The 72,089-nt window shown below is 35.8% G+C and overlaps 7 protein-coding genes across 7 annotated transcripts in view; 1 reads left to right on the forward strand and 6 right to left on the reverse strand.

Moving 5' to 3' along the window:
- The window catches only part of BDCG_06671 (uncharacterized protein), a gene marked incomplete at both ends in the record, with an annotated part of 3,187 nt that extends 1,943 nt beyond the window's left edge, over positions 1-1,244 (reverse strand). Inside the window, 2 exons of the mRNA XM_045422425.1 lie at positions 7-117; positions 204-1,244. Of these exons, the coding sequence (XP_045278065.1) occupies positions 7-117; positions 204-1,244 (1,152 nt within the window). The remainder of the gene's footprint in view (positions 1-6; positions 118-203) is intronic.
- Positions 1,245-2,015: 771 nt separating this feature from the next.
- On the reverse strand, positions 2,016-2,574 carry BDCG_06672 (uncharacterized protein; the record flags this gene model as incomplete). The annotated part of the gene is made up of 2 exons (XM_045422426.1): positions 2,016-2,312; positions 2,365-2,574. 2 exons carry the CDS (start codon positions 2,572-2,574, stop codon positions 2,016-2,018), a joined length of 507 nt encoding a protein of 168 aa, XP_045278066.1.
- Positions 2,575-2,689: 115 nt separating this feature from the next.
- Positions 2,690-7,825, forward strand: BDCG_06673 (adenosinetriphosphatase). Its single transcript, XM_045422427.1, has 3 exons — positions 2,690-3,057; positions 3,123-7,109; positions 7,696-7,825. Exons 1-2 carry the CDS (start codon positions 2,851-2,853, stop codon positions 6,483-6,485), a joined length of 3,570 nt encoding a protein of 1,189 aa, XP_045278067.1. The 5' UTR covers positions 2,690-2,850; the 3' UTR covers positions 6,486-7,109; positions 7,696-7,825.
- Positions 6,419-8,080, reverse strand: BDCG_06674 (pre-mRNA-splicing factor CWC21). Its single transcript, XM_045422428.1, has one exon. The coding sequence runs from the start codon at positions 7,572-7,574 to the stop codon at positions 6,825-6,827; it is 750 nt and encodes a 249-aa protein (XP_045278068.1). The 5' UTR covers positions 7,575-8,080; the 3' UTR covers positions 6,419-6,824.
- A 103-nt stretch (positions 8,081-8,183) lies between these two features.
- BDCG_06675 (phosphatidylinositol glycan, class O) lies at positions 8,184-13,094 on the reverse strand. Its single transcript, XM_045422429.1, has 3 exons — positions 12,607-13,094; positions 11,666-12,483; positions 8,184-11,571 (listed from the first exon to the last, which is right to left on the reverse strand). The coding sequence occupies exons 2-3, from the start codon at positions 12,016-12,018 to the stop codon at positions 8,487-8,489; spliced, it is 3,438 nt and encodes a 1,145-aa protein (XP_045278069.1). The 5' UTR covers positions 12,019-12,483; positions 12,607-13,094; the 3' UTR covers positions 8,184-8,486.
- A 23,854-nt stretch (positions 13,095-36,948) lies between these two features.
- Positions 36,949-39,363, reverse strand: BDCG_06677 (uncharacterized protein). Its single transcript, XM_045422430.1, has 2 exons — positions 37,199-39,363; positions 36,949-37,123 (listed from the first exon to the last, which is right to left on the reverse strand). The coding sequence occupies exon 1, from the start codon at positions 38,534-38,536 to the stop codon at positions 37,877-37,879; it is 660 nt and encodes a 219-aa protein (XP_045278070.1). The 5' UTR covers positions 38,537-39,363; the 3' UTR covers positions 36,949-37,123; positions 37,199-37,876.
- A 1,450-nt stretch (positions 39,364-40,813) lies between these two features.
- On the reverse strand, positions 40,814-42,948 carry BDCG_06678 (uncharacterized protein; the record flags this gene model as incomplete). The annotated part of the gene is made up of 7 exons (XM_045422431.1): positions 42,839-42,948; positions 42,300-42,442; positions 42,168-42,235; positions 41,832-42,124; positions 41,634-41,719; positions 40,966-41,007; positions 40,814-40,840 (listed from the first exon to the last, which is right to left on the reverse strand). The coding sequence occupies exons 1-7, from the start codon at positions 42,918-42,920 to the stop codon at positions 40,814-40,816; spliced, it is 741 nt and encodes a 246-aa protein (XP_045278071.1). The 5' UTR covers positions 42,921-42,948.
- Between the last annotated feature and the right edge of the window lie 29,141 nt (positions 42,949-72,089).

The following is a 72,089-nucleotide window of genomic DNA, read 5'->3' on the forward strand; positions in this document are numbered from 1 at the left end:
GCATACCCCTTTACTAAGTGCAGTCTCCGCTTCGGAGTCATTCTCTGTTTCTTCGTACAGTATTCGGGCATACCGTAGTCGCACCAGGGCTTCCGTTCGCGGTGGTAATTTCGAGTTCTTGAGAGAGACAAAGTCAGTTATGCTCCATATTATGCTATACGCACTGCATCACGCGTGTACGAGTAAAGTGAAGGGAGCCCAACCTTCAGCACCGCTTCCAGACATGCCAATCCCGTCGCGATCAGCTTATAATATTCATCTGTCTCAGCCTCTTCCCGCGCAACTGCCAGTGCCGTTCCCTGACTGTGCGCTGCATCAATATACTCATCTGCTAGTGACAAGAGTAGCACATGAGAATCAATTGCCGGCTTCCCAGGGGCCGCGGGGAGCAGTTGAGGCTGTGTCATCTTAACCGGGGATTTAGAACGCATGTGTTTTAGGGATTGTGATTTTTTGGGTTGAGATTTCGGTACTGACGTGCTGCGTTGTTGGGCAGCGCTAACTGCCCTATGTTGATGTAAAACGGGCTGATGAGGTATAACCACCTGAGGATACGTATGGGGAGGTGGAGAATAGGACGGGGGTTGAGGTTGTAGTTGTGACTGTGATAGTGGAGGTTGTTGAGCGGAAAATGGCTGCGGTGACGGATATGTTTCGGGCAGATTTTGGGCGGGATAGTATTGCGGGGGTGGAGCTCCGCCATAGTGAAGAGGCGCATTGTTGGCGGAGGGTGGAGGGCGAGCTTGGATAGGTCGAGGTGCATAATTTGGAGGTTGGTTCAGTGGTTGCTGTTGCGGATGGGGTGAATATTGCTGTGGTATGTAGGTAGACGTGGGTAAGATGACCTGGGGGTGGACGGGAGGCTTGTGATACGCTGGATAGGCAGTATTTGGGCCAAAATCATGTTGATGCTGTGGAGGTATTCGGGGTTCCTGTTTCGCTTGGAACGGTGGTGAATGGTGAGGGTAGAGGGGGTTTTGACCACCATGCGGAGGTTGGTAGGGCATGATCGCGGAGCCGGGAGAAGAGGCCTTTGATGTAAACAAGTGGCCCAGGCTTTTTCTATATAGCGATAATCCAGATACTTCTACGTCGTCGTCCTCTCGCCTGCGTTCCGCGCTCCAAATTTCCTGTTTGGGACAGATAGACGCCTGAGCGCTAGATTTCGCGTCTCGGGTCAGGTGACCTGATACAAGTGATGTCATAGCTCCAATCCAAGTTGGGACATCTCCCTTGAAATTCATTCTGATATAATTGGTGACATCTAGGGAATAAAAGACTTTGCAGGAGCATCGGCCTACTTTATGAGAAGATTAATAGCATATTACAATGAATACATGTATAGCTGAATATGTCTGATGTGTTCATTTACTTATTGGAAATAGCCCCGCAGGAACTATATATAGTGTCCTGGGTCCAAAAAGGTAAATTTCATTACAAAAATGTTTGTTGAAAAAAGAAAACAACCTGGGTATATATGAATTCAAATGAAAATCACACGAACCGATTCAGGCTGGAGAGGGCCGAGGAATAAATATGGTCTCGTCACTGAGTGAGTGAATACGGGATCTCCGGGGAACTGCTAGCTCTGGAAATTTGTGAACCAGTGTACATGCGACCAAGTATGGAGCCCGCCATTAAATAGATGGCTGTAAATCGGGGAGAAACACACGCGCGCAAGCGCCTAGCAATGGTACTCTCGAGGAGGGAATGATAACGGCATCGATAAATCTCCCGTTAACGCCCCTATGATGAGGATTACAGAGTACACTTAGGCCGCCGAGGTAGAGAGGCTAAGAAGCCTCTCAGTGGTGGGCAATATACGTGCGGAAATACGGAAAGCTGTCGTCAAATGGAACGTCTCTGACCCAATATGCTGCTGTGAAACGCTCAGAATTCTGCCGGCCGCGCTTACTCCCTGCCTCTTGAAGTCTGCCTAGTGCAGTGGCTGGACAGCCAAGCGAAAGGCGACTGCGCATCATGTCCATCTGGTGGGATAACATATTTCCTCATACTCATATGCAATTTAATACAAGATCTATGACACCAAAGAAGATATCACGATCAAGATCAGGCTGTTCAAGACCCAAGCCCACAACAAGAAGCCTTTTTTCATTTGGATTTTTAGTCACGATCGCAGTCGCAATCTGGCATGCGTAGAGCTGGCCAACAGTTTCTCGTTGAGTTCCGCGAGCACCAAGGACGGATGTGGCAGTAAAATTCGGTAGCGGAAGGAGTCCGTCTTCGCTTGGATTTGGAAGAGTATGATAACCGTCAGTCCCAGGATTCGAATTTTCTAAGGGGACGTGGAGCTGGGACGATCAGTATTGATATATCAATGGCTGGTTTTAGATTGGTTCATACCCATTGTCCCAGTTTGCCATTTTGAGATATAGTCACAAAAATTTTGTCAGAAAATGACACTGACATCACTTCTGTTGACACTCCGCCCAACACCCCGGCAGCCTGTCTTGTGGAAGCTGGAAATGGTAGATTGGTTTGGTCTGGCACCGGGCCGGCACCCCGCATCATCTCCTCAAGATGGACATTGGGAGGGATTGAAAGAGAGGACATAGCAATGAAATGAGTGAGAAGAATCTAAAGGGATAGAGTACAGACCCAATAAAAAATATGCACTTATTTCCTTGTGAATCGGTGCTCGAGACGTTAAGCCAGTCTGTTTGCGGTGGTCTGTCTGTGGTTTGGAATAAAAGGAAATGGAGCTGTGTCCTCACCGCCTTCTGCGGCAGAATTGCTGCTAAATAAATTTCTCTGCGGCATCAAACTGGAGAATCAGAAAGCGCTCAGTCGCCGGAAGCTCATATTGCTAGCTTTCCCGCTGCCGATAAAATGCCAAAATTCGTCCCTAGACAGCGGAAACATAAAAATAAACTAAAGGAAACCAATCCCCCTCCCCAGCAAGATACCAATGTCATCGAACTTGCGCCGGTCCCCAAGTCGGAGAAGGAAGAGAAGCGGCGGAAGTTGAGAGAAGAGTTGCGAGCACAGCAACCGAAGATTTCTGGCAAGAAGCAAAAGAGACTTGATAAATATATTGTATGTATAATTAATCCTCTTCCTTGTTTATTTTCATTCCGTAAAATACTAACTTCTCGCCACAGGAAACTAAATTAAAGAAGGATGAAAATCTTATACTTCTCAAAAAGCTTGCGGACGCAAAAATAGATACTAGTCAATTACAAAGCTCAAGAAATCTAGGGAAACAGAAAGGAAAAAAGGCTCGATTCTCAGTGACGAAAAGCGAATATGGTAACACCTCTGTCCAACAAGCGCACGCCTCAGACAATGAACCAAACGAGACCCAGCCGATCAAGTCGGCATTGTTCACCTCTGCCATTGCGACTACTAGTACCACCAGTAATACAGCTGGGCCTGGGAAGCTTGCTATTGGAAGTGGCTTAAAGCGACCTCTGGAACTTGGAGAAGACGGGTTTCCTGTCATGAAGAAGCGGAAACGTGCCCCAAAACCAAAGCCTATTACAGAGGAGCCTGTCTGGGATGGATTCGAAAGCGATAGAACCAATGATGCAACAGAAGACTCAGAACATTCCGGTAGTGATGCGAGTGATGATGAAGATAGTTGCCCTGGAAGCGATATAGGATCAGGACAAAGCGATAGCGAGAATGACGAAGATGACGAACAGAACGACCAGTCTTCAAGTTCCGATGACGACCCCGGCGAGCACACAATAATTCGACCACGAAGTTCAGCATTTAAAGCATGGGCGGTACAGCAAATAAACGAAGCGGTTGGCTTTAAACCCACAGAACATGCTTCTCCTCCAATTTCTGTTTCCCAGCCAGAAAAGCCAGCGACGTCGCGCCCGGCCGAGGACGAACCTTTGCCTGCTGAATTGCAAATCCCAAAAGGAGATCCGAATAGAAAGGCCTTCGCCGTCCAAGTAAATCGGCCTGAGGACATACAGGCATCGCGCCTCGGCCTACCCGTTGTTGGGGAGGAACAAAAAATTATGGAAGCTATCCATAATAATCCTTCGGTTGTCATCTGGGGCGCTACAGGAAGTGGTAAAACTACACAGTTACCGCAGTTCCTCTTCGAAGCAGGATACGGAAACCCTGAAAGCCCCAATCCGGGGATGATCGGAATAACTCAACCGAGACGAGTCGCAGCGGTCAGCATGGCGAAGCGAGTTGCCGATGAGCTAGGTCAATTTTCAGACCAGGTTTCATACCAGATCCGATTCGATAGCACAGTGTCAAGCAAAACAGCAATAAAATTCATGACAGATGGTGTTTTGATAAGAGAAATCGCCCAAGATTTCTCGCTTTCGAAGTATTCGATAATTATTATTGACGAAGCCCACGAAAGGAGTGTTAACACAGACATTCTCATTGGTATGGTGAGCAGAATAGTGGATCTGAGGAAAGCCATGCACGCGGAAAACCCATCTGTAAAGCCACTCAAGCTAGTTATTATGTCTGCTACTTTACGTATATCGGATTTCCTCCAAAATGAAAATCTCTTCCGGCAAGGGCGGCCTCCATTAGTCCAAGCTGAAGGACGTCAATACCCTGTCACTATCCATTTTTCACGCCGCACGCATAGCGATTATGTCGAAGAGGCTTTCCGAAAAGTCTCCAAGGGACATAGGAAGCTGCCGCCGGGAGCATTCCTTGTTTTTTTGACGGGGCAAGCAGAGATTAAAGACCTAGCCAAGCGTCTTAAACAGACCTTCAGGTCTACGCATGACACTGATCCTTTCCGGGGTAAGGTTAAACTTTCAGCAGTGGAAGCCCCCTTAGAAACTGAGGATATTGAACTTGGAACAACATCAGCGACCATGTATGATGGTTACGACAGCGATATCGAGATTATAGGATTAGACGATGATGAAAATGACGATGACGACTTTGACCATGAAGAAGGCGCTGTTGATTCAGGAACAAAAGTCCACGTCTTGCCTCTTTACTCCCAGCTCCCTACGAAGGAACAGATGAAAGTGTTTGAGCCCGTGCCGGAGGGTTCCCGTCTCATTGTCTTGGCCACCAATGTGGCAGAGACAAGTTTGACGATCCCCGGCATTAGATATGTATTTGACTGCGGCCGTTCCAAGGAAAAGCAATACGACGTTGCGACTGGAGTTCAGAGTTTCCGGATCGGATGGATAAGCAAAGCCAGTGCTAGCCAACGGGCTGGTCGAGCTGGAAGAACAGGCCCTGGGCATTGCTACCGACTTTACTCTTCCGCTGTTTTTGAAGGTGAATTCGAAGAGTATACACAGCCGGAAATCCTGCGGACACCAATTGAAGGAGTTGTCTTGCAGATGAAGAGCATGGGGCTTCACCACGTTATCAACTTTCCCTTTCCAACTCCACCGAATCGAACGAGCCTTGCGAAAGCGGAAAAATTACTGCGGAACCTTGGAGCCCTTACCTTGGATGGCCAGGTCACTGACACGGGCCGCCATCTTAGTCTTTACCCACTTTCCCCAAGGTTTGGCAAGATGCTTCAAATCGGCCATCAGCACGGTTGTATGCCCTACGCCGTGGCTTTGGTTTCTGCGCTCGCGGTATCGGACCTCTTTGTCCAGGAAAACCAACTCGATCTTAACCCCACGCGGAAGGGAGATGACGAGGAGAATAAAATTTACACAAACGCGGATAGGCTCGAGGATACTGCGAGGGAAATGCGACGCAAAGATTATAACCGCGCCCGCCGTATCTTCAGCAAATACGACGATAAATCTGACGCCCTGAAGTCCCTCGCAGCCGTATGTGCGTACGCATACGCAACAGATGGCGACTCCTTCTGTTCCCAAATGTTCCTCCGTCCCAACGCAATGAAAGAAGCCTCCCAGCTTCGCCGCCAGCTTTATGAGATCGTCCGCAGCAATAACCCGAGTATCACGAACCCATTCGAATCACGCCTCCCTGAACCCACCGATAAGCAACTCCGCGCTTTGAAGCAAATCACCGCCGCAGGTTTCATCGACCATGTCGCAATCCGCGCAGACATGGCTCCCGTCCCGCCTGAAATGCCCCGCAAGCCCCGTAGAGCCATAGATGTCCCCTACTTAACCCTCTTCTCATCCCGCGACGGATATGCCAGAGAACTCGATGAGAAAGCCGTATATATCCATCCCACTTCTGTCCTCTCGCAACTTTCAACCACAGAACTTCCACAATACCTTATCTACTCTCATCTCCAACAATCCGCCCCAAGTGCTATCTCTGATACCCCCACCAAGGTCCGAATGTTCCCCCTGACGGCTGTGAGCGGGCTACAACTCTCTGCTCTGGGGCATGGGACACCTTTGATCGAATACGGGAAACCGATTGGGAAAATTGAACCTGTTGCTGGCGCATCGGATAAGCGCGAGTGTTGGGTTATTCCGTCGCTGAAAGGGGATCCTGGAAGCACGGGGTGGCCGTTACCAGCAAAGAAGGTGGTGCAGAGGAAGGATAGGAAGCATGGGTGGGTAATTGAGAAGTTTATTAAGTAGCATTATTTTATCTATCGCTGTATATATATTCATGAGTTGGGCTTCGGCTATATAATTGGCGTTTCTGAGGGTACATTTAGAGAGATTATCTCGGATGATTGAGAGGACCGTTGCACATTTCATAGTACAGAGTTATATTCATGAAATAAAAATGAATCCACATAATTTGAAGCCAGTCGTTGATGCATAGCTTAATTTTCAAACGCTCTTATCGGCTTCAACAAACCATTGACGCTTCAAAACAAGCAGAGCAGACCTTCCCGCAAGAACGCCTTAATGCGCCAAATAATCCACAACAGTTCATATCCAGATAACACATAAAGTACACGGCCTTTCCTCTCACCGGTCTCGCCGAGATCTACTCTGATACCCATCCCGATCCCGATCCCGGTCCCGGCTCCGCTCCCGGTCTCGATGCCCATCTCTATGCCCAGCTCTATCACTTTCTCCTTCCCTTTCCCTCTCCCTCCCCACCTCCCTCCCCACCTCCTTCTTCTCCCGCCGCCTCCCACCATTGCCACCCCACCTCCACTCATCCCCCTGCTCCCCATCCCCTCTAATCCCCAAAGCCCTCCTCAACCTCTCGCTCTCCTCAATCTTCGCCTCCGCCAGCTCATGCACCTGGTATGTCTTAAACTGTTTCCTTCCCCCCTTAACCCTCTCACCATCCCTTGCACCAAGCTGTCCACGCCTGCTATCACCACCACCAAGACGACCCCCCTTCAACTCCTCCTCCAACTCCCCCACCAGCCTCTTCCGTATCCCATCCAACCTCTCCTCAATCTCCTCTTCCGACAACTTATCCCCCCCTCCCACCCCCTCATTCGCCTCCTCCAACCGATCCCGCTCCTCCAAAATCTTCACCTCGATCGCCCGCCGCCGATCATGCTCTAGGATCTGCTGGTCCGGCTTGCGCTGCTTGAAGGAGCCGTTGGATTGGCGGTCTGTGTTGGCACCGGTGGCTGACGGGGGCGGGTAAGGGGCGCCGCCGTAGCCGGCATCGCGCGGCTTGAGGAAGGAGAGGTTGCGCTGGACGTAACCGGATGTACCGCTGCCGCGCGGGGTGGAGAGGCCGACGTTTGAGGACATTTGTGGATCGTTGTGGGCGGGGTTTTAGTCGCTTGGGATGGTTTGGAGGTGATGGATGGTGAATTGGTGAGTGGATGCGTGTATATCCTTTATCCGCTGGTTGGCTGACTGGCCTTGTAAGGGGCGAAGGTTTGTAGATAGACGTACGTGCGTAAGCCGGTGGATGAATATGTGATGACTTATTACAGAGGTCGTTGGGCTTGCTGATATTTTCTCCTTCTCTCTCTCTTATCCTGCCTGGTAGCTTGAAATTAGTCCCCGAAGCCAGTCGGAAATTTCCTTCTATCCCCAAGTGTGCACTGCGGAGACAGTTGCGGCGGTAGCACGGAGCAGTAGAATTTGCCGCTCCTGCTCAGCAAAAAGGTCTAGATAGCCTAGGAAAACTTGACAAAGAAAGTGTTTTTCGTCTTGGAATTATTCCGCCATATGGTTCGATAAGACGAATCAGTATTCCTCCTCTTCGTCGCTAGTTGGAGTCGGGAAGAAGGGATGAGGGTGTTTGTTCATGGGACATCATCCACATATTGTGATCGCCACGTGACCGCGGTGCCCAGAACAGCGCTTGCTGCCAAAAAGGAGTAAAGGAGTTACGCACAGCAGTGAAAATAATGGTCTAGTATGTCGTGATTGATTCCTATTTATTAAATGATATATGCAAAGGAGTAAAATAGGTAGGATAATAACTATATACATGTTAAGACAATGAAGTAGAAAAAAAAGGTTCCCAAAAGTTCGCCAAAAAGGAATCAAAACATATTAAACAAGTCTCTCCAAGACCTAGTTAAATTACCTGCATAGTCAGATAGATATTCTAGGAAGGTATATGGGGTGTGCCTAGGCCACCCAATTTCCCCAAGATTCTTCTTCCTCTCCTCATCTTCTTCTCGTGAACCCACTTCTCACTCCGCCCGCTCAGCTCCACCCAAATACCTCCCCAACACTAAGCGTACTCCACCTTACCCCAGCCACCGAAACAAACAGCACAACCACATCCACAACCGCCAACACCACCGCCCCCATCATGAACCGCGGACAGAAAATCCGATAGAGCATCAGGTGTCTGCGCAACCAGCCCGCCCACATTGTCGTCGCCAGGTTGATCGTGGCATAGTATAGGATATGCGTCGCCGCCGCCTGCGCGACGTCAGAGAGGAGCCGGCTCGCGCCGTTCTTGGATGGCGATTTAGTAGGAGCTGCTGGCGTCTGCGAATGCGAATGCGCCTGCGCCTGAGTCGATGAGGAGGACGGTGTCAGCGGGCCGCCACGGGCATCAATAGGACGCTTCCACAACACGGTCAGCGGCACGGCGACGGCGGAGAGTATCTGTGCACCAAAGGTATTCAATACAACAACGAGAGGAGACCAGGGATACTTGACCGTGGTGAGAGGCACGAAGGCGATTTTCCACTGTATGCTGCTCAGCGTAGCCTGGTGGCCCGTGGTGAAGAAGTGGAAGGAGCCCAGGAGACCCAGCACGACGGGGCCGATTGCCGAGTTGCTCGTCGTCAGCCCATTTGTATCGAGGATTTCGAGCAGGGAGAGGATTTGCCAGGTTTGCAGGCCGATGGTGCCGCCGCCCATGGGCTTTTGGAGGAGGATTATGGCTAGGGCGAAGTTTATGAGGAGGATGGCGTAGCGCGTGCCATGGACGTTGGCGTAGCCGAGGATTGTTACTACGGTTTTTGGCTGAGGTTGTGGTGAGGTGGTAGGCGTTGCTGGGTTTTTGGGGTTGGGGGTCATGGCGACGCTGATGCAAGGTTTGGCCCACCCGAAGGTTGTGGTGCCAGCGGCGAAGGCGATGGCTAGGACGACCTGAGCGAGGACCACGCGGGTATTTTTAACCATGGATTTGGAGAGGGAGGGGAACCAATCGCCATCTTCAGCAGCGTCGATAGTCCAGAAAACGGCTACGATGAAGAGGCCAGTGCGGAAGGCGATGCCGATCCAGAATATAGCAGAGCCCTCGTATGACTTGGTGCCCCGGTAGTAGGAGCGGATGACGGAGGGTAGGATTATTGCTACCAGGAGAGGGATAAATAGATGCCACCATGCAGAAGTAGATGACGTTGAGGAGGCGTAGTATGTAGATATGCAGTAGGGCATCTGTTCTTCGCGACAGACGCGGGAGAGAGATGCTATTCTCCCGAGGACCACGAAGACGATGGAATGGTAAAATCCAAGCACCCTATCTTCCGTACGCTTCTGACGCAGTGAAGATAGAGCGGCCACAACGCCAAAGGTCGTTAGGAAGAAAAATAGTATCTGATCTTCCCAGATGGTGTATGAGTTGGACGCGAACCCTACAGACTGTGACACCGTAAATATAACCGCGAGCCATGCCCAGAGCGAGTTTGGCAGGGGTGAAAATATCCGTTTCGGCACCCACAAGACCGTCGACGATACTGCCAAAATTCCGCCAACGGCTATGCCAAGCACGAGTCCCTGTATACGGGATAATTGGACGATCCGCGTTCCAGTTAGTATCATCCCGCCCATTACACCAATTCCGGAACCAGCTCCTATCCGCCGGAGCGTGGGGTATGAAAGATCAGTGCGGTCGCCCCGAATCCCTCGAGCATAGAATACCAACAGGACAACGCCAGCGAAGAGAATCAATATCCCCTGAACCATGCTGGGGACATCAAATCTAGCCCACAGACCCTTACAGACATGCAGCGTATCTCGCTGATACTCGCGGTACGACTCGTATACCTTTTGAAGGACCGGTCGATGTCGATCTGACCCACCCTGCTGATGCTGATGCTGAGACATGGAATTCCAGTCCTCTTCCGCACGAGCCCAGATCCCTAATGGTCCAGAGGTATGACTCTCATCAACGCCCCTCGCAAGTGCATACTCATGCTGATAACGTTTAATCTGCGCAGACGCAAGCCTATTGACACGGACCAAGTTGCCCAAGTCGCGCCCGCCCGTGCCAGAGAAGGCCTCCTCAATTGGCGATCCGAGGCTGTTGAACGGAATGGGGATTCCCAGTAGCAGCGCCAGCGTCGGAACAAAGTCGATCTGCGGGACGGGCCGTTCCTTCGCCGTCGGCGGCGGTGCTAGGACCATATCATTCGTCCGCCCAAAGACCCCCGCCCGCTTCGAATACATCCACAACGCAGCTTCAACCTCATCGTCCGACTCGCCCCCATGATCACCCTTGCCATCCATTCCATGATCCCCCATAACAACAAGCAGAGTCGACTCATCAATAGATCTTATGACATCGCGTACGACTTGATCCATCTGGTTCAACTTCGCCGCCATGGCTGCATGATTCGGCCCGTATCGATGGCCCGCATGGTCAACTCCGAGAAAGTGGCCAACGACCACATCCCACTTCGTCGCATTGTTCGCATGCAGGAGCGGGAATAGATGCTCTATAACCCCATTGTCGACCGTGTGCAGGTCACGGACATTAAACGAATCGTACGGGTGTGATAGGTCTGCGTCGAAAAGGCCAGGGAACAGCGACTGCCACGTATCATCCCCCAAATGCACGATTCGCTTTCCCGCGCCGTGTAGCTGCGCGATGAGGTTATCCTCGTCGATAGCCGTGCCGGCAAAATTCGAGCCAGCGTCTATGAACGTGGGTAATGTGCCTGTTGTCAAGCCCTTGAGTCGCTGTAGTGTGGTTGTGGGTGCATCGGCGATGAAGGGAAGCAGAAAGGCCTTGTCGGGTGACTCTACGGCAGTTTCGTATAGGATGGGGAAATGGTTGTGGAAGTGTTGAGGCTGTTCTCCTTCTACGGTTGGCCGGAAGGGGACGGTAAAATCATATCGGAGAGCGTCTATTACTAAGACAATAGCTTTATCAAATGTTTTTGGATGCCAGCATCCTCGATCTGTCGCAACCTGTGACGAATCTGCACCCACCGCCGCTGCTGCTGTTCCTTCAAATGGCAGCACAGTACACTCCGATTTATTCTCCAACACCAACCGCGCTAATAGGAATCCCTTGGTAAAGAAGAATATACCAACGAGATGAACGAACCTGCGTTAAAAAGAAAATAGAAACAGGAACAGAAATTAGTCCCGTCGAAGAATACAAGAAGACACAAGAAAACAACACGACGGCAGCAACTCACAAAAACCACCCTAAAACCCCCAACACCCCCGCATGTTCAATCGTAAACAACCTCTCCTTCAATTTATTCCTCTGCACATCTCTTTCCTTCGCAGCTTTTACTAGCGCTTCCTCGCCCGCCGTACATCGGCCTGCACCTGCACCCGCACCCACACCCTCACCCTCACCCAATGTAGCACGCTGCCTTATTTTCTGCGCAGCAGCAACCTTCTGCGCCTCCTCCTCCTCTGCCAAAGCCTTCGCGCTCGCCCATTGCGCTTTTATTTTGCGGAATTCATTTGTGGAAGATTGCGGTTGTGGGGACGTTTTCCTGTGAGCCGCGCTTTTCGTAGGAGATGAGGCGGCGGGCTTCATTTTTTTTTTTTTTTTTTTTTTTTTGAGGATCGTAAAGGATAGCTAAGGGGGTTAAGGTAGGGATTGGTATTATATCGATATTATATCGACCGCGTCCTTCTCAATTTCTTCTCAATTTATTTCGAAAGAGGCGCATAAATTTCATCCCCCTATAGCGGCTAGGTTATGCGCTGTATGTGTGTATGCCTATGGAAAACCTTTACGCTTCTCCTGGAGATCATGCGTCTAGCTTCCCTCACGGATGAGAAGATACATCTGGCGCCAGACGGGTGTAATTGTGGACCATAGCAGTTGTAGTCGGCGTCGTAGTAGTAGTAGCAGTAGCAGCGAAATTATTAACCATACTCGTACCCATCATACCCATGCTCACAGTTTGCCGCGGAAGAAAGAGGTAGTCGTATCTCACGCAGTGGGATAGTTAGGGACGGGTCGCACTATGGTTAAGTTGTTCGCCCGCGGGCTGATCTGTAGAGATATTTAGTTGCGGAGGAAAGGGGAAAAAGGGGAAGGTGAAACAGTGCAAGCTGAAGGAAAGATCTGAAGGGCCCCCAGTAAGGGGGGGAGAGAAGACCGATTAAAAATACTAACGTGTTCTTCAAAAACCCCTTCTCCAAATACGAGCCATTGGCCCCGTTTTCTTGGTCCGGTGTAAAGTTGCAAGGTGCGATATTGCAAGCCAAAAAACCCGGATCGAGCAGGTTGGAGTTTCGGAGCGAGCCGCTGGACCTCGCGGCTACATCATGTGATGCATGTAACTATCAAGCGCCGAAGTTGATCGTTGAAAGTTAATGTTGACAACAACAACAACAACCTCCTCAGATATTTCTAGTTACTACGCATAGTAGGCGAGCTTGCATGAATAAGGCAATTTTTAGTTTTTCTGTCAAATTGTCAATTGGTTAACTTCCACCTTCAGTCAACCAATCAGTCAAATCCGCGGAGTAAAACAGGGCGCCTAAAATTGCCTGGTGACGGCTAAAACGGCTTGGCAGAAGTAGTTTAACTATTTCTAGCTTCATCTTGTCACTTGTCATCAGAATCCACTAACAGAAAAGAAGCACAACAAAACATCATCTTCAAAGACACAACTGATTCTGTCAATACAAACAAGATTTTAAATCACCTGCTCTTCTAAATTGTCTCTTGCTTATTCTTATGTATAGTTTAGACTGGTCACTGAGATTATGAATTTCACATTTAATCTCATTTAATCTGATCTCATACATTTCTTGACATGAGTCTCATCAGAATCAAGTATTAAAAAAACCTGCAAATGAATCATTTCTTTCAGAAATGATGTGAAAAATGATCAGATTTAATTCAAGAACAGTGAAATAAGAGTAATTTCTCAGAATAAATAATAAAAGATAATCATTCTTTTAAAATCAGAATAAGACTGAGACTGAAGATTAAATTCAATCTTATTCAGTTTATTCAGTGATTATTTATATAATCAGAATTTGATAATAATTATTAATAATACTTATAAAATAACTAAATACATTCTTGTATAAGTGTAAGAATAAGTGCTCGCAGGCGATTATTCAGGTGTTTGCAGCTTGGCATGATATATACTGTTAACTACTAGAAGTGTTCACAGTAGAAAGATAAAATATAGAAATCAAATGTATAATAGCATTCAAGCTGAGTTATAAATAGTATTTGTGAACTTCAGTCTATATAGTTATGTGTAGTTAAGAGTCACTAGCTCTATTAATTATATAAGAGATAGAAATAGAGATAAAGAATCTATAAGAAGTGAGATTTCTTACATATCTCTCTCTCTCTAAGACTTTGTTCACAAAGTCTTTCACTGAGTGACTTCATTGAATCAGCTCAGCACTGTAGTGATATTCACTAAAAACTCTTTATATCTATAAAAAACCTTAGTGAGGAAAAATCCCTTGTTATTATAAAGAGAAAAGAGTCTATTACTCAGTTTCTTATTCTGTGAGATTCTTTATAATCTACAGATTCTTCTCTAACTATCTCACAGATTCAGATCACTCTTATAGTTACATAGAAAGATTCAGGCCTGTGATTCACAATCACCTCTTATTTACTAGAGTAATCTAACTGTTCTGCAGAATTATTCACAGTGTAAACAAATCTCTCTAGAGTAGTATAAATATCTCAGATCTGTCTGTGAAATTTCATCTTCTTTTCTCTTTTTCTATAACAGCTTTCATTCTTATAAACTGTGAGTATTTTCATTCATCTATGAAGTTATTATTATTATTATTCTTCAATTATAGATGTATGCAGTCAGAGACTATGACATCTACCTGAGAACTTTAGTTCTCAGGGTTTTTTCTATGTCTGTAAAGTTAACTATTGTACATTCATCAATTTCAGATATGCAAAATCAGAAAATTTCAGCTCAGAATACAAAAACTGTTTACAAATTGCAGTGTTTTAACATCTTTTGATACTTTGAAACCATTTGACAATATCATGACAAAAGAAAAGAGAGAAAGAACACAGTCTCAAAGATAGACACATTAAATAGATAGATAGAAAGAAATTGAAAGGAAAAGATACAGAAAAAGATAAAGTAAAGAGAGACTATAACAAAACAAATTATTAAAAGAGAGTGTATAGCTGTTTTAACAGACTATATCTGATTAATTTCCTCCTCTTCATATTCAGATAGTTCTGAATTTAGTCATTTTCTTGTAGCTGCTTAAGTTTCTGATAGAAAGTCTATTAAGTATTTAATTCCTGTCTCAGTTGAGAATAAGAATCTCATATTTAATTGATTTAGATCATACTTCTCTTTCAATCTGACTCTGAGACTATTGTATAATGCACAGTGCATTATAATATGCTCAGAATTCTCATTTGTATTGCAGAATGAGCATTCTATTGAGTCAAATCTATCATCAAATCTTTGTATATAAGATTTAAAATAGCCATGTTCTAGTTTCAGCTGTATTATAGATGAGAATATTTTCTTTTTACATTTAATTGAACAAGATTTTCACTTGGGTTTTGTTTCAAATCTTGAATAATGTATACTCTTCTTTTGTTTCTGTCAGCTTTCATTTCACTTATCTAAACAAGATTCTTTTATTTTTCTCTTTATAAAAGATCAGAACACAATTTTTTGAATAGATCTGCTTAATTCTGCACTCTTTTTTACAGCTGAATCAGCCAATTCATTGTCATGAATATTCATATGAGCAGGAACTCAGTGCAGATGAATTCTCAGCTTTGATGTTCTTCTCTTTTGAATTTTTAAAACAGAGTTTAAGATCAGTTCAAGATTCATTTGATCATTATGAATCTGACTATTTCTAAGTCTTTTTAAAGCAGCTTGACTATCAGAGAATATTCATGTCTCTTTCAAACAATTTCCTCTTTTATAAGATTTTATTTCAATGAGTTTGAAAGCTTTCACTATTGTAAATAGTTCAGCATCAAAGACTTCACATTCAGAGCCTAGATTTCAGAAATCTGAGATAAAATTAATATTATCTTCAGTAAAAGCAATGCCTGTGCCTAATCTATTTAAGTTCTCATTTTTTGAGCCATCTGAATAAATCAGAATAGAGTCTTTTACATTGATTGTAGAAATTCTCTTCAAATGCTGTTCATATTCTTTCTCTTTTAATAGTTCACTTATTTATAAGTCTATAAGAGATTCAAGCTTTTTTCTCCAGGGAGATAACTTCTCATAATCAACTTTTTCAACATTTAAAGAAGAAAATTGATTTTTGATCAGAGAGCATAGTCTGTACAGTTGAGAAGGCATTTTCTTTGAAGAATTATTTTCATTTCAATCAAGAAATCTATTTCAATTCAGTTCATTTTCAGAGTTAGTTGATGGAAATGAAGAAGAGACTCTTTCTCTGATTATATGATTTGAGCTCATCTTTACAACTCTCAGAGTATAGTTCATACAGGCCTTTTCAAATCTAATAGCAGGAGGAGGAATTGAAGCTTTAATTTCCATCACTTTAATAGGAGATGATTTGAATGCTTTCAGAATTCTTCTCAGGGCTCTGTTTTGCAGACTTTGAAAGAGTTCAGTGAAATTCCCTTGATTATTCCATCAAACTTGAACTTCATAATCAGCTACTGATGTAATACAGGCTATATATAACTGTCTCATAGCCTGGAAGAATAGTCATCTATGAAGTGTTTTCACTTAGATAATAGAGAGAGAGTGTTTCTGACAATGTTCATATATTAATTTAAGAACTTCTTAAGAATAAAAATTTTTCAATTTCAACATCTTTATAACAATGTCTGACTATTACTGAGCTTCTTGTGAGTGTCTCTGTAACTTCTCTAATCACTTTTTATCAGCTGATAAAGCAGAAATATTACTGTCTACAACTGCATCTTTATTTCTCTCAGCCTTATCATCATATCTGATCTTCAGGCCAGTAATCAATCTTCTGCCTTTCTCAGATCAGCTTCTGACTTCAAGCAGTGCAGTTCTCTTCTTTACTATAAGTCTTCTCATAAGTAATTTCTTACAGACTCTAGCTAACAGTTCTTGCAAAGCTTCTGATGTTGTCAGTATCTTCTGCAGTCTCACAGGTCTATGATCACTCTCTCTCTACTTATACAATCTCTGATCAGATATATGTGAATATGTCTAGATTTCTCATCAATGATTCTCACACTGCAGCATATTTCTGCAATCTCATTATCAATGAGAGATGAGTTCTCAGATACCTGCAAAATCCAGATAATCAAGACAATGCAAATGTTATGAATTCATGACAAGAGTTAATCTGAGCAGATAAGCTCTCTCTTCATATCTCAATTATTTTCAGACTGAATACTTCAGTACAACTGAGAGAGCAGATACAGCTTTATAAGAAATATCTGATTATATGCACAGACAGCTAGTTCTCAAGACTCTGTTATAACTGTGTATACTCTGATATCTGACTTCTCTGAAGTCTGTACATTTCTGACAGTCTTTACATCAAATGTAATAATTATTTGTATTATAAGCATGATACTCTCTGCTTCTTTGAAGAAAGAAATTGATAGTTATAAGAAGATTAAGTATCACAGATGTTAAGAATATGAGTTTGAGTTTTCTTTATTTTTTTTTCTTTATTAATCTTCAAATTGTATTCACAGCTCTATTTATTTTCTTATTTTTTAGCTTTAATGAGAATATAATTTCTTCTTCTCTTATATATACTGCAGACTGTTCATCTCAGTAGAAACTCATTATCTTATAGATTAGAATTCATAAATAACAGTGTTAATATCTTTATTATAATCAGATTCTTAGTGAAGACTGCATCATTCTGACTTATCAGAATTCATAGTATGAAAGTTATATCTCAGCTTCTACAGATATCTTATCTGCTCAGATGATTCTTAAGTGAACTCATTTATCTTATCAGAATACTCTTATCACTGAATCTTGAATCAGAGCTTATGATCTTGCTTCTCTGAGTTAATAATCTCTTTAATCTGATATTCTCTTTCACTCTCTAATACTCTGTGAACAGAGTGATGAGTTACAGAGTTCTCTTCTGAGAATTCCTTATATTCACAGAGTAAAGAGACATGAAAAATATTATATATCTATAACTCAGATAACAGTTTCAATCTGTAGAACTGTGAGCTAACTTTCTTTATAATCTTATAAGACTCTGTCTGTAAGAGATTCAGCTTCTTACTAGATCTTTATATAATAATATTTTCTAGACTTAATCAGACTCTATTATCTTTCTTGAAACTCTTTATAATATACTTGAAGTTATAGTATCTCTTCTGATACTCTTAAGTCTTTCTCAAGAATTTATAAGCTTTCTTTCAGATCTTCTGAATTCTCTCAGCCTGTTCACAGATATCACTACACTCTATAGTATACTCTCACAGATTCATCAAGATTATCTGTAAATAAGTCTTAGTAAGTATCTCAAAGAGAGTTTTATCTATACTGATATACTTTAAGTTATTGTATATAAACTCTGTGAATAATAATCAATGCACTCAGTCATTCTGATTGTAATTAACAAAACACTGTAGATACTATTTTAATATACTTATCAGATATTCTGTCTGATCATCTGTCTATTGATGAAAAGCTGTGCTTAGATCTCATAAGATCTTCAGTATAATTATCAGATCAGACTAGAACTCTTCTATAAAGATTAATTCTCTATCTGAGATAATGTTTGCAGACAATTCATACAACTGAATTATATCACAGATGAAGATATAAGTTAAATTCTTTGACTTCAAGTTCTTATAAGTGAGTATAAAGTGTGTTATCTTGATAAAGTAATTCACTATCATCAGCACACTGTTAAAGCAGATATTATATATATTCTTACTTTCAGAGAGACTCACAAGAGTTGTAAGAATAAGTGCTCGCAGGCGATTATTCAGGTGTTTGCAGCTTGGCATGATATGTACTGTTAACTACTAGAAGTGTTCACAGTAGAAAGATAAATGTAGAGATCAAATGTATAATAGCATTCAAGCTGAGTTGTGAATAGTATTCATGAACTCCAGTCTATATAGTTGTGTGTAGCCAAGGGCCGCTAGCTCTATTGATTACACAAGAGATAGGAATAGAGATAAAGAATCTGTGAGAAGTGAGATTTCTTACATATCTCCCTCTCTCTAAGGCTTCATTCACAAAGCCTTTCACTGAGTGACTTCATAGTCAGCTCAGCACTGCAGTGATACTCACTAAAAACCCTTTATATCTATAAAAAACCTCAGTGAGGAAAAATCCCTTATTACTGTGAAGAGAAAAGAGTCTGTCACTCAGTTTCTTGTTCTGTGAGATTCTTTATAGCCTACAGATTCTTCTCTGACTATTACATAGATTCATCTCACATCTTTCATACAGAAGAGTTTCAGTTGACTCTCAATCATTTTCACAAGATTCTTGTGTGATCATCACACAGATTCATCTCATAGATGAATCACTCTCTATGAGATCACTCTTATCAAAGAGAAATATTTATGAGTTGATCTTTCATTCATTCTCATAAATCATTGCTCTTTGACACTGTAGAATTGTGAGAAATTTTCCATTCTTTCACTAACTCTGTAGAATTGTAGAATCAAGATATTCACAGTCTGTAATCATTCTTTATAGTTACATAGAAAGATTCAGGCCTGTGATTCATAATCACTCTTATTTACTAGAGTGATCTGACTGTTTCATAAGATCACTTACAGTGTAAGCAAACCTCTCTAGAGTAGTATAAATATCTCAGATCTGTCTGTGAAACTTCATCTTCTTTTTCCTTTTTCTATAACAGCTCTCATTCTTATAAACTGTGAGTATCTTCATTCATTCACAAAGTGTTTTCACTCAGATGACAGAGAGAGAGTGTTTCTGATGATATCTATGTATTGATTCAAGAACTTCTCAAGAATAAAAATTTTTTCAATTTCAATATCTTTATAAATAATGTCTGACTGCTGTTGAGCTTCTCATGAGTGTCTCTGCAACTTCTCTAATTGCTTTTTACTAGCTAATGAAGCAGGGACACTGCTGCTCACAACTGTGTCTTCACTTCTCTCAGTCTCATCACCGCACCCGATCTTCAGGCCAGCAGCTCACCTCATCTCTCTTCCAGGCCAGCCCCTAGCTTCAAGCAGTGCAGTTCCTCTCTTTGCTGTAAGTCTTCTCATAAGTAATTCCTTACAGACTCTAGCTGATAGTTCTTACAAAGCTTCTGGTGTTGCCAGTGTCTTCTGTGGCCCCACAGGCCTATGATCACTCTCTTTCTGCCTGCACAATCTCTGATCAGGCATATGTGAATATGCCTAGGTTTTCTGCCAATGATTCTCATGCCGCGGCGCATTTCCACAATCTCATTGTCAATGAGAGATGAGTCCCCAGATACCTGCAAAATCCAGGTAATCAAGGCAATGTGAATATCATGAATTTGTGATGAGAGTTGACCTGGGCAGATGAGCTCTCTTTTCATATTCTCATTATTTTCAGACTGAATACTTCAGCATAACTGAGAGAGTGAACACAGCTTCACAAGGAATATCTGGTCACACATGCAGATGACCAGCTTTCAAGGTTCTGTTACAACTGTGTACACTCTGATGTCTGGCTTCTCTGAAGTCTGTGCATTTCTGACAGTCTTCACATCAAATGTAATAATTGTCTGTATCACAGATATGATGCTCCCTGCTTCTTTGAAGAGAAAAATTGATAGTTGTGAGAGAGTTAAGTGTCACAGATGTTGATGATGTAAGTGTGAATTTTCTTTATTTTTTCTTTATTAATCTCTAAATTACATTCACAGCCCTGTTTATTTTCTTATTTTTTAGCTTTAATAAGAACATGTTTTCTTCTTCTCTTGCATACATCACAGACTGTTCATCTCAGTAGAAACTCATCATCTTATAGACTAGGGTTTGTAAATGACAGTGTTAATATCTTTGTCACAATCAGGTTCTTAGCAAAGACTGTATCATTCTGACTTATCAGAATTTACAGTATGAAAGTCATATCTCAGCTTCTGCAGATGTCTTATCTGTCTGAATGATTCTCAAGTGAACTCATTCATCTTGTCAGAATATTCTTGCTACTGAATCTTGAATCAGAGCTTACAACCTTGCTTCTCTGAGTTAATAATCTCTTTGACCTGGTATTCTCTTTCACTCTCTAGTGCTTTACAGACAGAATGATGAGTCACAGAGTTCTCTCCTGAGAATTCCTTATATTCACAGAGTAAAAAGACATGAAAAACATTGTATATCTGTAACTCAGGTGACAGTTTCAATCTGTAGAACTGTGAGCTAACTTTCTTCATAATCTTACAAGACTCTGTCTGTAAGAGATTCAGCTTCTTACTAGATCTTTATATGATGATGTTTTCTAGACTCAGTCAGACTCTATCATCTTTCTTGAAACTCTTTGTAATATGCTTGAAGTCATAGTATCTCTTCTAATACTCTTGAGCCTTTCTTAAGAATTTATGAGCTTTCTTCCAGATCTTCTGAATTCTCTCAGTCTGTTCATGAGCATCATCACACTCTATAGTGTACTCTCGCGGGTTCATCAAGATCATCTGCGGATGAGTCTCAGTAAGCATCTCAAAGAGGGTTTTATCTGTGCTGACATGCTTTGAGTTGTTGTATATAAACTCTGCAAGTGACAATCAATGCACTCAGTCATTCTGATTGTAATTGACAAAGCATCACAGATACTGTTTCAATATACTCATCAGGTGTTCTGTCTGATCATCTGTCTGTTAATGAAAAGTCATACTTAAATCTTGTGAGATCTTCAGTATAGTTATCAGATCAGATCAGAACTCTTCTACAAAGATTGATTCTCTATCTGAGATAATGTTTACAGACAACTCATGCAATCAGATCACATCACAGATGAAGATGTGAGTTAAATCCTTTGACTTCAAGTCCTTGCAGATGAGTATAAAGTGTGTCATCTTGATAAAGTAATTCACTATCATCAGCACACTGTCAAAGCAGGCATTATATATGTCCTTGCTTTCAGAGAGGCTCATAAGAGTATTCATTCCTAGCTGTTCCCAAGGTTCCCACAGGATAAGTAGAGGAGTAAGTTCTTCATATAACCTGAACTGCACTACCCGCGAACCCTGACAAATAGTACAAGAATTCACTATCTTCTTCACAAGTCCTCACATCTTCAGCCAGAAGTATTTTCTTATGAGCAGCTTATAAGTTCTAGTGTCTGCAAAATAACCTGCTAGAGAAGAGTCATGATGCCTTTTGATAAGTTCTATGTATAGAAACTCATTCACAGGTATATAAATCCAGCCCTCTCTTTGCAAGAGATTATTTAAGTCTCTTCAATTCTTTATTTCTGCAGGGTTGATTTCTGCTGTGAGCAGTTTTTAAATATACTGAGCATATTCATTCTTCAGTTGCAGTTCAGACAATCTGGATAGAAGACCTTGCAAAGACTTATACTCTGTTTCTCCTTGCACCAGGTCTTTCACAGTGCTTCTCAAAGCCTGCAAACTCTTCAGATTATAGATACTCTCTTCAAGGATTCTTGCAGAGATCTTCAGAGTGTTGACTCTCAGTGTTATAGAGAGTAGTTATACAGGCTTCTTTCCTCTCTCTTCCCTCTTCTCTCATGAGAGATTGAGAGACTCTTCAGTCAATCTCTTCACAACACTCAGTCTGAGTATTCTGTGAAGCTTTTCTGTCTTCTCTAGTCTCTCTGTGTCTGTCACCCTGGTCTTCTTAACATAGTCTGATCTGTAAGAGAGTCTGTCTGCTGGGTTCTTAGTTTCCTTGATATGTTCTATCTTGAACCAGAACTTACTCAGTCTCTGAGTTCAGCAAACCTGCTGCTGTGAGAGTTTCTTGATTGAAGTAAACTGTTGCAAGCTGTCATGATCAGTTCTAACAGTAATCACTGTTATAAGGCCCTCAAAGTAGTGATACTAGTGATAGAAGGATTTCACTATCATGAGAAGCTTCTGATCATGAATGTCATAGTTGATCTCCACAGGTTGCATCTTTCATAAGAAAAAGGCCACTGAAACTCAGTTCTCATTTGACTGTAGTTATGAGACTATTTCTGAAATTGTAAAGAAGAAGACATCTGTCTTCAATCTGATTAAGAGTAAGAGATCAAAGTGGAACAGCATCACTGCATCTGTGAATGTCTGTTTCAACCTTGTAAAGACTTCACAAGCTTCTGAGATAAGAAAGTTCTCACAGTTCTCTCTTCTCAACAATCTTTTCATTCTCTGTTTGTGAGATGACTTCTTCTTATTTTCATTCTTCAGCATGTCTGTAAGGGTCAAAGAGATCCTTGTGAATGCAAAGATAAATCATCTATAGAAATTTACAAAGCTCAGAAAGATCTGAATCTCATGAATACTAGTTAGCTTCAGTCATGATAGAATAGTCTCAATCTGTGAAGGTTTCATCTGAATACTATTCACAGTGATTACATATCCTAGGAAATTAATTCAGTGAGCACTGAAGTTGCACTTCACAAGCTTAATATACAGTTCTGCCTCATCTAAGGCCTTCAACATGCTTCACACATACTCAGTGTGTTCTTTCTTCTTCATGAAGTACATCATCACATCATTCAGATATATTATTACAAAGACATTCAGATATGCATGAAGTGTTTTGTTGATAAAAGACTGAAATACTGCAGGGACATTAGTCAGATTAAAAGACATCACTAGATATTCAAACAATTCCAGTGCAGTTCTAAAGACAGTCTTTTATTCATTCTCAGACTGTATTTGTAGCCATGTATATGCATTGATCACATTCAGTTGTGTGAATATAACAGCTTCTATGAGACAGTTGATCACATTCTCAATCAGAGACAGAGAGTAGCAGCTCTTTATTATCTTGAAGTTCAGGTTGTGATAGTCTACACATAATCTGAGATCTTCATTCTTCTTCTTTGCAAATATCACAGGGGCTTCCATGAAGGCCTGTGAAGATCAAATGAAGTCATTCTTCAGATTCTTCTTCACATAGGTCTGCAAGACCTCTGTCTTGTGATGAAAGAGCTTATAGATTGATTCTCAGAAGGGTTTCTGCTCTTCTATCAAATCTATTATCAGATTCTTCTTACAGTGAGAAGAAAGCTCAGCTGTCTTAGCTGAGCTGAACACCTCTGTAAGATCTTGATATTTCTCTGATATCTGAAGCTCAGTTTTCATGACTGCAAGGTTCTCAGACACTCACAAAGTCATCACATAGATGAGCTTGTCTCCTCTAATTAACTCTGCAGCATTAACTGCTTCTATCTCTGTGAGTGAGTCTGTCAACACTGATCAGAAGTATAAACCTGACTCATGAACAGCTATGTGTGAATTGTGTCTTTGAAGTCATGTAAGTCTCAAATACATGTCATCTGTGATGTTCACAATAATCACAGTTTCTGTAAATCTTCTTCAGATTTCAGAGAGATCTTGTAATTCAAAGATGACTCTTGTGAGTCTCTCAGTTCTCAGGTCTGAGTTCTCACACCCTGCTTGTTGCAAGAGCAGGTTCTCAGTCTTCATCTTCCAGCTCATTCACTTCATGAGCTTTAGAAACATCACAGTGACCTGGGATTCTGAGTTCATCAATGCTTCTCATGCTTGCAGAGCAGCAGCATCACAGCACAGTCTCTTTCTGCAAGCAAGCATTTTCATTGAGAGAGTAACAGATTCAGGTGTCAGCTTCAAGGCTCTTAAGAAGGCTGTTGCTGACTCTGTTCATGACTTCTCAAATTTCTATTTTGATTTATTCAGACAGTTTGCACAGAGATGTCCTGATTTAGAACAGATGAAGCAGAGTTTCTTTTTCTTAATCTCTCTGTTATGTACTCTGTTTGTGAGAGCTTGTGAAGCTCTCTCTCTCTGCTCAGCAGTCAGACATAAATCTCTCTGTGTCTTGTCATTTTTTCCTGATAAACCTGTCCTCTGTTGTTCTGGCTCTTGTGAGGCTGGTCAATGGTTCACTCTCCACAGGTCTGTGACTCTCACAGTGATCTGTAAGTGATGAATGAGAGTCATCAGTTTCTTCAGAGTCAAGGACTTAGAGCCTTGCTCAATGAGCTTGTTCTGCATGTCTTTATTCAGCTTCTTTATGAACATCATCATTCAGGTCTTGTTTCAGAGCCCTGTTTTCACAGATCTCAATTTGTGTCATAATTTCATGAAGTGCTGTGAGTAGTCTTCATCAGATTTCTCATCTCTTTTTCTAATATTGATGATTGCAGCTCAGGTGTTCTCTGTTCAGCTCACAGAGTCTCTCAACTTGTTCTCTAGATAGGTCTTAAGAACAGATCATCAGAATCTCTCATAATCATTCTCTAGATGATTCAGCCAGTTCTTGACTTCAGTGTAATAGAGGCCTGTCATTACATAGATAATAACTTCTTCATCTTTCATGTCACACAGCTGGGCTTGTGAGTCAATTTCAAATACAAACTTGCAAAAGCTTTTATAGATTGTGATTTAATAGATGGCCTTAAGTGGTCGCGGCTTGAGAAAGTTTCTTTTCAGTTTATAAGTATCTCTGAAGATCATGTCTAGGGACTTAGTTTGAGGGTGTTTGCAGGCAGTAAGCATTTCTTGTAGAAAAATAGCTTGATTCTGCAGGAGGTGCTCAAGAATGTTCTTCACTGAGATTGGTTTATTCATGGGTTCAGAGGGTTCCTCTGTCACAGATGCAGAGAATGGTGTTCTGTGAGTGATTGATAAGTCCTCTGAGACTTCTTTCATGGGGGTTATTCATGATTCAGGTGACTGCTTCTGAGTGTCTGCAGTAGGGTTCACAGGGGTTGAAGCATGTGAGTTTCTAGTTCTTTCAGTCATAACAGGTGATTGCTGACTGACTGAGCTTGAAATGTAAGAATAAGTGCTTGCAGGTGATTATTCAGGTGTTTGCAGCTTGATATGATATGTACTGTTAACTACTAGAAGTGTTCACAGTAGAAAGATAAATGTAGAGATCAAATGTATAATAGCATTCAAGCTGAGTTATGAATAGTATTCGCGAACTCCAGTCTATATAGTTGTGTGTAGCCAAGGGCCGCTAGCCCTATTGGTTACATGAGAGATAGGAATAGGGGTAAAGGATCCGCGAGGAGCGGGATTTCTTACAAGAGTATTTATTTCTAGCTGTTCTCAAGATTTCTGCAGAATGAGTAGAGAAGTAAGTTCTTTATATAACTTAAACTACACTATCTGTGAATTCTGATAAATAGTATAAGAATTCACTATCTTCTTTACAAGTTCTTATATCTTTGATTAGAAGTATTTTCTTATAAGTAACTCATGAGTTCTAGTATCTATAAAATGACCTGCTAGAGAAGAGTTATAATGCCTTTTAATAAGTTCTATATGTAGAAACTTATTCATAGATATATAAATTCAGCTCTCTCTTTACAAGAGGCTATTTAAGTCTCTTCAATTCTTTATTTCTGCAGAATTGATTTCTATTATAAGCAGTTTCTAAATATACTGAGCATATTCATTCTTTAATTACAGTTCAGACAATCTGAATAGAAGATCTTACAAAGACTTATACTCTATTTTCTCTTACATCAGATCTTTCACAGTGCTTCTCAAAGTCTATAAATTCTTCAGATTATAGATACTCTCTTCAAGGATTCTCACAGAGATTCTCAGAGTGTTAACTCTCAGTATTATAGAAAGTAGTTATACAGACTTCTTCTCTCTCTCTTCTCTCTTCTCTTATAAAGAATTGAGAGACTCTTCAGTCAATCTCTTCATCACACTCAGTTCAAGCATTCTGTGAAGCTTTTCTATCTTCTCTAGTCTCTCTGTATCTATTACTCTGATCTTCTTAATATAGTCTGATTTATAAGAGAATCTGTTCACTGAGTTCTTAGTTTTCTTGATATATTCTATCTTGAATCAGAACTCACTCAGTCTCTGAGCTTAGTAAATCTGCTACTGTGAGAGTTTCTTGATTGAAGTAAACTATTACAAGCTATCATGATCAGTTCTAACAGTAATCACTGTTATAAGACTCTTAAAGTAGTGATATCAGTGATGAAAGAATTTCACTATTATAAAAAGCTTCTGATTATAAATACTATAGTTAATCTCTATGAGTTATATCTTTTATAAGAAAAAGATCACTGAAACTCAGTTCTCATTTGACTGTAGTTATAAGACTATTTCTGAAATTATAAAGAAGAAGATATCTGTCTTTAATCTGATTAAGAGTAAGAAATTAAAGTGAAACAGTATTACTGTATCTGTGAATATCTGTTTCAATCTTATAAAGATCTCATGAGCTTCTGAGATAAGAAAGTTCTTACAGTTCTTTCTTCTTAACAATCTTTTCATTCTCTATTTACAGAATAACTTCTTCTTATTTTCATTCTTCAGTATGTCTGTAAGAGTCAAGAAGATTCTTATAAACACAAAGATAAATTATTTATAGAAATTCACAAAGCTTAGAAAGATCTGAATCTTATAAATACTAGTTAACTCTAATTATAATAGAATAGTCTCAACTTATGAAGATTTCATCTGAATATTATCTACAGTGATTATATATTCTAGAAAATTAATTCAGTGAGTACTGAAGTTGCATTTTATAAGCTTAATATACAGTTTTATCTCATCTAAGATCTTCAACACACTTCATATATACTCAGTGTGTTCTTTCTTCTTTATGAAGTACATTATCACATTATTCAGATATATTACTATAAAGATATTCAGATATATATGAAGTGTTTTATTAATAAAAGACTGAAATACTGTGAGAGTATTAGTCAGATTAAAAGATATCACTAGATATTCAAATAATTTCAGTGCAGTTTTAAAGACAGTCTTTTATTCATTCTCAGACTGTATTTATAGCTATATATATATATTAATTATATTCAGTTGTGTGAATATGACAGCTTCTGTAAGATAGTTAATTATATTCTTAATCAGAGATAGAGAATAGCAGCTCTTTATTATCTTAAAGTTCAGATCACAGTAGTTTATACATAATCTGAGATCTTTATTCTTCTTCTTTATAAATATTACAGAGACTTCTGTGAAGATCTGTGAAGATTAGATGAAGTTATTCTTCAGATTCTTCTTTATATAGATTTACAAGATCTCTGTCTCATTGTAAGAAATTCTACTCCTCGCGGATTCTTTACCCCTATTTCTATCTCTCACGTAATCAATAGGGCTAGCGGCCCTTGACTACACACAACTATATAGACTGGAGTTCGCGAATACTATTCACAACTCAGCTTAAATACTATTATACATTTGATCTCTACATTTATCTTTCTACTGTGAACACTTCTAGTAGTTAACAGTATATATCATGTCAAGCTGTAAATACCTGAATAATCACCTGTGAGTACTTATTCTTACATTTCAAGCTCAGTCAGTCAGCAACTGCTTGTTATGACTGAAAGAACTAGAAACTTACATACTTCAATCTCTATAAACTCTACTGCAGACACTCAGAAGCAGTCATCTGAATCATGAATAATCTCTGTGAAAGAAGTTTCAGAGAACTTATCAATCACTTACAGAATATCATTCTCTGCATCTGTGATAGAAAAACTCTCTGAATCTATGAATAAATCAATCTCAGTGAAGAACATTCTTGAGCATCTCTCACAGAATCAAGTTATTTTTCTACAAGAAATGCTTACTATCTGTAAACACTCTCAAACTGAGTCTCTAGACATGATCTTCAGAGACATCTGTAAACTGAAAAGAAACTTTCTCAAGCTGTAATCACTTAAGATTATCTATTGAATCATAATCTATAAAAGCTTTTGTGAGTTTGTATTTGAAATTGACTTACAAGCTCAGCTGTGTGATATGAAAGATAAAGAAGCTGTCATCTATACAATGACAGGCCTCTATTACACTGAAGTCAAGAACTGGCTGAATTATCTAGAGAATGATTATGAGAGATTCTGATGATCTGTTTTCAAAATCTATCTAGAGAATAAGTTGAGAGACTCTGTGAGCTGAACAGAGAACATCTGAGCTGCAATCATTAATATTAGAAAAAGAGATGAGAAATCTGATGAAGACTACTCACAGCACTTTATAAAATTATAATATAAATTAAGATCTGTGAAAACAGAGCCCTGAAACAAGACCTGAATGATGATGTTTGTGAAGAGACTGAATAAAGACATGCAGAACAAGCTCATTGAGTAAGACTCTAAGTTCTTGACTCTGAAGAAACTGATAACTCTCATTTATCACTTATGAATCACTGTGAGAGTCACAGACTCACAGAGAGCAGATCATCAACTAGCTCTGTGAGAATCAGAATAATAGAGAACAGATTTGTTAGAAAAAGATGATAAGACACAGAGAGATTCATGTCTGACTGCTAAGTAGAGAGAGAGAGCTTCACAAGCTTCTATGAACAGAGTGTATAACAGAGAGATTAAGAAAAAAAGACTCTACTTTATCTGTTTTAAATTAGAATATCTCTGCACAAACTGTCTGAACAAATTAAAATAGAAATTTGAGAAGTCACAGACAGAGTCAGTAATAGCCTTCTTAAGAGTCTTGAAGCTGACACCTGAATCTGTTACTCTCTCAATGAAAATACTTACTCATGAGAAGAGACTGTACTGTGATACTGCTGCTCTGTAAGTATGAAAAGTATTAATAAACTCAGAATCTCAGGTCACTGTAGTGTTTCTAAAGCTCACAGAGTAAATGAGCTGAAAGATGAAGACTGAGAATCTGCTCTTGTAATAAGTAGAGTGTGAGAACTCAGATCTGAGAACTGAGAGACTTATAAGAATCATCTTTGAATTGCAAGATCTCTCTGAAATCTGGAGAAGATTTGTGAAAACTGTGATTATCACAGACATCACAGATAACATGTATTTAAGACTTGTATAACTTTAAAGACACAATTCACACATAGCTGTTCACAAGTCAGATTTATACTTTCAATCAGTGTTGACAGACTCACTCATAGAGATAGAAGCAGTTGATGCTGTAGAGTTAATTAGAGAAGACAAGCTCATCTATGTAATAACTTTGCAAGTGTCTGAGAACCTTGTGATCATAGAAACTGAGCTTCAGATATCAGAGAAATATCAAGATCTTGCAGAGATGTTCAGCTCAGTTAAGACAGCTGAGCTTTCTTCTCACTGTGAGAAGAATCTGATAATAGATTTGATAGAAGAGCAGAAACTCTTCTGAGAATCAATCTATAAGCTCTTTCATCATAAGACAGAGGTCTTACAGATCTATGTGAAGAAGAATCTGAAGAATGACTTCATCTGATCTTCACAGGCCTCTGTGAGAGCCTCTGTGATGTTTGTGAAGAAGAAGAATAAAGATCTCAGATTATGTGTAGACTATCATAATCTGAACTTCAAGATAATAAAGAGCTGCTATTCTCTGTCTCTGATTGAGAATGTGATCAACTGTCTCATGAAAGCTATCATATTCACATAACTGAATGTGATCAATGCATATACACAGCTGTGAATATGATCTGGGAATAAATGAAAGACTGTCTTTAGAACTGCACTGGAATTGTTTAAATATCTAGTGATGTCTTTTGATCTGACTAATGTCTCCATAATATTCCAGTCTTTCATTAACAAAACACTTCATGCATATCTGAATGTCTTTGTGATAATATATCTGAATGATGTGATGATGTACTTTATAAAGAAGGAAGAACACACTGAGCATGTATAAAGTGTGTTGAAGGCCTTAGATGAGACAGAACTGTATGTTAAGCTTGTAAAGTGCAACTTCAGTGTCTGCTGAATTAATTTCCTAGAATATATAATCACTGTGAATGATATTCAGATGAAATCTTTGTAGATTAAGACTATTCTATCATGACTGAAGTTAACTAGTATTTATGAGATTCAGATCTTTCTGAGCTTTGTGAATTTCTATAGGCAGTTTATCTTTGTATTCATGAGAATCTTCTTGGCTCTTACAGACATGCTGAAGAATGAAAATAAGAAGAAGTCATCTCATAAATAAAGAATGAAAAGATTGTTGAGAAGAAAGAACTGTAAGAACTTTCTTATCTCAGAAGCTCATAGAGTCTTTGTAAGATTGAAACAGGTATTTACAGATGCAGTGATACTGTTTCACTTTGATCTCTTACTCTTAATCAGATTAGAGACAGATGTCTTCTTCTTTACAATTTCAGAAATAGTCTTATAACTACAGTTAAATGAGAACTGAGTTTTAGTGATCTTTTTCTCATGAAAAATGCAATCTGCAGAGATTAACTATGACATTCATGATCAGAAGCTTCTTATGATAGTGAAATTCTTCTATCACTGATATCACTACTTCAAGAATCTCATGACAGTGATTACTGTTAGAACTGATTATAACAGCTTGTAACAGTTTACTTCAATTAAGAAACTCTCACAGTGACAGATTTACTGAGCTCAGAGACTGAGTGAGTTCTGATTCAAGATAGAATATATTAAGGGAACTAAGAACTCAGTGAATGAACTCTCTCACAGATCAGACTATATTAAGGAGATCAGAGTGACAGACATAGAGAAGTTAGAGAAGACAGAAAAGCTTCACAGAATGCTCAGACTGAGTGTTACAAAGAGATTGACTGAAGAGTCTCTTAATCTCTTATGAGAGAAGAGAGAAGAGAGAGAAGAGAAGTCTGCATAACTACTCTCTATAACACTGAGAGTCAACACTCTGAAGATCTCTGTGAGAATTCTTGAAGAGAGTATCTATAATCTGAAGAGTTTGCAGGCTTTGAGAAGTACTGTGAAAGATCTGATGTAAGAGGAAACAGAGTATAAGTCTTTGTAAGATCTTCTATTCAGATTGTCTGAACTGTAACTGAAGAATGAATATACTCAGTATATTCAGAAACTGCTTGCAGCAGGGATCAACCCTGCAGAAACAAAGAATTGAAGAGACTTAAATAATCTCTTGTGAAGAGAGGGCTGAATTTATGTATCTGTAAATGAGTTTCTATGCATAGAACTCATCAAAAGATATCATGACTCTTCTCTAGTGAGTTATTTTACAGATACTAGAACTCATAAGTTACTTATAAGAAAATACTTCTGACTGAAGATATGAGAACTTGTGAAGAAGATAGTGAATTCTTATACTATTTATCAGAGTTCATGAGTAGTGTGATTCAGGTCATATAAAGAACTTACTTCTCTACTCATTCTGCAGAAACCTTGGAAACAGCTAGAAATAAATACTCTTATGAGCCTCTCTGAAAGCAAGAATATATATAATACCTGCTTTGACAGTGTGCTGATGATAGTGAATCACTTCATTAAGATGACATACTTTATACTCACTCACAAGAACTTGAAGTCAAAGAATTTGACTCATATCTTCATCTGTAATGTGATCTGATTGCATGAATTATCTGTGAACATTGTCTTAGACAGAGAATTAATCTTTACAGAAGAGTTCTGATCTGATCTGATAACTATACTGAAGATCTTGTGAGATCTAAGCATGACTTTTCATCAACAGACAGATGATCAGATAGAATATCTGATGAGTATATTGAAACAGTATCTGCAGTGCTTTGTCAATTACAATCAGAATAACTGAGTATATTGATTATTATTCACAGAGTTTATATACAATAACTTAAAGTATATCAGTATAGATAAAACTCTCTTTGAGATACTTACTAAGACTTATTCACAGATAATCTTGATAAATCTGTGAGAGTATACTATAGAGTGTAGTAATATCTGTGAACAGGCTGAGAGAATTCAGAAGATCTGAAAGAAAGCTTATAAATTCTTGAGAAAGACTTAAGAGTATCAGAAGAGATACTATGACTTCAAGTATATTATAAAAAGTTTCAAGAAAGATAATAGAGTCTGATTAAGTTTAGAAAATATTATTATATAAAGATCTAGTAAGAAGCTGAATCTCTTACAGACAGAGTCTTATAAGATTATAAAAAAAGTTAGCTCACAGTTCTACAGATTGAAACTGTTATCTGAGTTATAGATATATAATATTTTTCATGTCTCTTTACTCTGTGAATATAAGAAATTCTCAGAAGAGAACTCTGTAACTCATCACTCTGTTCACAGAGTATTAGAGAGTGAAAGAGAATATCAGATTAAAGAGATTATTAACTCAGAGAAGCAAGATCATAAGCTCTGATTCAAGATTCAGTGATAAGAGTATTCTGATAAGATAAATGAGTTCACTTAAGAATTATCTGAGCAGATAAGATATCTGCAGAAGCTGAGACATGACTTTTATACTGTGAATTCTGATAAGTCAGAATAATGTAATCTTCACTAAGAATCTGATTGTGATAAAGATATTAACACTGTCATTTACAAATCCTAGTCTATAAGATAATGAGTTTCTACTGAGATGAACAGTCTGTGATGTATGCAAGAGAAGAAGAAAACATGTTCTTATTAAAGCTAAAAAATAAGAAAATAAATAGAATCATGAATGCAATTTAGAGACTAATAAAGAAAAAATAAAGAAAACTTATATTCACATCATCAATACTTATAACACTCAATTCTCTCATAACTATTAATTTTCTTCTTTAAAGAAGCAGAGAGTATCATGTCTGTGATACAGATAATTATTGTATTTAGTATGAAGATCATCAGAAATATACAGACTTTAGAGAAGCTGAACATCAGAGTATATACAGTTGTGACAGAGTCTTGAAGACTGGTTATCTGTGTATATGATCAGATATTTCTCACAAAGCTGTGTTCACTCTTTCAGTTATGCTGAAGTATTCAGGCTGAAAACAATAGAGACACAGAGAGAGAGCTTATCTGCTCAGACTAACTTCTATCACAAATTCATGACATTCACATTGTCTTGATTACTCAGATTTTGCAGGTATCTGAAGACTCATCTCTTATTAACAATGAGATTGTGAAAATGCACTGTGATGCGAGAACCATTGATAGAGAATCTAGACATATTCATATATACCTGGTCAGAGATTGTGCAGGCAGAGAGAGAGTGATTGTAAACCTGTGAAGCTGTAGAAGACACTGACAACACTGAAAGCTTTGCAAGAACTGTCAGCTAGAATCTGTAAGGAATTACTTATGAGAAGACTTACAGCAAAGAGAGGAACTGCACTGCTTGAAGCCAGGAGCTGGCCTGGGGAAGAGATGAGATGAGCTGCTGGCCTGAAGATCAGATATAATGACAGGGCTGAGGAAGGTAAAGACATGATCATGAGTGACGGTGCCTCTGCTTCATCAGCTGATAAAAAGTGATCAGAGAAGTTATGAAGACATTCACAAGAAGCTTAGCAGCAGTCAGATATTGTTTGTGAAGATATTGAAATTGAAAAAATTTTTATTCTTGAGAAGTTCTTGAATTAACATGTGAACATTGTTAGAAACACTCTCTCTCTATTATCTGAGTGAAAACACTTTGTGAATGAATGAAGATACTCACAGTTTATAGAGATGAGAGCTGTTACAGAAAAAGAGAAAAGAAGATGAGATTCTGTGAACAGATCTGAAGTATTTATACTACTCTAGAGAGGTTTACTTACACTGTGAGTAATTCTGTGAAACAGTCAGATCACTCTAGTAAACAAGAGTGATTATGAATCACAGATCTGAATCTTTCTATATGACTATAAAGAGTGATTGCAGACTGTGAATATCTTGATTCTACAATTCTACAGAGTTGATGAAAGAATGAAAAATTCCTCATAATTCTACAGTGTCAAAGAGCAATGATTTATGAGAATGAATGAAAGATTAACTCATGAATATTTCTCTTTAATAAGAGTGATCTCACAGAGAGTGATTCATCTGTGAGATGAATCTGTGTGATGATTACATAAGAATCTCATGAAAATGATTAAGAGTCAATCAGAACTCTTCTATATGAAAGATGTGAGATGAATCTGTGTGATAGTCAGAGAAGAATCTGTAGATCATAAAGAATCTCACAGAATAAGAAACTGAGTGACAGACTCTTTTCTCTTCACAGTAACAAGGGATTTTTCCTCACTGAGGTTTTTTATAGATATGAAGAGTTTTTAGTGAGTATCACTGCAGTGCTGAGCTGACTATGAAGTCACTCAGTGAAAGGCTTCACAGACAAAGTCTTAGAGAGAAGAGAATATATAAGAAATCTCACTTCTTGTGAATTCTTTATCTCTATTTCTATCTCTTATGTAATCAATAGAGCTAGCAGCCCTTGACTACATATAACTATATAGACTGGAGTTCATGAATACTATTCACAACTCAGCTTGAATGCTATTATATATTTAATCTCTATATTTATCTTTCTATCATGAACACTTCTAGTAGTTAACAGTACATATCACATCAAGCTGCAAACACCTGAATAATCGCCTGTGAGCACTTATTCTTACACTCATAATAAGAGAGCTTATAAATTGATTCTTAAAAGAGTTTCTACTCTTCTATTAAATCTATTATCAGATTCTTCTCACAGTGAGAGAGAAGCTCAGCTGTCTTTACTGAGCTGAATATCTCTATAAGATCTCAGTATTTCTCTGATATCTGAAGCTCAGTTTTCATAACTGTGAGATTCTCAGACACTTATAAAGTTATTATATAGATAAGCTTATCTTCTCTAATTAACTCTACAGTATTAACTGATTCTATCTTTATAAATAAGTCTGTCAACACTGATTAAAAGTATAAATCTGACTTACAGACAGCTCTGTACAGATTATATCTTTGAAGTTATACAAGTCTTAAGTACATATTATCTATAATATCTGTGATAATCACAGTTTCTGTAAATCTTCTTCAGATTTCAGAGAGATCTTGTAATTCAAAGATAACTCTTATAAGTCTCTCAGCTCTCAGATCTGAGTTCTCATATTCTGCTTATTATAAGAGTAGATTCTCAGTCTTCATTCTTTAGTTTATTCACTCTGTGAGCTTTAGAGATATTATAGTAATCTGAGATTCTGAGTTTATCAATACTTCTTATACTTATAAAACAGTAGTATTACAGTATAGTCTCTTCTTATAAGTAAATATTTTCATTAGAGAAGTAACAGATTCAGATATCAGCTTTAAAATTCTTAATAAGACTGTTACTGACTCTGTTCATAACTTCTTAAATTTTTATTTTAATTTATTTAAACAGTTTGTGCAGAGATATTCTGATTTAAAATAGATAAAGCAGAGTTTCTTTTTCTTAATCTCTCTATTATATATTTTATTTACAGAAGCTTATAAAACTCTCTCTCTCTACTTAGTAGTCAGATATAAATCTCTCTATATCTTATTATCTTTTTCTAATAAATCTGTTCTCTGTTATTCTGACTCTTACAGAGCTGATTAATAATTTACTCTCTATAAGTCTGTAACTCTTACAGTGATCTGTAAGTAATAAATAAAAGTTATCAGTTTCTTCAGAGTCAAGAACTTAGAGTCTTACTTAATAAGCTTATTCTATATATCTTTATTCAGCTTCTTTATAAATATTATTATTCAGATCTTGTTTCAGAGCTCTATTTTCATAGATTTTAATTTATATTATAATTTTATAAAGTACTGTGAGTAGTCTTCATCAGATTTCTTATCTCTTTTTCTAATATTAATAATCACAGTTCAGATATTCTCTGTCTGACTCACAGAGTTCTTCAACTTATTCTCTAGATAGATCTTGAGAATAAATTAGTGAGATCTCTTATAGTTATTCTCTAGATAATTCAGTCAGTTCTTAACTTCAGTATAATAGAGATCTGTTATTATATAGATAATAGCTTCTTTATCTTTCATATTATATAGCTGAGCTTGTAAGTTAATTTTAAATACAAACTTATAAAAGCTTTTATAAATTATGATTTGATAAGTAGTCTTAAGTAATTACAGCTTAAGAAAGTTTCTTTTCAGTTTATAGATATCTCTGAAGATTATATCTAGAGACTCAGTTTAAGAGTGTTTACAAATAGTAAGCATTTCTTATAGAAAAATAGCTTGATTTTATAAGAGATACTTAAGAATGTTCTTCACTAAAATTGATTTATTTATAAGTTTGAAGAGTTTCTCTGTCATAGATACAGAGAATAATATCTTATAAGTAATTGATAAGTTCTCTGAGACTTCTTTTATAGAAGTTATTCATGATTCAAATGACTGCTTCTGAGTGTCTGTAGTAGAGTTTACAGAGATTAAAGTATATAAGTTTCTAGTTCTTTCAGTTATAACAGATGATTGCTGACTGACTGAGCTTGAAATATAAGAATAAATGCTCATAGGTGATTATTCAGGTGTTTATAGCTTGATATGATATATACTGTTAACTACTAGAAGTGTTCATGATAGAAAGATAAAATATAGAAATTAAATATATAATAGTATTCAAGCTGAGTTATGAATAGTATTCATGAACTCCAGTCTATATAGTTATGTGTAGCCAAGGGCCGCTAGCCCTATTGATTACATGAGAGATAGGAATAGGGGTAAAGAATCCGCGAGGAGCGGGATTTCTTACAATAAGTTTATTCTTTACTTTTTTATGAAAACTACACTTCTCTGATATACTGTGATTAGAGATATTAAACTGTTTGATAATTCTATATTTTATAATTATAAGTTTCTTGATTATTTTTTCTTATAATTATCTCTGATAATAGTAATAAATATCTCAGCTTGAGTTGAACTTCATTTTCATCTCTATTAATGAAATTATCAGTATAACAGTTGAATATATACTCTATATTAATTTTGTTTTGCTCTGGGGCGACAAACCTTGGCGGAAATTCACACGGTATTTTATACTGAATATCCAGCTCTTTGTTATTCCCATCCATCCACTGCATAGTACTCCGTATTCTGAGCCCCGACCCGCAGCTCTATATAACCATGACAGGTATACAAAATATTAGTAATATGATCATGAAAAGCAGCCATTTAGATATTAACGTTATGTGGTTAGTATGATCTCGGCGGCCAGAGGTTAGCGGGTTTCAAACTTAATGCCCCCGCTATACTCTGTATACATCCCTTACGGGTGAAATTGAAAGAGGGCGGTCGGTCCCTTTCCCCTCATCTTAACAAGTAAGGCAAATGCTGAGGATGCACGCGCGGATGTTTGTTTGTGTTGTTTGTTGGTGTTGAAACTCAGAGGTAACTTAAAAAGGATAAATAGTTTTGTATGTAATATTGCAGACTCGTTGGAGATATGAGAGTATAGGAAAGAAAAAGAAAAGGAAGAAGAAGAAGAAGAAGAAGAAAAAAGAAAATAGAGGGAGAGAAAAGAAAAGAAAAGAAAAGCCCCAAGCCCGAAGCCCCTCAAGCCATAAAAGAGGGCAGGGGGGAGATAGAGAAACGGAACCAAATATAAAAAGAAGTGATAAAATCGAATCCTCGTTCGTGAACGTATGTATATCCTTTCATATCCAATCCAATTCAACCCAATCCAATCCACTACGCCCACCTCTTCTCATCCATCTCCTTCTCCTTCAATCCGCCCATCCTCTCTAAGTCAAGACTCTGAAACCGTTCCGTAGAACCACCCTTCCCGCTCCCGCTCCCACCGGGCTGGCGCTGCTGATATGGCGGCAAATCCTCATCCCCCTCCTTCCTGCCACCATCCTCCCTCCCTTCATCTAGCGGCTCCAATCCAATGCCCCCCTTCTCACTAATGCGCACAACAACCACGCGCCCACTCATCCGCTTCCCGGCCGCATCTTCCTCTTCAGGGAATGTGATGCGGATCTCCGGCACGGGGCTGGATGGTGGACTTAGCGACGATGAGGAGGAGGACGACGGGGAGCTTGAGCCCTTCTCACCGATGAGGAAGACGGAGTCTCTGTTTGAGGCGGAGATGGTGAGACCGCGGCCACGTTGGCGGCGGTTGCTGCTGCTGTTGTGCCGGTGGTCTTGGTAGAGGGGCAGTTCTGATTGTTGTTTTTGGCGCCTGCGGCGGAGGACGAGGTAGGAACCGATGAGGGCGATGGAGAGGAGGATTAGGGCTAGGAGGGAGATTAGGAGGTTTACGCTTGAGGAGTTTAGGCCACCATTGTCATTGTCGTTTCTGTTGTCATTGTCATTACCGCGGGCGGTTAGGTGTCGTAGCGCATCCATCGATTTAGGGGTGGAAGGTTTTCCGTTGTGTTTTCGGTGGATATCTTGTAAACAATAAAGTTGAATAGGATGGTGGATGTCCTTTTGGCGTTTTTGTTTTTTATTTTTTATTTTTATTCTTTTTCCGTAATAGAGCGAATTAGAATTGTAGATAACTAGATGTCGAATCTAGGATAATAAGGAAGGAGTGACGGTAATAGTATAAGAAGTGTTGGCGACAACGGGTCCTTGCTCGAAGTGTTAATTACACATCCGCCATCCGCGAAAGCAAACTGTAGACGCGCACAAATAGGGAGGGTGGTTGGTATTAACGATCTCGAAGGAATATATCACAAGGGCCTGCTGCTTTGTATTCTTTTTTATTTTCCGATAAGAGGGACGAGGGAGCGTGATGGGAGGAGGGCCAAGCAGGTGGTTTTTCTCCCTTTTGATTTTCTCCCTTTTCTTCTCTTAGAGACACAAGGGCGATAAATTAAATTAGGGGTGAAGAGGGGATAGTTAGCGAAGGAATAAACAGCACGGCGATCAGCTGAAGGAATGAAGCTGATACCTGCAAAGAATGAATGACAAGCGATAAGAGGAGGTGAGATAGTTGGATGGAGGATGAGGATGAAAAGAAGAGAGAAAGAAAGAAAGAAAGAACGAGAGAGGAAGAGAGGAGAAGAGAGCGAACAACAGACAGCGAACAGCGAAGAGCGAAGAGCGAAAAGGGCGGGCCAGTAATTAGTCGTTGTTATTAGTTACTTTTTTAGTACCTAGTTACTAGTTAACCTAGATAGTTTAGTTACGGGGAGTTAGTTAGGTAGGGTTAGGGAGTGGAGGTTAGGGTTTACCAGCCAGGAACCAAGCCAGGAACCAGCAAACAACAGACGGTCTGGCCACCAATAACAGCCCCGGTTTGGCCGCCGTTCGTGAAGCTTGTAATGGCTTGTATCAATCCCATTACCAGTTCTACGCCCACGGATTGGCCCAGAACGTGCCTGGTTCGCTGGCGGTAAACAAAAAAAAAAAACAAACTACGAGTGTCGTCGCCCGGACAAGTGTCCAATCACTGGTCAGGCAGAACTGCTCAGTGGCGTGGCTCCTACACAGTTACAGCGTAAGTTCTAACTAACTGCCCTCGGCCTTCAAGGGTTGTGGCAAAAGAATGGGGGGGGGGGATCTGATCCGATCTGTTGCTGAACTCTTCACGGTGGCTGTGGCTATTAATATCCTGGTTTTGTCAAGCAGCTGCTGATGAAGGGTCGTGACGATGGTTGCATGGATGTCTTTCCTGTCCTTGTGCATGCCATCCCCATAATAATATTAAATAATAATAAATAATGCTGTATCTGTTCTCCGTATGTAATAATATGCTATGCTCGGTTAGATGTTCCTTGGATCATGATGACAGACATCAGATCAGAATCAGGGTTTTGTTTAAGGTCAAGGTTTCAAATCCAGTCCGAAAGCTTCCCTGTTTTGTTTTCGGGCAATCCCAACCGCAGCAACACAACAAAACTGAAATAAAAAGGGGAAAGGAGTTACTGATTAAATAATTAAAAGAAATCAAAAAGAACTGCAGATTAACCCTTGCCCTTGTTCGCGCTTGAGAAAACCTGCTCATGAGATTATACAGGTAAGATGAGTAGCGTGTCCAGAACAACCCCAACTGCGAAATGCTGAATGGAATACGCTTTTGAATTAATATCCTTACTTTTTGAACGTCAGTGCTATCATTACACGGCGGCTGACGGAGGTTCTATCCATATTTCGAAGGTCGGTGACCTAGCTGCTGTCCTGTCCTCTATTTTTGCGGATATGAGAAACAAGCTCTCCGTGCGACCTTTCTCGTGAGAATCAGCCAATTTTTATACTGATTATATTCAATTGCACAGACGAATGTTGTCACTACTTATTGTATTGAATATATAAAATGAGGAAGAATCAATTGTTTTGACAACTAATACAATGCATCTTCAAAATAACTTTTTTCATAGAATTTCACTATTTTATCTGCAGAGATATTTGGAAATATTCTACCATGCTATCTGATGTAGTAATGAGAGCAAGTGATTATCATTGATTGATTGTGCATGAGGTTAAGTAGAAAATTCTACAAGCAGAGGCTTTCCTCATCAGTCAGTACTTACATTATTTGTATTATTATTTATTAGTTACCTTGCCCATGGTTCCTCTGTTACCCCCCTGAAAACTTTCCTCTTGTACGCGGTAGACTTCCAAGGTTTTGACCAAAAGCTTCTCAAACTTACCAATTCTTTAAGTAAACATCAGAGCTCAGTTACCTAGGCAATCATTGCTCGTCTGTGATTTTATGTTTTAGGTTTCAGTGTCTGAAATTTTTATGTTTCTTGAAACGACCTTGCTCCAGTGGAAAACCGGATGCTTCAAAAAAGCCCTCCGCAGCCAAAATATTTTTATATACTTACTATAGGAATAACAACGCTTCCGGCTTCTTCAACGGAGACATTCTTCGAGTAAAATATTTAGCATTGTTACCAATTGGGCCAATTATTGAAAACTATACAAAACTAAGATTGAAAGAAATTCAGACATATTCATCGAACCTCTTATGCGCTTGAGATTTTGGACAATTTGGTACATGTAGGCTTGTATTAGGTAGGTAGTTCGTTTCAAGCAAAGCAATACAGACAAAATGGTTTCTGACCAGTCCAGCCCGCGACGACGGAGGATTCGCAGCAAAATTAGAGAAGCAGCGCAACACAGAAGATAAATGTAGGGAAATATAGATAGTAGTTGGTGCATTCCTTCAGCCAGCAGATTCCCAATGCATACGCATGTCTATCACGAGATTCCTTAGAACACAATCCCATTCTTCACCCCATTCATCCCTCCCCCCGCATGACCATCATCATTCATCCGGGAACATCACCATGCAAACCATCTGAGAAGCCGGCCAACCATCTCCCAGAAGGATCTTGACACATTCTCTCTCCTCCATTCACCCTCTCTGCTGAACAACCTTTTCCACCTCCTGGCAATATTGCCTGTCCCGCTCCTCCCTCTTCCTCCTATATCACCCCATTCTAGCCTAGTGGGGATACTTGAACAATCTGAATGATGCCCAACAACTCACTAAGCAGGTAGACACCCGGAGAACTCCCAGTCCACAATTCCCACAAGATGTCCATTGCGAATGAGCATGGTACTTTGCATGGAAGTCTTCATGTACTAGGACCTGGGGTTCAGCATTGAGAGCTTCAAATAGATCAGTGTCTTTTGAGATGTTCTGTTTCTCAAGGTGTAGGAAGTTGATGAATTTGGCAGTTCTGACATTTTTCAAAGGCTTCTAGTAGAATTTCATCCCTGTTTGCATGGGTATCATAATATATCTCCCGGTCGTAGCAGGAGAGGATATAATCCTTGCTGTTCACGGATGGGCCAATATTATGACAGTCACGAGGGTGGAATTTGGCCTGTGAACATGATAAGCAATTATTCCCTTCAACAACACAGGGGAAAAGAAAGCAGGGGCCCAACGGAAGGTCATCAAGGAAAAAGGAACCCGGAAAACAATGGGCATCCGGGTCAAGGCCTCCAATGAAATCAAATCTTGTCCCCCCAAGTCTGGAAATTACATCAGCAGCACTTTGAATAATAACTAACTGACTTTTTCTGATCCTCAGGGAGCTGTGGCCACGCAACGCTCAGGCGCTTGTCCCTCAATAAACTCCTCAGCTATAAAAGGCTGGCCAGCTTGATCATGCCAGAGAAGAACCCTCAGTGCAGGAATCTCAGGTACCTTTTGAGCAAGGTACTGGAGATAGGCCACCTCGTGACGCAGTTGATACAGGTGAAGAGGCTGGGTTGATTCCTTGGGAATGCGAAGTACGAGCTTTCTAATTTGCTCACTAGTGGGGTTTGTGTGTTTTCCACAGTCGTTTCCTATACAACATGTAAGACAAACCTTACAACTATGTGCTATATGGAGGGGTGAAGGGGTAGATCTTGGAGTGCTAGTAACTGGGAGATATGTCAACAGCTAGACATGATTATATCTGCCAGATGTCAGATATTTCAAGGTCACTGATATGTCCAGCCCTTCTAGCCTCTCAACAACTTCTGCAGCAACTCTCAATGTGCTAACTTTTAGTAACTTCATGTCAATTTCTTCCTCTTCTTCTTTGTCAACACTAGCTCCTCCCCCACCCCTCATATTTACCCTCTGGTCACCTTCACTGCACATCACTAAATCATGACTTAGACAGTTGGTGCTTGTTTGGATAGCCTCCAGATCCTCAAACACAGAAAAAGACCCTGGGGGAGATGAGGGCATCTAACTTGGTGCTTGATGCAGAGTCGGGGACACCACAGAGTGGCAGGTAGCGGCCATGGTTTCTATCAGATGTCGCTTGGCAGACATGTTTCGGCAAGTTTACTTAGCCAACTGGGGCCGCTTGTCCAGCATGCCCGCAAGTTTGAGCTTGCGTTGTATCCATGCGGAAGGCTTCCCATACAAGGCATGGAAAAATGACAGATTATGTGAGAGACGTGTGATGAATAATCCATAGAAGATTGACTGCAATTGGCGGACCTCGGCATCATACTGCGGCAGCACACTTAGTAGCATCATTTCAATGTGGAAGGTGTAAAGCTTGTGTGATTGAAAGGTTGCTAGCTTGTGGAAAGTTATATGGTGGAAGGATTAATAAGCCAGATCACGTGACCTGACACCCCAACTTACCAGAGTAACTATACATGTGTTGGCCCTTACGGCCGTTGCGGTTAGCGATCCCACTAGATCACGTGACCCACCACTATATTATGTTCCTGTAGATAGATCTATCAATACACAACCTTCAACTATTGTACAGGTTATAGCCTGAATGACATGTTTTTCTTTTGAGAACATTGCATTAATATTTTTAACATGAATAGTTTATCTTTTTTAAAAAGACTCTTACTCTTTATTAGAGATATTTTATTTTCTCTGAATCTGTCAGTTAGCAGATTTATATCTTTATATTTTTAAGAAAGTATATTCTTCATTGTAAAGAATATCACTTTTTTTTTTTTTTTTTTTTTTTATATATCTAGAAGAAGCAGAGTTATCTTAATATAAGTAATACATCTGTTACTTCAGAGTTCAGCTCAAGACTTAGAATCACATACTTCACTAAATAACTTATTAATAGAATAATCACTTATTATGAGAAAGCTTCTGACTTGCAAGATAAGACTGAGATCAGTTTTCATCAGAGTATGAAATTTGATAATAATGAGATAATGAAGAAACTTCAGAATAAAGAAAAGTAGAGTTAACACTTATCTACAGAATCTATTTATTTCAACTCTTTGAATTCTTCACTGTTTCTTACTCTTAGAATACTGATTTTTAATAATAATCTGAATCAATCTATCTATTACATCACAGGCAATCTTATAAATCTTATATAGATAATACTATGAAATTAGATAACTGCAGTTGAAATCACTTAATATCTCACTATATCTATCTCTGTATAAAGAGATACTATAAGAGATGAGTTGTAGAAATATCAGAAGAAAGTTAAATATACACTAGATATTAAATCAGTGATTATATTTGATAACTCTAATTATAAAGTCTGATATATTGATATATTAACTGATACAGAAGTTATTAATAAAACTGATATTCTATTAAGAACTTAATGAGAATTCTCTTTTATATATTATATTAACTCTGAGAAGTAAAGAATTTATTTTAAGTCTTTATATAGATATATACTATCAAGTCTTATTAAAAACATTTGAATCACTGTTAAAACTTTAGAAGCTGATAATACTGCAGCTCTGTGAGATAAGATTAATATTAAATATATAATATCACTGATAGAAGAACAAGTTAATATCTTCAAGAAATTAATAAAATTACAAGTTAAGAAGAATGATTATCTTACTTTTCAGAGATATTTCTGCTATCTTATTATCTGTTATAAGAAGCTCTGTCAGAGCACTGAGAATGTATATTATAATCTTTTTCTCAATAATCTATAAAATTATTAAAGATTATTTATTAAGATATATTTAAATGAGTTTTTCTTCACTGATCAGAAACTCATTATTAATATTAATATTAATAATTTAATGAAGTAACTAGACTGACTGTGTGACCGTGTCTGAGACCAGGACCAGATTTTTTGATAGTCTCATTATCAATTCAACTGATCTTATTACACGGTTTTAACATTAGATAGTAGTCTCATACTGTCTCAGTGAGACTTACTGTCTACTCTTGTCACATTTTTCAAATAAGATCATGATTTTCACTTCTCAATTTAAATTATTTTTATTGCTTTAAATGACTTTAAATCTTATTTGAGTGTTATCAAAAAGCATTACTTTTTAAAAAATTAAAAATAGTCTAAAAAAAACCTTAAAATGTCTAAAAATAGTAACTTTATGTCAAGAATGAGACTAAATGAGACCAAATGGAATCACTTTCTCATTTTTTTCAAGTCATGGTTCCATTTTAAGATCTGATATATAGTCACTTTACCTGTTTTTTTGATAGCCAGTCCCAGCGGGATTCACGCCAAGAAATGTATGGAACCAGACCAAATGGGATCAAACGTGAAATTCATAGTCTCAGCGGCTAGTCTAGAAGTAACTGATCAATCATACATTTAAGAAGATTATCACTGAGTGAAAAAAGCAGTCTCAGACTGATTCTGTGACTGTGAAAAAGAATAAGAATAAAGATAAGAATAAAGATGAGAAGAAAAGTATATCTGTATGAAAGTGCACTCACTGCAGAAGACATGAACATACTATTAACAGATATTTTATCTTACACTCTGATAAAAAGAAAAAGAAGAATGATAAGAAGAAAGAGAAGAAGAATAACTTGATAAGTTTTTAATCAGCAGTAAATACAGTAATTATAAAGATTGAGTTCTATTTCTCTTTCACAGTCACTGAAAAATCATTCTCTAGATCTTGATATTTGAATACATGTGTAAGCCTGAATATGACAGATGAGCTTTATTCTTTTTTAAATATCAAATCTTTTAATGATAACATCTCTGTCAATTCTACAACTGAGAGAACTGAGTTTATCAAGAAAATTGAAACTATCATTTTAGAGATTGAGAGTGATGATATTAACTTATAGAATGTTCACTATATCTCTAATATTACAGTTAATCTGCTCTCATTTATAAAGCTTGAAGATCAGAGATTTCAATTTACATTATCTTTCACTATTCTCTCATTTTTCATTTGCAGAGCTCTGAACAGTGTTATTTTTTATACAGTTCAGACTGTTCAGAACAACATATATAAGGTCAATGAATAAGAGTTCAATGAGAATTTCAATTATCTGAACAAGGCAGTCAAGTATATTATAATGCTATATAAGTATAATTTTAACTGAAAAGTTAATCTTTCTGTGACTGCTGTTACTACTGTTAATAACATTGATTCTACAGTTCTGAATACAGGTCTCAAGAATACAAGAATATCAAAGACTCTTTTAGACTGATACTGTGATCTCAGTTACATTCACACTGATGCTATAATTGCTATGATCAAGAATCTTTATACTGAAGTCATAATTAAAGATTCTAAGACTAAGTTCTTTTGTAAGAAATGTGTTAAGATAGATATGATATGAGATTATTTAAAAATACTGATGCCTAGATCTATCTGACTCATTGAGAAGATTTATATTAATCTTGTAGATAATGAACATACATTGAAAGATCTCTCTGATCACTTCTTAGAGTTCTATCAGAGAATTAAATACTGAATGCTTATCATCTATGATGCAACTCACTACTGTTGAGTATATTTTTTAAAGTTCAAGAATGAGACTGTTCAATACTTTGAGTTATGACTCAGATTTATAAGTAATCTTGAGTATACAGTCTCTGCTTTTCTATGAACTGATATTGATGATGTTTTTCAATTCACATGTATACACACAGTTATGAATTCATATGATATTAAATGAGAATCAACAGCATTATATTCACTACATCAGAATAATATTTCCGAATGTGAAATCTGTACTATTATGAAATGAATTAGAGCTGCTCTTTTAAAAGATAATCTCTCTAAGAAGTTCTGAGCAGATGTTCTAGAGACAGTAATTATAATAATTAATAATACTCTCATATCTACAGTTCTTTATAACTTGAAATTTTGATCCTCTACTGCAGAGATTTCTGTGATTTCAAGTTCACATAAGATTGCTTAATGTGCACTTACAAATATCTCACTGAATGTGAGGCATTTTCACTGATTAAGTGCAGAGGTTTTTATTCACTTGCATGAATCTCAGTAGCCTGTAAATAAGCTCTTTTCATGTGCTGACTTCTATCATATCATTGAATTCAGTGGTACATTGATATATCATCTATGACATCTCAAATCTGACAAGATTATTGTCAGTAGTGATGTGAGATTCTCAATCACTGAAAAACCAGTTATTACATCTGTGAAACTCATTAATCATGTTATTAAATCAGTTGTCACATCTGTGACACTCATTAACAATGTCAGTAAATCAGAACCTGATATTTATCTGATTGATGATGAAGATGCTTCTAATATTGATAATCTGAATTCTATATAATTACAGTCTGTGAAATCACTGACTACTTACACTTCAAGTCTTATTACAGATAATCTTCTGAAGTTCTATAAGAATGTCACATCTCAGCTAGAGAGAGTAGAAGATTATTAAAAGAAGTTCATATAACATGAGATTATCAATCTGAAGAGATGTAATATATGAAGTTTAATCTCTAGATCTGATATTCTGAGAAGTGAATCAATTGCTTCAGACTGTTGAGTATTTCTTGAGAAAGATAGGCCCGCAGACTCAAATGCTGATTCTGATAATATTCTTAGAAAATCACATTGAGTGATTTATGATAACTGACTTAAGAAGAGTTCTAGAGAAGAGATCTATGCTTCAGTCATCACTGATACTGTCAATTGTATTCTTTTTGCAATAGCAGCACTATGCAGTTGAACACTTCATTAAGTAAATATAGTGATAATATATCTTCATGAGCATCTCATTAAGAAGGTCTATATGAGACAATCTACTGAATTTGAGACAGATTCACTGAAAATACTTGTCTGTGCAGTTGAGAGTAGTCTATACAGTCTGAACTCTGTGATAAAGATCTAGTATGATTACTTAACAGCTCTGTTAAGTAATCTTGAATTTACAGTCAGTACTCATGATTCAGCACTCTGATATCATATATTCAGATGTCATCTCTATATAATAATCTACATTGATAATCTCAACATCATATCTGAAGCTTCTGAGAATGCTGATTGACTAGTGAGTATACTCAGTGAGAAATTGAAAGTCAAGAATCTATGCCAGTCAATCAAGTATTTGAGTATGAAGATTAATTGTTTGAACAAGAGAATTGATTTAATATATTGTTAATATATTAAATGTCTTGTTAAAGATTTCTATCTTGATGATGCAGCTGTCACTAGAATATTAATAAAGAATGAATTCTGCATTGATGATTTCTCTATATCTGAGAAAGAGACTGATTTCACAATTCAGTGATATTAACATAATGTGAGTTACTTGTAATATCTTGCAGTTAAAACATGTTCTGATATCACTCACACTGCCTTGCTACTCACTCAATGAAATGTTGATTCAACATCTCAATGTTGAAAGACTCTATTACATGTTATATATTATTTGAAAGAGATCATGAATCTGGGCATTTTCTACAGATACAGCCTGTATGAGAAATCTGTTTCTATCAATCTTTCTGTTCTCTCTGATTTCCTCAATGATTTCTACCTACTCTTCAGCTACTCGGATTCCGATTGAGCCGGTCTCTTGAATGATGATAGAAAATTAACATTCAGCTATGTTTTTAAGCTTACAGACAGTCTGATTTCATGATATTTGATGAAGCAATCTTGTATATCTCTAAGTTTCAATGAGACTGAATATGTGACTCTTAGTGAGACAGTCTGTGAGGCAACATGAATCTGAAATCTCATGATTGAGCTTGGCTTCATCACTACATCTCTGATACAAATCCTCACTGATAATAAGAGTGTCATAGATCTCACAAAGATGACAGTTATTACAGTCTGAAGTAAACACATTGACATGCATTTTCATTTTTCATGTTGACAGTTGAATCAGAGAATCATTGATTTAGAATACATTCTCATCACTCAGATAACAGTGAATGAACTTATTAAATCTCTAGACACTGTGATATTTGTGTGATTCATGATTTTGCTAGGTCTTACAGGCATAAAAGTTGAAAATGTTTAATTTTACATTTGTATTTGATTTTGACAGACTATCTTGATGATTTGAGTGTTTTTATATGTGATTCTTGTTATCTTGAGAGAGAGTGTTGACTCTTACAGCTGTTGCGGTTAGCGATCCCACTAGATCACGTGACCCATCACTATATTATGTTCTTGTAGATAGATCTATCAATACACAACCTTCAACTATTCTACAACATGATGCTATATATAAAATTCGCCTTCAAATCAAGTACAGGTATAAAAAATGACTGGAAAATGTGTAGCAATGAAAAATCAGTCATGATATACATCATTTTTTATTCCTCTATTCTTCTATCTTCTTTATATTCTTTTTTCAACATGTATATTTCAAACGGTTGACCTCTTTAATACAGGCCTTGTAATAATATTTTCATTTTATGAAAGCTTTGACATGTGTGAGGTTTTTCAGAATTGAAAGTGCAGTGATCTTGAGATCAGTGAGTAAATGTTCAAGACTGTCTCTCACTGAAGCTTTTCTTACTATAGTGATATCTCTTGTAGATGTTAGAGAGTTATCAGATTTAACTATAAGTTCTAAAGAGTTCAGTGTATTCTGCACTAAAAGAGTAGATATTCTCACAGAGATATCATAGTCAATTTATCAATTATTAGTAAGTATGAGAAATAATAAACACTCAGGTTGAATTTCCTCATCAATGAATAGATTATTAATTAATAAATCAGAAATTACTACAGTCTCTTGATAGACTGCAGTGAGTAGATCTGATATCACTGAAGAAATCACTGCAGCTGTCTTACAGACTGCATTAAGTAGAATCTTCAGATTGTGTGAAGTAGTTAATATTAATGAATTGATAAGATAAAGATTCTTCTGAAAGATGATGTCTTTTAATATGTATAAATACTTGTTAAAGAGATTCTTGTGAGGTTTTATGAAACAGACTGATACATTGATAATCTCTGTGAGATTTATCATCTGATAGATCTCTGATTCATCTGTAATAAATAGTTAAGTTCTACTCTCACTATTCTTTTTCTTCTTTTCTTTCAATTTCTTTATTCTTACAGTGTTGTAGATTCTTCAATTATCTGAAGCACTGTCTGAATTGACTAATCAACAGATGTCAAAGTGAGATCTCTTATATTCAGAATATATAGGTGAATTTTCTGATCTCTGATAATTTCAGAAGCTCTCTTGTGAACTGTTATAATTATGTTCAGTACAGTCTTCACAGGCTGAATTTGATATATTATTACTGATAGTTATTGTAACTGTTATAGCTGTTGTAGCTAAGTTAACTGCAGAATCTATATTCTACAGATTCTTTTTATCTTTTGAAGAATTAAGTTATAAACAGATTTTCTTCATGAGAAGATTAACATTTAATATCACAGCTGTGAATTTGAAATTCTGTATCTTCTCTATCTTCTTCTGAACATAATTTCTTCAATTGTTGAATAGAACTGAGTAGAAGATATCAAATATTCACACATCTGAGAGAGAAGTATTCAACATCTTCAATTTTATAATAACAGACTGAAACTTATTAAAGAATGTATGTAGATTGATGACCTGTGTGTCATCAAGAGACATGAATTTCAGAACTGTCTCACAGTGTAACTGTGTTTTAAGAACAGAGTATTTCTGTTTAATTGCATTTCATAGAGTATAAGTGATCTGATTTTCATCATACTTGAAGAAATGTGATCTGACATCTGCACGCAAGAAGTTCAAGGTAAATGTGTAGAGTCACTGATTTCTGATGTCTTAGAATAATGCTTATTCATCATCTCTTTATAGAGAATTCTGAATCTGTTATTTCTCTATTATATATCAACACTGTGTATCAACCAGTTTTGATTTCATGAAGATACTTTATGTAATGTAATTAAATGTGTCAGTTAGACTGTTTAATCTCACAGTATTCTTGACATCTTTCTTAAATTGAGAGATTGCCTTGTCAACACAGCTATTCAGTTTATAAAGATTGAATTTCAATCATTCACTGAGATTAGAATTCCATGTGACTGTACAGTAGACTGACCGTGTGACCGTGTCTGAGATCAGAACCAGATTTTTTGATAGTCTCATTATCAATTCAACTGATCTTATTACATGATTTTAACATTAGATAGTAGTCTCATACTGTCTCAGTAAGACTTACTGTCTACTCTTATCACATTTTTCAAATAAGATCATGATTTTCACTTCTCAATTTAAATTATTTTTATTGCTTTAAATGACTTTAAATCTTATTTAAGTGTTATCAAAAAGTGTTACTTTTTAAAAAATTAAAAATAGTCTAAAAGAAATCTTAAAATGTCTAAAAATAGTAACTTTATGCCAAGAATGAGACTAAATGAGATCAAATGAGATCACTTTCTCATTTTTTTCAAGTTATGATCTCATTTTAAAATCTGATATATAGTCACTTTGCATGTTTTTTTAATAGCCAGTCCCAGCGGGATTCACATCAAGAAATGTATGAAACCAGATCAAATGAGATCAAACGTGAAATTCATGATCTCAGTGATCAGTCTACTGTACAGACTGTTAATGTAATGATAGAATAATTATTAACATTCTGTGATCAATCTGTAGAGAATCTCTGTTAACAGAGTTTTTTCAGTTATAGTTTGAGTTCTAGAACTCTTTGCTTTCTCTTGTTTATCTCAAGTATTATCTTAAGATGCTTTATCTGTGAGTCTGATATTACCTTATCTGAACAGTAGACATTTAAGTGTTCATTATTCTTATTAAGAGAATCAGCATCAAGCTGTTGAGTAGATTGAGAGGCCGGCCTGACCATGTCAGAAGCTGTATTCAAACCAGCTTTGAATTGAGAGAGTGTTTCAGAGTGTTCATCAATGAAGCTTTCAAAAGCTTCAGAAGAATGTTCACTGACAGAGTATAAGTGTAAAGAATTATCATCATCAACTGCAACTGATTCAGTGAAAAGAATGTGAGATTATGAACATGTATATGAGTGAAATCATGTTGAATCTGTTATCTTGATATTCATTTATTGAATTCTTGTTAATATCATTCTCTTTTCTTGCTTTTTTTTTTTTGCAAATGTGATGCATTTTCTGCAAGTCTCTTTTTTAAGCAAGCAGTAGTATTATTGATCATCAAGATCTTAAACACATCAATACTGATAGAATAAGACAATTTTAACTTCTGATGAGCATATCAAATGAAGCAGTAGTTCAAATAATGAGTATATTGACAAGAAATTCTGAATTGGCAGTGATTTTACACAAAACAGATCTCATAACCTGTGAAAGGTGTAAAGCTTGTGTGATTAAAAGATTTGCTAGCTTGTGAAAAGTTATATGATGGAAGAATTAGTAAGCTAGATCACGTGACCTGACATTCAATGCTAGACCCTGAGAAATTTGTACAAGTTTGCTTATATGTATATGTACATGTATCAATCTGATAGAGAACAGAAGCACTCTCTTCAAGAAGTACTAGCTGCTCATTCAAAACACACTCAATCTTGATGTCATTCAGGGGAAATATATTTGTATTATTCTTGCTTTGAGAGCGATGAAAACATTAGAATCAAAAGCTTCACTGTGACAAAGAACAATATACATCAATGATTGAAGTAAAAATTATGTCTTCAGAATCGCCTGACGAGTTGAGTAATAAGTTTAGATTTCTCTTATGAATTGCCGGGGAAAGTTGTATGTACAGTAGTTGGAAAATGAAAAGTCTAGAGACTCATTGAGCTTGCTAGAACTCTAGTTAATATGATATAGACTGATGATGATGTATGATAGTTACTGATAGATCTGTTTAGAGAGCGCAAACTATTGAGCGTACGCTGATGCCCCTGATGACTCCCTGTCAACAGATGAGCTTGTAACCGTGTCATGCTTACTCACTCTCTGTAGTGAGTGCGCCACAGTGTACAGAAAACCACACTGTAAAGAAAATATTTTAAATATAGTAATCTTTAAAAATTAATTAATAATCATCATCACATCTATCTATAATATAAAGATTATCTATAAACTCATTAGAAGGTGTAGAATTCACTGTAAGTTAAGATTCTATAGAATTATCTTATTATGATTGAGTGACTGTAGATTTTATAGATTTAATTTCAATTAATTGAAGAGCTTTATTAAACATCTTTTTCATCTCATCTACTCTATGAATTGTGATCTTGCAATTGACATTCTTAATAGTGAGAACTTTATCTACTTATATCTATCTGTAGAAGAATTTAATGATCTGATATAGACTAACTACTGAGATTATAAATTTCATATTTAATCTCATTTAATCTGATCTCATACATTTCTTGGCATGAATTTCACTGAGACTGACTATTAAAAAAACATGTAAAGTAACTATATATCAGATCTTAAAATGAAATCATGACTTGAAAAAAATAAGAAAATAATCTCATTTAATCTCATTTAGTCTCATTCTTAGCATAAAGTTACTATTTTTAGACATTTTAAGGTTTTCTTTAGACTATTTTTAATTTTTTAAAAAGTAACACTTTTTGATAACACTTAAATGAGATTTAAAGTCATTTAAAGCAATAAAAATAATTTAAATTGAGAAGTAGAAATTATAATCTCATTTGAAAAATGTAATAAGAGTAAACAGTAAGTCTCACTGAGACAGTATGAAACTACTATCTAATGTTAAAACTGTGTAATGAAATCAGTTAAATTAATAATGAAACTATCGAAAAATCTGATTCTGATCTCAGACACAGTCATACAGTCAGTCTAATCTAATGTCTATTTATTTAATAATAATCTGTAAGTTCACTCTTACAGTGTATATTTAATTTCATCTGAAGTTCTGAATTATACTACTCTTGAAGATCTTATTCAACTATCTTATTAAATCAGATATAAGAATATTCTTCACATCTTCTAAGATCTTAACTGCTGTATTAATTTAATAATATAGTTTTACAATCATCTCTGAGAAGATTAATTATGAAGAGACAGTTAATAATCAATCTGTAGATAATGAGATAAAGTGATTGTATACATTATTATCATCATTGTATATATTGAGATTCAGAGCATTATTTTAAATTCATGAGTTTTTACTTGACTTGTTTATAATCTGATAAATATTTGATGAATTAATATATTTACATCTTGCTTACTGTGAGAGATGCAGTCTCTGAATCTGTATAATACTGTCTCAATATACAGTTCATGACAGCTTTGATATACTTGATAATGAATGAGTAAAAATTAATATCTAACTAATGAATTTATATCTTAATTATCTCTTTCTGACTGTTATTCAATACTTAATTCAGTGAAATTCTTATAATTCTTGATTTCTTCTCATTGATTCTTTCATACAAGATGACATATGAGACTTTGAATTCTTGTGACAGAGATATGATTTTTAATTTTGAATTACTTTTATATATATCAACAGCTCTTTGCAACTGCTTCTCAGTGTAATTAGAAGATTTAGACATGTTTATAATTAATGATGATTATTTGAAGATGAAGAATAAAGATTATGATTCAAAGATTGCTTGAGTCAGTATATAATTACAGATGTATGTCAGCTTCTTATATATTATACACTAAATTAATTAGCAGCTGCTATGGCCTCTTTACACTCATAAGTAGACTGGCCGCCGGGATCATGAATTTCACATTTGATCTCATTTGGTCTGATTTCATACATTTCTTGGCGTGAATCCCACTGGGACTGACTATCAAAAAAACATGTAAAGTGACTATATATCAGATCTTAAAATGAAATCATGACTTGAAAACAATAAGAAAGTGATCTCATTTAGTCTCATTTAGTCTTATTCTTGACATAAAGTTACTATTTTTAGACATTTTAAGGTTTTTTTAGACTATTTTTAATTTTTTAAAAAGTAATGCTTTTTGATAACACTCAAATGAGATTTAAAGTCATTTAAAGCAATAAAAATAATTTAAATTGAGAAGTGAAAATCATGATCTCATTTGAAAAATGTGATAAGAGTAGACAGTAAGTCTCACTGAGACAGTATAAGACTACTATCTAATGTTAAAACTGTGTAATGAGATCAGTCAAATTGATAATGAAACTATCAAAAAATCTGGTCCTGGTCTCAGACATGATCACACGGTCAGTCTACTCATAAGCAAGTTCAGATGCTTCAAGAACTCAAAAGAACTGAAGAAAAGATGAAGCTCAGAGTAAACCTAGAACTGAAGAGAATAGTCAAGTCAGTAAACTCACAACTGCAAGCTTAAAAAGAAGAAACTCTCAACTGTCTAAGTCTTCAAACTTCAATTCTCCAGCTAAATGTAAACAGAATTTGAATTCTCAAACTTCTGTTAAGATTAGAGAATTGAGAAATGACTCTGATGATAAACTAGATATAATGCAAGCAGTTAAGATTTCTATTTTTCAGAACAGTTATAATCTACTATCTGATGATAGTGATTAGATTCTACTCTACTCTCTTTTAGTATGAATATACAACAAAAACAATAAAAAAAGTTTAAAAACTCTTCAAAAATCACATTTATTCCAAATAATGTGAATAGAAACTCAAATTGCATTTATTCTTGTCTTCAAATTGCATTTGAATAAAAAGTTGATTTTGTACTGCTTCAGGAGCCGAATTTTGATGCTGAGCAAAAATATGTCATTTCTCATTCAAGCTACTACTGCTTTTTATCTCAAAAGTCTGAGATAAAGTTAAGAGTAGTGATCTATGAAAGAAAGAGATCAAGATATTAATTTAATCTAAGATTTGATATCATGTCTGACTCTGATATTCTGATGAGTGACATTATAGATAAAGAAAATGAGTTTAATACTATACAGCTCATAAATATCTATAATGAAAAGTCATTGAAGGAATATAACAATATCTGAACAATTGATAGAGAATTTCTGAACATAACTTTATCAAGAAACTCTATAATTGCAGGAGACTTCAATGCACATCATCTCTGATAAAATTCAGAATGCAAGAGAGCAGTGAGAGCTGATAATCTGATTGAATGAATCTTTGAGCATTCAATAGATTTGATTAATAAGTCTGATCAACAAACATTCTTTAGAAAAGACATGAAACAGAAGTCTATTATAGATCTAATCTTCATATCATAAAATCTAATGAAAAGAAGACTTGTAAACTGGTTTATTAATTCAAATGAGACATCAGAATCAGATCATGAGATTATTCAATTTGATATTGAACTGAGTGAAAAACAAATGAGTGAAAATCCTCTTCTCTCTAATCAGTATAACTTTGAAAAAGCTGATTGAAAAGCAGTTGAAGAAAGTATAAAACTGTTAAAATCTGAAAGACAGAATGAGCTATATTGAAATTCTGGTCAAGATATCTCAAATGAAATGCTTGAGAATAGAGTGAAGCTTATTACATCTATTATTCTAACAAGTGTTAGAGATAATATTTCAAAGAGAAAATCTTCTGAGTATTCAAAATCTTGATGAAATGAGAATATCTCATCTAAAAGAAAAGAATTAGCTACTGCTAGAAGAGATTGAAAGAATGATGTAATATCTGATGAAGAGTTCAAAGCTGTCAGAAATGAATATTTTTCAGATATTAAAAGAGCTAAAACAGACTGCTGGAATAAATTTCTTGAAGAAGCATAAGAGAAGAAAGTTTTTAAAGCTTTTAACTATACTAAAACAAGAAGTGTAGCAAAACTTTCAGCCTTAGAATATGAGTTTCAGAATGAATCATATACAGTAAACTCTTTTGAGGAAAAATGTCAAGCTTTCATGAGAATTCTCTTTCAGAACTCACCAGATTCAGATTCAGATTCAGAGAAAGAGAATATATCACTTCTCAACTACATTAATGAAAATGACTGAGAATGACCTGATCTTACACAAGATGAATTAGAGTCAGCTATCTTCTCAAGTTCTGTTAAAACTGCTGCAGATCCTGATTCAATTAATTACTTGATTATTCAGAATACATATTTCTACTTAAAGAATGAATATTTTGAGCTCTTTTTCAATCTCTTAAAAAATAAATATCATTCTGAATGCTGAAGAGAAGTCACTGAAGTGATTCTTACAAAACCTAATAGAAAAACTTCAATTTCTAAGTCATATAGAGTAATATCTCTATTGAACTGTCTAGAAAAGGTTTTAGAAAAGATAATAGCTACTTGACTATCTTTTATAAGCTCTATAGATGATTCTCTTTTATTCAGTGAATAAATGAGAGATAGAAAACAGTGTTCTGCAATTGACACTATTCTCTCAGTTGTTCATGATATTCAAATAGCAAAGTATGAGAGTCTGGTCTCAACTGCAGTTTTTATTGATATAAAAGAAGCATTTGATCATGTTTCAAAGTCAAAGTTAATTCAGACATTGAAGATATTAAAACTGTCACTTTCTCTAATAAAATGAGTTAACTGTTTTATATCTAAAAGAAGTATACAACTCTTCTTTGATGAAATGAAATAAGACAAGACTGAGATAAAAATAGAAGTATCACAGAGATCTTCAATCTCACTCATTTTATTTACAATATACACTGCATATCTATTTAAAAATAGAAATATGAGAATAGTGTGATCTCTGAGTTATGTGAATGATATTGATCTAGTCTACAGCTCAAAAACTATCAAAGAGAATTTGAAAGTAATTGAAGAAGCTGCAAAGGAAATCTTTGTTAGAGCAGATATCAATCAAATTCAATTTAATATGAATAAAACTGAGTTAATTCACTTCTTTCTGAGATTTAATGAGAAAGAATTATCTCTAACTCTTTTAAATAGAGAGATGAAATTCAGTGTAAATATCAAATGATTAGAAGTATGATTAAACTCCAAGTTGAATTTTAAATATCACATTCAACAAAGAACTGTCAAGGCAGAAAGACTATTGAACAACATAATCAGACTATTAAATACAGAGAGAGGTCTATTCTTCCAGGCTATGAGACAGTTATATATAGCCTGTATTACATCAGTAGCTGATTATGAAGTTCAAGTTTGATGGAATAATCAAGAGAATTTCACTGAACTCTTTCAAAGTCTGCAAAACAGAGTCTTGAGAAGAATTCTGAAAGTATTCAAATCATCTTCTATTAAAGCAATGAAAATTGAAGCTTCAATTCCTTCTTCTGCTATTAGATTTGAAAAGGCCTGTATAAACTATGCTCTGAGAGTTGTAAAGATGAGCTTAAATTATATAATCAGAGAAAGAGTCTCTTCTTCATTTTCATTAATTAACTCTGAAAATGAACTGAATTGAAATAGATTTCTTAATTGAAATGAAAATAATTCTTCAAAGAAAATGCCTTCTCAACTGTACACACTATGCTCTCTGATTAAAAATCAATTTTCTTCTTTAAATGTTGAAAAAGTTGATCATAAGAAGTTATCTTTCTGAAGAGAAAAGCTTGAATCTCTTATAGAGTTACAAATAAGTGAACTATCAAAAGAGAAAGAATATGAACAGCATTTAAAGAGAATTTCTACAATTAAAATAAAAGACTCTATTCTGATTTATTCAGATGACTCAAAAAATGAGAACTTGAATAGATTAGACACAGGCATTGCTTATACTGAAGATAATATCAATTTTATCTCAGATTTCTGAAATCTAGGCTCTGAATGTGAAGTCTTTGATGCTGAACTATTTGTAATAGTGAAAGCTTTCAAACTCATTGAAATAAAATCTTATAAAAGAGGAAATTGTTTGAAAGAGACATGAATATTCTCTAATAGTCAAGCTGCTTTAAAAAGACTTAGAAATAGTCAGATTCATAATGATCAAATGAATCTTGAACTGATCTTAAACTCTATTTTGAAAATTCAAAAGAGAAGAATATCAAAGCTGATAATTCATCTATACTGAGTTCCTGCTTATATGAATATTCATGGCAATGAATTGGCTGATTCAGCTGCAAAAAAGAGTGCAGAATTAAGCAGATCTATTCAAAAAATTGTGTCCTGATCTTTTATAAAGAGAAAAATAAAAGAATCTTGTTTAGACAAGTGAAATGAAAGCTGGCAGAAATAAAAGAAGAGTATACATTATTCAAGATTTGAAATAAAACCCAAGTGAAAATCTTGTTCAATTAAATGTAAAAAGAAAATATTCTCATCTATAATACAGCTGAAACTAGAACATGGCTATTTCAAATCTTATATACAAAGATTTGATGATAGATTTGACTCAATAGAATGCTCATTCTGTAATACAAATGAGAATTCTGAGCATATTGTAATACACTGTGCATTATACAATAGTCTCAGAGTCAGATTGAAAGAGAAGTATGATCTAAATCAATTAAATATAAGATTCTTATTCTCAACTGAGACAGGAATTAAATACTTAATAGACTTTCTATCAGAAACTCAAGCAGCTATAAGAAAATGACTAAATTCAGAATTATCTGAATATGAAGAGGAGGAAATCAACCAGATATAGTCTGTTAAAACAGCTATATACTATTTTTTAATAATTTGTTTTATTACAGTCTTTCTTTATTTTATCTTTTCCTTTCAATTTCTTTCTGTCTATCTATTTAATGTGTCTATCTTTAAGACTGTGTTCTCTTTTCCTTTGTCATGATATTGTCAAATGATTTCAAAGTATGAGATGATGTTAAAACACTGCAATTTGTAAACAGTTTTTATATTCTAAGCTGAAATTTTCTGATTTTGCATATCTGAAATTGATGAATGTATAATAGTTAACTTTACAGATATAGGAAAAACCCTGAGAACTAAAAGTTCTCAGGTAGATGTCATAGTCTCTGACTGCATACATCTATAATTGAAGAATAATAATAATAATAATAAGCAAGTTCAGAAGCGGCCGTGTTATTATTCAACAGTCATATGTTCTTTCAAATCACATTCTCTCTCATCAGATTTGATCACACTTATGTAATCATAACATCTGTTCTAGCTTCATGCGGATTAGTATATTACTAGCATTCACAATTATGTGACCTATTTCTGATGTAACTAGCATCTTATATACACTCTCATAAAGAAACTTTCACTATATTACATTACTCATTCACTAACTTTTCTCATTTTTCAATCATCTTCTTTATTATCATCATTATTAAACATCATCATTATTCAAGATTTCTACTCTTCTCTTCTGTTCAACTCTTTCTTATCTGTTCATCTATCACATTATATGCATTTCTGGCAATAGCTTCTCATTCTCATAACAAGTGTTATTATAGTTATTATTATTATTATTATTCTTCAATTATAGATGTATGCAGTCAGAGACTATGATATCTACCTGAGAACTTTAGTTCTCAGGGTTTTTTCTATGTCTGTAAAGTTAACTATTATACATTCATCAATTTCAGATATGCAAAATCAGAAAATTCCAGCCCAGAATACAAAAACTGTTTACAAATTGCAGTGTTTTAACATCTTTTGATACTTTGAAATCATTTGACAATATCATGACAAAAGAAAAGAGAAAAAGAACACAGTCTCAAAGATAGACACATTAAGTAAATAGATAGAAAGAAATTGAAAGAAAAAGATAAAGAAAAAGATAAAGTAAAGAGAGACTAAAACAAAACAAATTATTAAAAGAGCTATAGAACAAGACCTCTGCAGTTTACACCTTAAGCTATATACATATTTTAACACCCTATATAACCGACCGCCGTCTCTGTCCTCTCAGGCCCGCTCCAGGGGTTATCATTCCCTCTAAAGGGCCGCCGCCCAGCTAGCTCCTGTAACTAGCTTACTCATAAGTGGGATTCTCACTAAGAATAACATCAGAGCTATTCAATTCTAGTTAAGTCTCTAATCTTCCAGCTGTCAATCTCAGTATTCCAGCCTATTAATTGGCCGTCACAGTCTTGCTTGCACTAATCACCTATTAAGGGCGCCTAGGCCTCATCTCATCTAGGTCCTTGCTAGGCCCAGGGTGTTCTAATCGGATAGTTTTTAAATCTCATTCCCCAGAAGTGGGTGCCTAGAGTGGGGGGGATGAGGCCTGGTCAGTTAAGCTTGACAATGATTCACTATCCTGCGGGCACTCTAGATCTCAATCACTCTAGTACTGATCTAACTTGAAGTGTCTGGGGGGCTGTTAATCCTAAGATCAGTGAGAATTAGCGCCCGGGAACCCCCGGGATGGACATCTTAAGCTTGATGATGATTCACTATAGTGCACCCGGGGGCCCCCGGTACTGTTTTATGACTTAACAGTGGAAGCTGTGGTTAAGATGGCCCTTGCAGGGTTCGAACCTGCCCCCTCTTGGCATTCATTCCCCGGGGGGAAGGCCGCTAATTGAGGCTCCATGGTAGCGTAGTTAACCACTACGCCACCGGGCCGTGTGTTATTATAGTGCTTATATCAGACAGTTTGTTAGCAGTAAGTATAACATGTTATGAAATATGATCAGAACTTGTTTATCTTCTAATAATTGCTAGAATATACTACTATGAATGACATATCTTCTTCATCTTCATATATATCTCTGATTATTTCCTTCTCAGCAGATTTCTGATCAAGTTTTCTAACACAATTTTATGTGAATGCAGATGCTGATATGTTTGTTTTTATTCATATAAAATCTTCATGTATTGACAGATCTGTGTTCATCAATGATAGTGAACTCAATGTTGAATCATTGATTGAGAACTTGAAGAATATAATAATAAAGAAATTGTTCATGTCATGTATAACTGAGTCTTCTGCATTTTCTTCTGCTCTCTCTGTTTCTTTCTCTATTACTCTCTATCAATCTTCTATATCTGCTTCTGTGTCTGATTCTCCCGCTTCTGCTACCTCTGTTTCTATGACTCTCACTTCTGCTACTTCTGGTTTTGCTATCTCTGCTTTCATTATCAGCTCTCCCTGTTTCAAGAAGATGTTGTATAGACTTAATGAATCACATTTTTCAGTATGTACACTCTCACTCTTCTTACTGACTCTCAGAATGATTTATTGTATAAAGACTGCATATAATATAACTATCTGAAGCTCAGTTACAGTCTTACAGACACTGATTATTATGTTTATTTTAAATATTTGTGATGAAATAATTATTTATTCATATCAGAGAATCACTTCTCTTCTCAACAGTATTGAGATTGTAAGTCTTTTTCTTTTCATCTTTTCAATTGAATTACTCAGTTCAGAAGTAACTCTTTTTCTATTCTTAGAGAAAATTATTATAAGTTTTACTGTGCACAAAGTCATAGCATTCACAGATATTAAGAAACTTTTCATAATTATTAAATTCAATATTGCAGATATATTTACTCTGATAAATAGATACTATACAGCTCATAAATATCTATAATGAAAAGTCATTGAAGGAAAATAACAATATCTGAACAATTGATAGAGGATTTCTGAATATAACTTCATTAAGAAACTCTATAATTGCAGAAGATTTCAATGCACATCATCTCTGATGAAATTCAGAATGCAAGAGAGCAGTGAGAGCTGATAATCTAGTTGAATGAACCTTTAAGCATTCAATAGATTTGGTTAATAAGTCTGATCAACAAACATTCTTTAGAAAAGGCATGAAACAGAAATCTATTATAGATCTAATCTTCATGTCACAAAATCTAATGAAAAGAAGACTTGTAAACTGATTTATTAATTCAAATGAGACATCAGAATCAGGTCATGAGATTATTCAATTTGAGATTGATCTGAGTGAAAAATAAATAAGTGAAAATCCTCTTCTCTCTAATCAGTTTAACTTTGAAAAAGCTGATTGAAAAGCAGTTGAAGAAAGCATAAAACTGTTAAAATCTGAAAGACAGAATGAGCTATATTGAAATTCTGGTCAAGATATCTCAAATGAAATGCTTGAGAATAGAGTGAAGCTTATTACATCTATTATTCTAACAAGTGTTAGAGATAATATTTCAAAGAGAAAATCTTCTGAGTATTCAAAACCTTGATGAAATGAGAATATCTCATCTAAAAGAAAAGAATTAGCTACTGCTAGAAGAGATTGAAAGAATGATGTAATATCTGATGAAGAGTTCAAAGCTGTCAGAAATGAATATTTTTCAGATATTAAAAAAGCTAAAATGAACTGCTGAAATAAATTTCTTGAAGAAGCATAAGAAAAGAAAGTTTTTAAAGCTTTTAACTATACTAAAACAAGAAGTGTAGCAAAACTTTCAATCTTAGAATATGAGTTTCAGAATGAATCATATACAGCAAACTCTTTTGAGAAAAAATGTTAAGCTTTTATGAGAACTCTCTTTCAATACTCATCAGATTCTGATTCAGAGGAAGAGAATATATCACTTCTTAACTATATTGATGAAAATGACTGAGAATGACCTGATCTTACTCAAGATGAATTAGAGTCAGCTATTTTCTCAAGTTCAGTTAAGACTGCTGCAGGACCTGATTCAATTAATCACTTAATTATTCAAAATATATACTTCTACTTAAAGAATGAATATTTTGAGCTCTTTTTCAATCTCTTGAAAAATGAATATCATTCTGAATGCTGAAGAGAAGTCACTGAAGTGATTCTTACAAAACCTAATAGAAAAACTTCAATTTCTAAGTCATATAGAGTAATATCTCTATTGAACTGTCTAGAAAAGGTTTTAGAAAAGATAATAGCTACTTGACTATCTTTTATAAGCTCTGTCAGTAATTCTCTTTTATTCAGTGAATAAATGAGGAATAGAAAACAGTGTTCTGCAATTGACACTGTTCTCTCAGTTGTTCATGATATTCAAATAGCAAAGCATGAAGATCTGGTCTCAACTGCAGTTTTTATTGATATAAAAGAAGCATTTGATCATGTTTCAAAGTCAAAGCTAATTCAGATATTGAAGATATTAAAACTGCCACTTTCTCTAATAAAATGAGTTAACTGTTTTATATCTAAAAGAATTATACAACTTTTCTTTGATGGAATGAAATAAGATAAGACTGAGATAAAAATAGAAGTATCACAAAAATCTTCAATCTCACTCATTTTATTTGCAATATACACTGCATATCTATTCAAGAATAGAAATATGAGAATAGTGAGATCTCTGAGTTATGTGAATGATATTGATCTAGTCTACAGCTCAAACACTATCAAAGAGAATTTGAAAGTGATTGAAGAATCTGCAAAGGAAATCTTTGTTAGAGCAGATATCAATTAAATTCAATTTGATATGAATAAAACTGAGTTAATTCATTTCTTTTCTAGATTCAATGAGAAAGAACTGTCTCTATCTCTTTTAAATAGAGAGATTAAACCCAGTGTAAATATTAAATGATTAGAAGTATGATTAAACTTCAAGTTAAATTTTAAATATCACATTCAACAAAGAACTGTCAAGGCAGAAAGACTGTTGAATAACATAATCAGACTATCAAATACAGAGAGAGATCTATTCTTTCAGACTATAAGACAGTTATATATAGCCTGTATTACATCAGTAGCTGATTATAGAGTTCAAGTTTGATGAAATAATCAAGGGAATTTCACTGAACTCTTTCAAAGTCTGCAAAACAGACTGTTGAGAAGAATTCTGAGAGCATTCAAATAATCTTCTATTAAAGCAATGGAAATTGAAGCTTCAATTCCTTCTTCTGCTATTAGATTTGAAAAGGCCTGTATGAACTATGCTCTGAGAGTTATAAAGATGAGCTCAAATCATATAATCAGAGAAAGAGTCTCTTCTTCATTTTCATCAATTAACTCTGAAAATGAACTGAATTGAAATAGATTTCTTGATTAGAATGAAAATGATTCTTCAAAGAAAATATGTTCTCAACTTTACAGACTATGCTCTCTGATTAAAAATCAATTTTCTTCTTTAAATGTTGAAAAAGTGAATCATGAGAAGTTATCTCTCTGAAGAGAAAAGCTTGAATCTCTTATAGACTTACAAATAAGTCAACTATGAAAAGAGAAAGAATATGAATAGCATTTGAAGAGAATTTCTACAATCAATATAAAAGACTCTATTCTGATTTATTCAGATGACTCAAAGAATGAGAATCTGAACAGATTAGACACAGACATTGCTTATACTGAAGATAATATCAATTTTATCTCAGATGTCTGAAATCTAGGCTGTGAATCTGAAGTCTTTGATGCTGAACTATTTATAATAGTGAAAGCTTTCAAACTCATTGAAATAAAATCTCATAAAAGAGGAAATAGTTTGAAAGAGACATGAATATTCTCTGATAGTCAAGCTGCTTTAAAAAGACTTAGAAATAGTCAGATTTATAATGATCAAATGAATCTTGAACTGATCATAAACTCTGTTTTGAAAATTCAAAAGAGAAGAATATCAAAGCTGATAATTCATTTACACTGAGTTCCTGCTCATATGAATATTCATGGCAATGAATTGGCTGATTCAGCTGCAAAAAAGAGTGCAGAATTAAGCAGATCTATTCAAGAAGTTGTGTCCTGATCTTTTATAAAGAGAAAAATAAAAGTATCTTGTTTAGACAAGTGAAATGAAAGCTGACAGAAACAAAAGAAGAGTATACATTATTCAAGATTTGAAACAAAACCCAAGTGGAAATCTTGTTCAATTAAATGTAAAAAGAAAATATTCTCATCTATAATACAGCTGAAACTAGAACATGACTATTTCAAATCTTATATACAAAGATTTGATGATAGATTTGACTCAATAGAATGCTCATTCTGCAATGCAAATGAGAATTCTGAGCATATTGTAATACACTGTGTATTATACAATAGTCTCAGAGCCAGATTGAAAGAGAAGTATAATCTAAATCAATTAAATATGAGATTCTTATTCTCAACTGAGACAGGAATTAAATATTTAATAGACTTTCTATCAGAAACTCAAGCAGCTATAAGAAAATGACTAAATTCAGAATTATCTGAATATGAAGAGGAGGAAGTTAATCAGATATAGTCTGTTAAAACAGCTATATACTATCTTTTAATAATTTGTTTTGTTACAGTCTCTCTTTACTTTATCTTTTTCTTTCAATTTCTTTCTATCTATCTATTTAATGTGTCTATCTTTAAGACTGTGTTCTATTTCTCTTTTCCTTTGTCATAATATTGTCATATGATTTCAAAGTATCAGAAGATGTTAAAACACTGCAATTTGTAAACAGTTTTTATATTCTGAGCTGGAATTTTCTGATTTTGCATATCTGAAATTGATGAATGTATAATAGTTAACTTTACAGATATAGGAAAAACCCTCAGAACTAAAAATTCTCAGATAGATATCATAGTCTCTGACTGCATACATCTATAATTGAAGAATAATAATAATAATAACTCTGATAAATATCTTCAGAATGATCAATCTGTATCAGTCTATTCTTTGATATTTATCATTCAACTTCATGATACAGATGAAGAATATTCATATTTTCAGAAACAGAAATGTAGATGTTATACTCTTTTACACCTGTGAGTGTGAGACTTATATGTCTTGTCTGAGATGTTGTTGTAGAAATGAGCTGTTCACATGCTGTATTCTGCTTTCTGTATTCTCTTATGTGTCTCTCTCTCTTTCTGAGAAGTCTTGTGTGTGTTGTAATTACACATACAACTCTAAGATTAGCAGATGTTCATTCAGTAACTGTCCTCATCTCTGATTTTATAATTTTTATACACTAATAATGATTCTTAGTTGCTCTGATATCAGAGGCCATTCTAATTAAAGATTATAACACTACTGAGACTACTCTCTCTCACTCTTAAGCTTCTTTTATCACTTTCTCTTCCTTCTCTGCAGAGAAGATTATGCACATATCAGATTATAAGCATTCAGCATCAGATAACTCTCACTGTTATTTGTTCAGTTCTGCATCTCTTTCTTCTGTTTCTTCTGTCTTTATTCTCTCTGCTCTGACTTCTAGTTCTGCAGGTTCTGTGCTCTTCTTCAATTTCTCTACACATACATGTATGCATTTCTATATTGGCATTTCAGTCAATCTTGTGATAAATGACATTAATGTCATACACAGAGTGATAGAGGAATCAAAGATATATGCAGTGTTGTTACAAGAGCAGCTTACAGTTCTCAAATTTCTTGTAAATCTCAAGTTTTAAGATTTTCTTTGTTTTTGGCATTTTTCAGATGACATGATATTGGAAATAGATTAAACATGTGACATATGAAAATGAATGAAGTGTGTATAATAACATTTGTCTTTTACAGCTGACTTTTACAGTTGAGAATCAATTCATTATCTCTTTTCTTTTCTTACACTTTTTCTTTATCTGCTAGTCACTACTCTTACACAATCTCTATATAATATAGTGTTCAATGACTAGATTCAGCAGCTTTCATTCTTTATGATTCTGTCTTATATATTATACTGTCTCTCTTAACTCACTCAGATTACTATAGTAAACAGCTTATTGAAACTAATCTCATCTGATCTCTGAGTGTTCTCAGAGATTGAGATGACTTGGTCTCACATAGGCTGGCCGTCAGAATCATGAATTTCACGTTTAGTCTCATTTAATCTGATCCCATACATTTCTTGGCGTGAATCCCGCTGGGACTGACTATCAAAAAAACATGTAAAGTGACTATATATCAGATCTTAAAATGAAACCATAACTTGAAAACAATGAGAAAGTGATTTCATTTGATTCTATTTAGTCTCATTCTTGGCATAAAGTTACTATTTTTAGACATTTTAAGGTTTTTTTTAGACTATTTTTAATTTTTTAAAAAGTAATGCTTTTTGATAATGCTCAAATGAGATTTAAAGTCATTTAAAGCAATAAAAATAATTTAAATTGAGAAGTGGAAATCATGATCTCATTTGAAACATGTGATAAGAGTAGACAGTAAGTCTCACTGAAACAGTATGAGACTACTATTTAATGTTAAAACTGTGTAATAGAATCAGTCGAATTGGTAATGAGACTATCAAAAAATCTGGTCCTGGTTTCAGACACGGTCACACGGTCAGTCTAGTCTCACATATCTATGAATATTTCAGATAGTTTATTCTCTGTGATCTCTGTGATTGAACTGATGTAAACAGTCAAATTCAACTCTGAATTTCTTTTTCTTCTATAATCTGACTTATATACAAGTCTGCTGCTTTGAGACAGCTCTTTGTCACATTGAATCTACTGTCTGTGATGTGTTATTATATAATCAGCTACAGTCTTATCATTTATCAAAATATGATATTCATCTGATTTCTTCATTTCTTCTCATTCTTTTCTTATAATTATGAAAAGGTCAGAATAAGTGTGATTATCTGATTTGTAAGCATCTATGATTTCTCTTACTTCATAAGACTTTTCAATTGTAAGCTTCTTCTTTTTCAACACTGATAATAGTGCTGTAGATAATTATAATTCACTCAGATCTTACATCTTTACTTTTATAAGTTGTGAATCATTGATTAAGTTATATAAGACTCATCTCTCTGATTCTTTCAATGCATATATTCTCAGAAAATGTGATTTGAGTCTTTTATATGACTCAAATCATCTAGATTGAAACTTCTCAGAACTCTCATTGTATACAAGAACTCACATTCTTATCTTGAGACTCAATTTCTTAACTAGTGAGTCTCATATTCTTTTTGATTGAATTACTCAGTTCAGGAGTAACTTATTCACTTTTACACATGCATGACTGATCTCTTTCAATCTTGATTTCACATCTGTGACTGTTGCATTCACAACTGCTACTGCTACATTCACAACTATTGTTTTCTTTCTCATCTTTTTCAAAGCATTCTTCAGAATGCGCGGATGCAATTCATACAACAGATAGAATGATGAATGCTTGAAGACTGCATACTGTCAAATCTGTGTAATCAGTAGCATCTGCCTGAGATATTCATTTCATAGTCTTATAGACTTACTCACTAGATATTTTGTCAGCATGTTGCTTAAGATTTCATTCAAGTGTTTCATCTTTCTGTTCATCTGTGAATAATATGATGTTATTCTACAATGTCTTGTCTGTAACTGACTTATAAAATATCTCACTGCTTCTTCTACAAGGTTCACACTGTTATCAGTTAGAATCTCACACAGCATTTCATAGTTAATATAGATCTCATTATGTAGAAACTTCATCATCATCTTCTCTGTTATCTCTGAAACTGCTTTTACAACTGATCAGTCAGTAGTGTAATCAATAGCAGTGATTATTCATCAATTTTCATTTAGCATTTGTGACAATATGTCTATGAGGTTCACTTCTCATTATTTAAACAGTTGTATTATATACTCTATCTGATGTTACACTTTCTCACATTCTAATTCTTTCTTAGATTCTTTCATAATCTGGCAATTCAGGCACTTGTAAGCATACATCTGAATGTCCTCAGTCATACTTGATCAGTATGCTTTTGATTCAAGTACACTCATGAGTTCAGAGCTTTCTAAGTGACTAAATTCCTTGTGCATGTAAGTTATCAAGTTGTGTCTAAATGAAGATTCTAGATAGAGAGCTTCTGTATATTCTAGATCACAGTAAAGCATAATATCATTTTTCAATTTCTTCAGCTTGAAGTTCAGAAGCATCTCTTCTACTACTCTCATAAGACACTTATCATCTGACATCTTGTTATTCTCTAAGTGAGAGATTATAGTATTCACTTATTCTGATTTCTTACATTTTCTCAGCATATTTAACATAAACATTTCTTGTGCCTGATTCACAGAACTCTTATTCATGAAATCAGATCTGTAACTAATTATATCAGATATCACAGCATTCAATTTCTTTCAGTATTTAATATGAAGATTATACACTTGAAACTCTGAGATTCAATATACTAAGCATTTGAAAGATTTTGTTATTAATTGTAGATAGACAAGGCTTTCATGATTCATGATCATTATTGTCATATATCTATTATTAATATATCTATCTCACAACATCAGTGTGTGCTTAATCACTAGCAATTTCTTTTTATACACTGAGTAATTGAGCTCAGTGTCTGATAGTTTTCTATCATTATACATTATCAGATGCAGCTTGCTGTTCTTACTCATCTGTAGAAGAGTATCTTCAATAGCTCATTCAGATGCATTTATCTCAATGTAGAAAGATTTATCACAATCTGATTGAATAAGCACTGAGAATGTTATTACATATTCTCTTAGTATGAGAAAAGCCTCTTCATACATAGCATTTCAGATGATTGAATAAAACTTCTTCTTTTACAGATTTGTATTCATTTCTCTTAAGAGATCTGAGAGTGATGCAGATATTCATGTGAAATTCTTGATAAATCTGCAGTAATATGAGACTAACTCAAGAAACTGTCATATATAATATATATTTCTCAGCCGCGGTCAATTCACTATAACATTCAATTTCTTCAAAATGAGATGTATACAGTCATCACTCACTATATATTCTACAAACTTCAACTCTTTCATTTCAAACACATATTTGATTGATTTAACATAGAGCTTATACTCTGTCAGAGTTGTAAGCACTTCATTGAGATGCTTCAGATATTCATTATATAAGTTTGAAAAGACTAGAATATTATCAAGATATACAAGATATAAGATTTCATTCTGTTTATAAAGAATTGTATTCATCATCATTTGAAAGATGACAGATGCATTTGTCAGATCAAATGATATTATCAAGAATTTAAACTTCTTTTATTATATATTAAACACAGTTCACAGAACTGACAGTTCATCTACATAGATCTATCAGTATTCTGAGAGAAGATTGATCTTCAATAGATATCAGATGTTTTCAATCATATTCAACTGTTATTGAATCTATGACAGTGAATATTTATTCTTAATCATAAGCTTGTTAAGTGCTTAATAATTGATACACATCTGTCACTTCTCATCTGTCTTTTTCATAAATAGAACTGAAAAGCCTCACATACTTGATGAGAATTATATGAGATTATATTCTAGAAGGTCTGTGATCTGATACTTCTGTTCTTCAAGATATGTTTGTGACAGAGAATATACATTCTGATTGACTGGTTTTGCATTCTCTGTAGACTGGCTGTCAAAATTATGAATTTCATATTTGATTTCATTTGATCTGATCTCATACATTTCTTGGCGTGAATCCCACTAGGACTGACTATCAAAAAAACATGTAAAGTGACTATATATCAGATCTTAAAATAAAACCATGACTTGAAAAAAATGAGAAAGTGATTTCATTTGATTCCATTTAGTCCCATTCTTGACATAAAGTTACTATTTTTAGACATTTTAAGGTTTTCTTTAGACTATTTTTAATTTTTTAAAAAGTAACACTTTTTGATAACACTTAAATGAGATTTAAAGTCATTTAAAGCAATAAAAATAATTTAAATTGAGAAGTGAAAATCATGATCTCATTTGAAAAATATGATAAGAGTAGACAGTAAGTCTCACTGAGACAGTATGAGACTACTATCTAATGTTAAAACTGTGTCATGAGATCACAGTCAAATTGATAATGAAACTATTAAAAAATCTAGTTCTGATTTCAGACACGGTCACACGGTCAGTCTAATTCTCTGTGTCAATCTTATGTACAAATCCTCATTTCAGCAGCAATTTCAGTGAAAGATCTGTTCAGAAGACCTTCTCATACTTCTTCAGAAGCTTCTTTATATACTTGTTCTCTCACATATTCTTTATCTTGATTTTCTTCACTTTCAGGTTCTGTATAATATACAGAATGCTTTCAGATAAGGTCTTGTAAATTATTCTCTTTGCTTATTAATGTGTAAGCAGATTTAATTCTTCTATATCAGAAATGTGAAATATTCTTCTCATATCAGTTGATAGAATTGTATGAACTGTTTTCTTTCTATCAGTCAATTATATATGATATATACATCATTGAATTTGTGAATTGAATCTTTAAAATCAATCAAGTCTGAGAATAAGATCATATTTCATATTCTGCAGCTCTCACACTTAAATATAGCAAGATCATTCTTCAAAGTACAAGAGAACTCTTACTCTTACAGATAATATCAAATATTAATTATCAGATAATCTTATACATCAGAAATTCTTCACTCAGCAGATCTCTTTCAGTCTTCAGATTATATAATCATCAATATATTATATAGAAGCTTCTGTAGACTGTGTCTACTAACACTTTTACAGTCATCTCTTAATTCTTACTCAAGTGCTTCTTATACATTAACATTTCAGATCTCAAGATATTGAGATGAGTGTTCACTTCATTCTTCTTATTTACATCTTATTCAGAAGCCTGCTTCTTCTTTATATTTACAGAATTCAGAGAATTATCTAACACAGACATCTCTTTCACTTTAAAGACTTTTTATAGAATATCAGTGAGTGTCTTCAAGCTCACTGATTTTACTAGTTTT

The sequence above is a fragment of the Blastomyces dermatitidis genome (assembly GCF_000003525.1).
Source record: "Blastomyces dermatitidis ER-3 genomic scaffold supercont1.7, whole genome shotgun sequence".
NCBI classification, from domain to species: Eukaryota; Fungi; Ascomycota; class Eurotiomycetes; order Onygenales; family Ajellomycetaceae; genus Blastomyces; species Blastomyces dermatitidis.

What these genes read in the sequence shown, in the direction of transcription:
- BDCG_06673 (XM_045422427.1), top strand. Translation starts at nt 2,851, where the DNA reads ATGCCAAAATTCGTCCCTAGACAGCGGAAACATAAAAATAAACTAAAG. An exon ending in AGAGACTTGATAAATATATT is followed by an intron (nt 3,058 to 3,122) that starts GTATGTATAATT and finishes TTCTCGCCACAG; the next exon opens with GAAACTAAATTAAAGAAGGA.
- BDCG_06674 (XM_045422428.1), bottom strand. Translation starts at nt 7,574, where the DNA reads ATGTCCTCAAACGTCGGCCTCTCCACCCCGCGCGGCAGCGGTACATCC.
- BDCG_06675 (XM_045422429.1), bottom strand. Translation starts at nt 12,018, where the DNA reads ATGAAGCCCGCCGCCTCATCTCCTACGAAAAGCGCGGCTCACAGGAAA. An exon ending in GGGGTTTTAGGGTGGTTTTT is followed by an intron (nt 11,572 to 11,665) that starts GTGAGTTGCTGC and finishes TTTTTAACGCAG; the next exon opens with GTTCGTTCATCTCGTTGGTA.
- BDCG_06677 (XM_045422430.1), bottom strand. Translation starts at nt 38,536, where the DNA reads ATGGATGCGCTACGACACCTAACCGCCCGCGGTAATGACAATGACAAC.